This window comes from Macrotis lagotis, chromosome 1 (genome assembly GCF_037893015.1).
Source record: "Macrotis lagotis isolate mMagLag1 chromosome 1, bilby.v1.9.chrom.fasta, whole genome shotgun sequence".
Taxonomy (NCBI): Eukaryota; Metazoa; Chordata; class Mammalia; order Peramelemorphia; family Peramelidae; genus Macrotis; species Macrotis lagotis.
Window position 1 is genome coordinate 127,296,513 of NC_133658.1, and position 72,089 is coordinate 127,368,601.

Genomic DNA, 72,089 nt, shown 5'->3' on the forward strand with positions numbered 1-72,089 from the left:
TGTTCCTTGTTTCTTGAGGTCCAGACTGTGCTGGAAAGACCCATGATGAACTGTGCTCTCACTCAGATGCAATCCTGCCAACTGTCAAAGTTGTCTTTGGTTGGAAAATTAGTTCACCCCATCCTTTTGTGGGGTTCCACCACATCAGGAATTATTTTATATTATCTGGAGGTATTCAGAGGGATTTGGGTGGAAGCTCAGACAAGTTGCTGCCTTTTCTCTACCATATTGGCTCCACCTCCACAGTTGAGATTTCTCAACATATTTTTGACCCCCAAGATTTCTCTTTGGCCATTGCCCACAGAAGTAATAGCCTGATTCAATGTATGGATTTCTAATGAATGGACTGTATTCTCAAGAGTCTCTTTGGTGACCAACAAAACCCCATGGGAACCACTGTGCCTTCACTCTCTACAATGGGAAACAATACCAAGTATAACAACCTCACTAGTTCCAGGAGGATGTGGCTAGCATTGCTCTTGACTAGAATGGATGTAAACCCAAAATCCAACACAAAGTACTCTCCAGGAATGCATTTCCTAATCTCTCTGTCTTTTTATTCTTTTCCACTCTTCTCCCTTTCTTCCCTTCTTCATCTCCAATCCTCTTTGACACAGCTGGGATCTGAAACCAGGTACAAATCCAGAGAGTTCTACTACACCAAACTGATCAGCATAGTTTTTATATTCATTTCAACAAAAGATTTCTAAGTGATTCCCATAGGTTCCATTGGGCCAAGGACTGAATGGACAAAGATAAGAACAAAGCAGTTATTTTCCAAAGAATTTACCTTCTATTGGGATCATACAGCCCATGCAGAGATAAATATATTTTAAGACATTTGGGAGAAAAAGAGAGTACCAACTGTGGGGATTAGGAAAGACTTGAGTAAAGAGATGGTATCTGAGATGTTCCTTAAAAGAAGTGAATGAGGGTAGCTAGGTGGTACAGTGGACAGAGCACAGATCTTGGAGTCAGGAGAATTGGAGTTCGAATACAGCCTCAGACACTTGACACCTACTAGCTGTATGACCCTGGGCAAGTCACTTAACCCTGATAGCCTCACACATTCAGGACCATCTCCAGTCATCCTGATCCATATCTGACCACTGGACCCAGATAGCTCTGGAGGAGAAAGTGAGACTGGTGACTTAGCACTGCACTCCCTCACTTAAATACAATTCTTGTGCTTGTCATGATATCATGGTCCTCTCTGAGTACACAGTCCAAAACATCATCATCATAAAAGAAGTGAATAATACTAAGAGGCAGAGATGGTATGAGAGTGCCCATAGACCATAAGGCCATACCTGGTATAAATACACAGTGGTGAGAAATATTGCATTAGTTCAGCTAGTAGTCTATCTTAGCTGGAATTCAGAGGGTAAGAAGGGAAATTATATGAAATAAAGCTGGAAAAGTTGGTTGGAAAATCAGAAAGTCTTTAATGATAAGAGGTTATATCAGGAACTATAGTAGCGACAGTGTAAGTGGATAGTAGTGGAAGATGGGTAGGAGGAATGATATAGAAGTATAATCAAAAGTCCTTAATATACATAGGCAGAGAGAGTGAAGGAGAAGGAAGAGTCAAGAATGATGCCATCTTACATCCTTCAAGTAGGCATTTTGCCACAATGGGAAGTCACCAGTTTAACTGGGAACTAATTTTTTTTATAATGTCAAAGGAATGTGGCTCTTTTCAAACAAGTTTATCTAGTAGTTAACAATGAAAGCCTCTTTCCCTATTTTGTTTAATAAGGACCAAATTTTGAGCTAATCTCACTGTTCACCCTAATATTTATAGCACTTTGCTCTGTTGACCTGAACACCCAGAAAATCATTCAAGCCCTCTGTGGTTCTCAGAGAATAATCGGATTTTCTCTCCTTCAGTTCTGGCTCTTTTTTTTGACCAAGGTGCCAATTACAATCTAAGGAGTGCAGATCACTGTGAATTTACTCAAAAATCAACTCTCAAGACTTCCACTCCTGTAAATTCTACTTATTTCCTGAAGTTTCATATACTTCAACTGAGTCCTAATTAGATGATCTTGGCATAATGAGCAGACATGGACATACATGGATATAGCTTGCAATGTTTTGTTCATGGTATAGGATCAATAAAAATTAATAATTATAACCCCTTTAAAGTCTCCCCATCATCCATACTTCACATACAGGGCATAGAAAATGAACTAGAAGAGAATGCCACAGCAGTGACTTTATGTATTTGAGCTCACTGAGTGTGCTTTGATCCCTCTGCTGGGATTCCTGGAGAGCTGGCCAGGTGGGCTCTCACCATACAATAAGGGAATTAGTACCTCAACTGGTAAAATGCAACTGTTTCTATGAATCTAAGAAATATACAGAAAATGGCACTACTAGGCACTTTTGTGGGGATTGGTCAGACAAGGAGTAACCAGTTGTCCTTTGTAATGTGGTATCACAAGAAGACAAAATATATCATAAATATGTATTTATATATATATGGATATATGTTGATGGATATAGCTATATACATGCATATATATTTATACTATGTATATTATACATAAGTATATTATTAATTTATAAATATATATCAAATAAATATCAATATATTAATCACCTATTAAAAATGGTTTTGTATATAGGTCATCAACCACTAAACCACAAAAGTGCATGAAATGGTCTGATGATTTAATGCTTATTATACAATTGAATTATAAGCAAATTGGAAATAGATATTGGGATCTGAAGCACTTATAGGCAAGGGCTTTATTCTACTTTCTGTCAATGATAGTCTCTGCTCTTATAATACTAATAGCTAACATATATAGAGTACTTTATGGTTTGCAAAACACTTTGCATATATTATCTTATTTGCTATTATTTTCCCCACTCTACAAATAGGAAATTGAGGTTGTGAGAGATTAAGTGACCCATAAGGACCATGTGAACAAAATTCAAGTTTAGGATTTATTGACAGCAAAATCCAACACTCAACCCACTGCACCATCTAGTGGCCTGTATCTCTACATTGTATTGCCAAGTTACAAAGCAATATAGGGTAGTAATAAGAAATAACTTCTTCATTCCTAAACCAAGATTAGATTAAGTAAAAAACAGAAATTGAGGAGATATTTAAATCTTAAGAAAGAAAAACTGAAGAATCAGAACATATTAAAAAATCTATATTCTGGTAGATATTGCTTGAACCACCTGGAGTTTATATTAAATACAGACTTCCAATGCCTTCAAAGTCTTCCTGTCTTCCCTGTTCAAAAGAAATTTCTCAATTAAAAATCTAATAATAATGTTTGTCCTTCATTCTCAAAGACCACAACATCATGGAGGTGATGACATGACAAGCACACAAATTGGATTTGAGTGAGGTGCTTTATATCACTGGCCTCACTTTCTCTTCCAAAGCTATATGGGTCCAGTAGCCACATATGGATCAAGATGACTGGATATGGCCCTGGATGCATGACTTGCCCAAGGTTGCACAGCTAGGAAGAGTAAAGTATCTGAGGCAAGATTTGAACTCTTGTCCTCCTGACTCCAAGGCTAGTGTTCCATCCACTGTGCCACTAAGTTGCTCTAATTAAAACAATCTACCCAGAGGAGTCCAGAGGTTGGGCCTAGCCAAAGTCTCAATTTGCATTCTAGGGGAACTTCATTTTGGAAACTCACAGAAGTCTTACCTTTACCAACCTAGTTGAGTCAGTTAAAGGCCCAAAATGGGAATGGTCCTTTTGTATTCTTTGAGAAGGCTCATATGGGGCTTTTGTTCCTATCATTCTAATGGGTGTCTTCAGTGGAGGTGTCCTAAAAAGAAATATTTTGTAAGCTGAGTATGTCATTTTCTTCTCCCTACCCAAGTAGTATAACTAGTTGTAAAGGACACTTACATCCTGGTTTTTGGGAATCTGGCTTTAGCTATGGGCCTCTTTCACAGTTTACCACTATACAGGTATGGGAAATCTGGGCAATAGTCAACAATTATGCAAATAGATCTTTTGATGTCTATAAGTGCTCTGGGGAAATCAGAAGGAGGTACCACTTCTATAGACCTATTAGAAAGATAGAGGGTAGAGACTACTTCCTGGAGGGATCTTTGAGTAAATCTCCTGAAACATAGAATAGAGAAATGATAGGGAAACAATTGATTGTCTGTTGAGGGCCAAGAGGATAATAAAAATGGACCATAACATCCAGGATCATGTCCTTGAGTCTTATCCAAATCTAAGGCATCTCCCAAAAGCTTCTAAGTAGTCCTGAGCCAGCCAGGTCTCTACATTCAGACTTAAAGAACTTCAGAAACCAATATCCATTAGGCCAAAGCCAAGTTTGCCCCATGTCTCTAGTTTTCCTAAATGAAAGCTTATGAGAGGACTAGAGGCCATATGTCTGAGCTACATTGGTCTATAAAATAGGGGACTGCCAAATATATAAGGAATTGCTAAATACCAGCAGCCAGGCTACTATCATATGAAGGAATTCTCAAAAGGCTAATAAAGGAACCCCAGTGATGTTCAGAGGCCAACCAGTGAGGGTAAACCCATTGTTGCTCAGCTGGAAGTGAATACTACCTGTCTAGGTCATGGTGGTTAATCAGAATGAATATAATTGTGAGAACAGACAGCATCAACGCTTGGAAATAGGCTCCGTTCTGATTGTATGTAGGTAAGGACAAATACAAACCCTAGCATTTGCTCAAGCTAGATCTTGTAATTAATACCAAAAAATATTGAGTGCTCAGGTTGAAGAGTAAGAGATAGTTCCTCCCTAGAATAAAGTGACTTTCATCTGTCTTTTCCCTTCACTGGCTTTTCCCAGGGCTATCTTTATTTTCCATACTGACAGAGGTTGATGGGTTTCTATGAATTATGAATTTATGAATTTTTATGAATTATGAATAATAAAATAGCACAAGAGTGGTAAAACCAAATCATCATTACTAAGGGAAAACTCTTTCCTACCACTGAGTAGTTTTCTGACATTTCTATGAGAGATGCAGACAGACAGGAATTTTGTAATAGAAACACATGATTTGACTCCAATCACACTTATCTATGAGAGGAGAAATTAGACTTCTCATAAGAAAATGAAATTCAGTGAACCCTTTAGAATTTGGAGAAGCTACATTTCCCATCAGGGTATTGTGATGGTCACCATTTATCAAATCACCCAAACTTAATTTGTTTTTTTTAAAATGAGGTTCAGAATAAGTTATGACCTTAAAAGATCTTCAAAATGAGCCCTTAAGAAATCTCCCCCTACCTATCTTAACTAAGAGCATGGCATATTTATTGCCAAATGATGATTCTTGGGGCAGCTAGGTGCACAGTGGATAGAGAACAGGTCTAGGAGTCAGGAGGACCTGCATTCAAATCTGACCTCAAATACTTAATAAAGTACCATCCCTGAGGGAAGATGTGAGTTCAAAACTAGCTTCAAGCTTGTGTTAACTGTGTGCCCCTGGCCAAGGCACTTAACTTCCAATTACTTCAGTTCCTTCTTTTTTTCTAAGGGTTTTTTTGGCAAGGCAATGAGGTTCAATGGTTTGCCCAAGACCACATAGCTAAGTAATTAAGTGTCTGAGGATGGATTTGAACTCAGGTCCTCCTGACTCTGGGGCTGGTGCTCTATCCACTGTGCCACCTAGCCACCCCATTCAGTTCCTTTTTGATAAAATGAGGTCACACTGGAGAAAGGAACAGCAAACTACTTCAGTATCTATGCAAGGGGAAAAAAATAACAAAAATCTCATTAACTTTTGTCCATGGAGTCATATAACATCTAACACAACTTAAAAACAATAAAATACTGGAAACTATGCTAAGAAAGCATTTTACAAATATAATTTTATTTTATCCTCTCAAGAACCCTCAAAGGTAAATGCTATTATAATTCCCATTTTACAATTGAGGAAACTGAGGCAGAAAGTTAGGTGACTGGCCCAGAGTCACAGTTAGAAAGTTAGGTCTTCCAGAGCTTTATTCATCATGCCACCAAGCTACTAATGCTTCATTTACCATATGTTACTTAACCCTGGTTGCCTCATACCCAGGGCCATTTCCAGTCATCCTGACTCATATCTGGCCACTGGACCTATATAGTTCTGGAGGAGAAAGTGAGGTTCGTGACAGCCCCACACACACACTGAAATCCAATTCACGAGCTTGTCATGGCATCACCTCCCCTGATGCCATGGTCTCTTTGAAAATGTAGGACAAACATCATCATCAATAACAATGTCCTCTCCTAATATTACTATTATGTTATCTCATTTATAGTTTGTATTTCTTTAAAACTCTACTTACAAGAAAACAATATGATTATGGAACAAAGAGGGGTGCCCCCAAAGTCTTAGGATTTTAAAGAGAAATTCATTTGATTCAATGATCACTAAACACCTGAAAGCACCTTTATTAATTATTACAAAATCTTTGACTCAGTCCCTCATTCATGACTTAAACATCTATTAAAAATATATATGACATACATGAGTTATTTGGTGTGTGTCTTCCATTTAAAATATGCCACCAATACAATAATATCAAGAACGATAGATTTAAAATATGCATTCCAATAAAACCCTCAAACCTTTTTCATATGAACTGCTATCTTGCCACATCGTTCCTGTCTTGTTCTTGTCAAATTAATCATTTAAACCCAATTGAAAGTGTTTATCCATGTTAAGTTATAACATATTTGATCTAGATTGTGATCCCACCCCTCAGGACCTTTGGGTCCTAGATTTAGATAGCACACACTTGACTTCAAATCGCCTCAGACACTTACTAGCTGTTAGCAAGATACTAACTCTGGGCAAGTCACTTAATTGCTGCCTCCCTCAGTTTTTTCATCGGTAAAATTGGTGTCATAATAGATCTACTTACCAAGAATATTATGAGGATCAAATGAGATACTATTTGTAAAGCGCATTACAAACCTTAAAGCACCTTACAAATATTTTTTCTATTATTATAGAGGACACCCTCACCCCCAGGTTCTATCTGACCTTGAAGTAGAATAACTTGTGGTGAGAAAGTGGAAAGGAAAAGCCCCTATCCCCCCATCCAATGTCTCCAGTTAGAAGGAACAGGCCAAAGCATTTCTGCTGTCACAGTGCCAAGTGACATAGAAAAATTTGTGTCAGGAGACAGAGCATGGGGAGAGCCTAGGGGTTCAGTCTGGATGCAGAGGAAAGGGATGAGTCCCAACCCGAAGTCTCAGAAAACTGCAGCAACAGGTCTGGGACCATCGGAGCACATGCTCTTCCAGACAGTCACCACTGGGTGGTGGCAGCTCCTTACTCTGCTGGGCCAGGAGTTGAACCTGGCAGAACTGAAGCATCCGAGGAGCAGGTGCCTCCCCTGGGAGGCAAGCAGAGGTGTGAGGGCGGGAGCGAGCACAGCCTGGGCGTCTAAAGACTGGGCCTTCTGCAGGACCCAGGAGAGAGAGAGAAACGGGCAAAGTCTTGACCTTGTTCTTTAGATTGTGGCTCAGGAGTTTAGCCCCAGTCCTGCCTCTCCTTTCCTTGTCTTGTAAATCTGAAAAAATAAAGTCTGAGCTACCCTCCTCCAGCCCCAGGGACCCCAAGAACCCCAAGGACAGAAGGGCAGACTCCTGGGGATCAGTGCCTTCTCTGAGAATCTGCAGCAGCCCTGCCTCTGCACGTTCTCCTAGCTCTCTGCGTTCTGAGTCATTCCTTCAGGGACCAAGGAGAAGTAATAAGGGCTTGGGGAGAGGATAGGGTCTGGGGTCTGGATCCGGTTGAGAATAAGCACCCCTAATACTGCGATGCAGAGAAGACAAAGCTATTGGGGGGGAACAGGAAGGTTTAAGAATTCAAACTAGTTGAATTATTTGCATTTATCTCTCAAAATTCTGGAGCTCAGTGTTGATTTAACTACCTTATATTTATATATTATAAGTATATATTTTGAGTGTATAAGTGCATATATATGCATATATGTGTTTATTTATAAAAAATACACATGCAGGGTGGCACTTGTAGATATGCATGTTATCTTTTATACATGTATACATTTGTACATAGTAAGCATATCTACATACAGGTTAGCTCATATATGATATATATGCATGTTAGCTTGTATATATACATATATACATGCAGGTTCTTATGCATATTCACATATTTTATGTAGAGAGAAAGTATATCTATCTATATATATATACATACATAGGCTAGCTAATATACATTTATATTCAGGTCAGCTTGTATACATATGCACATATAAAGTAAGTTAGTCTATATACCTATACATGCAGTTATGTTATCTATACAATATAGCTTTATATATACGCAGGTTAGTTTATGCACACACATATAAACTAAGTATATATAAATGCAGGTTAGCTTATACACATAGATATACAAAAAGTGTGTGTGTGTGTGTGTGTGTGTGTATGCAGGTTAGCTTACATACATATATATGAAAATTATCTTATATGCACACATATTTTTATAAAATATATACATATGCAGGTTAATTTATATACATATATGCAGGTTAACTTACACACATACACACATATATAATAGATAAATATAGCAAGTTAGCTTATAGACCTAGATATGCAGGTTAATTCATATACACATATGCACATATGGAGTAAGTACATGTATGTATATATATATATATATATATATAGCAAGTCAGCTTTTATACTTAAATATATGTATATATTTGGTATGTATATAGATGCAGGTTTTAATAGTTAGCTTTTATACTTCAACATATTTATGTATTTGGTATGTATATAGATGCAGGTTTAACTTATACATATATATATATAGCAAGTTACCTTATATAGCTACTTATACACACACACACACACACAAAGATAAGCTTATATACACACATTTATATATATTGAAAGTATATATAAATATGTTAGTTTACATACATATATATGTGGGTGAACTTATATGTAGCCACACATATATATTATATGTTTGTATGCAGGTTATCTTTCTCCTCCCCTACCATGTAAACTATTTGAAAAGCAGAAACTATTTCAGGATTGCTTGTGTCTATGTATCCCCAATGTTTAGCACATTATGTATGGCAAATACTGAGAGTTTGATAAATGCCCCTTGATTGATTGACTTCCCATTGTCAGAGATGAGGTCTTAGTTTTATTCCTCCTTTTATCTTAGCTAAAATCTCACCTTCTATAGAAGAAAAAAACTTTCCTAATCCCTCTTAATTCCAGTGTCATCCTTGTGACATAATTTCAATTTACATAGTTTGCCTATTGTTTTTCCCATCAGATTGTGAGTTACTTGAGGGCAGGGGCAAAATAGACAGACATTTCTCCCGTATCTCCAAGCTTCCATTCTGGGCTGCCTGAAACATCTGACCTGATTACTGTGGCTATACCCAGCCTGGATTCCGAGACTTCTGGATACCCATGGATTCCCAGGTCCAATTTTCCATCCTCTGCACCTAGAACAAAAGAGAATAAATGAAAAGGGAATGCCAGGCTGAGATGGCCTAAGTTTGTGGGAGAGGAGGTATCCCTCAGACCAAAGGTTTGTCACCTTTATGAGTTGAGCTCTTTTCCCTCAGGTTCATAGACTAATTCCAGGACCTCAGAGAGAAAAGGAACTAAAGGGAGGTACATTAATAGATGCCTAATACAACTAATACAACAAATTTTACAGATGAGTAACCTGAGATCCAGAGAGTTGAAATGACTTGTCCAGAGACACACAAGCAGTAATAATCAGAGGCTGGGGTTGAACCAAGTTCTTCTGACTCCAGCACTTGTGTTCTTTCCTTTGTGCCACAATAACTTTAATTACTTCTGAGTTCTGGAGATGTAGTTGAAGCACAAAACTCCTGAGTGATTGAACTAAGTTCTCCTGTGCCTTTTCCATTTGAATTTTTGTGATTTTTTAAAGTGGAAAATTAGCCCCACTTTTAGGTTGATATTCATACTACTACAACTAATCCTTCAGAATCAAAGAGGACCACAACCAACCAAATGATTGGAGGCATGAGTTGCAGGATTATGTTTATTATAGTAGTAGGTTTGCTGTGCAAAGCATCCTTCTCACTTGCCTTTACTAGAATTGTTCCATGCAGTGGTCTGAATTATAGGAAAAAGGACAATTGGAGATTGTCTGACTGCTGTGGGAGTCTTTTGGTCTTTTCAAGGGATAATAAAAGGTAAATTGGCATGTGCTCATAATTACTGAATCCAAAAAACAGAAGAGAGGATTGTTCTTGGAACACAGAACTTCCTTTTTAGAGAAAAATATAACAAGCCAGATCCAGGGACTGAGGTTTTACCATCAGGTCTGGAAAAAAGCAGGACTGGAGGAATCAATGGAATCAACTCTGGTCTTTCCTCTCCCCCACCTAACTTAAGGAATTGATTGTAGTATCATCTAAATTGCCTCGTTTTAGTTCCTCTTTTCTGGGGTCCTGGGATTAATGTTCATTGAACAGCCAGAACAAATGATTCCTTATGTAGGTGAGGGGAAAAAAAGATGAATTTAGCTGACTGGTGGGAAATCCTGGCTCAAGAACTGGAGTCTGCCAGGGATTGGGACTTTGCAGACATTTTAAGAGGGGTTTTCTGGCCTCAGGATCACTAAGGGGTGTGTGTGGACTGTGGACTGAGGCATCAACACTAACTAGGATTCCCCTCTACCCCATATTGAGTCACACAACTGTGGAAACGCCCCAGAATGTCGAAAAGCCTCTGAGAGTTAAGTCAAGCATTTGGATGGGGACTTTTACTTGAAGAAGGGAGACCTTGAAGCATTTAAATGAAAAATAGGTTCTCTGAGTCTGTGGTCTCATTTACAGGAATACTAAGCAGTCATGAAAGAGACTATGTTCTCAGTTCAACAACCAATTGTGAAATGCCTAAGATGTATATATTTTTATTCTTCAAAATTCAGTTTAAGTGACACCTACTACATGAAGTCTTTAAGTCTTGGCCCCCAAATTCTATTTTCTTTTGTAGAGAAGTACATATTGATAGAAAGTGAGGTCCTTGAATATAAAGTCTGGTATATAGTAAGGGATAAGTTGATAGAATGTTGATTTGTTCCAGGCCTTGTTGGAGATAGAAAGACAAAAATGGAATAATTCTTCAAGAAATATGCTCATAGAGCAATTTGGAATTATGCCCAAAGGGCAATAAAAATGTGTATACTCTTTGATCCAGCAATACCACTACTGGGTCTCTACCCTGAAGAGATCATTAAAAAAAGGGTAAAAATATCACTTGTACAAAATTATTCATAGCAGCCCTGTTTGTGGTGGCAAAGAATTAGAAATCGAGTGAATGTCCATCGATTGGGGAAGGCTGAACAAATTGTGGTATATGTCCATTATGGAACACTATTGTTCTAATAGAAACCAGGAGGGAGGGGAATTCAGAGGAGCCTGGAAGGATTTGCATGAGCTGATGTTGAGTGAGATGAGCAGAACCAGAACATTGTACACTATAAGGGCAACATGAGGCAATGATCAACCTTGATGGACTCACTCATTTCATCAGTGCAGCAATCGGGAACAATTTTAGGGTATCAGTAATGGAGAATACCATCTATATCCAAAGAAAGAATTGTGGAATTTAAACCAAGACCAAAGTCTATTACCTTTAATTTTAAAAAAATTAATTTTAAAACATCATCTTATTATGTAATTTTGATATCTCTTATATTTTATTTTTTCCTTAAGGTTATGATCTCTCAACACATTCAATTTCGATCAATGTATAGCGTGGAAACAATATAAAGACCATCAGACTGCCTTCTGTGGAGGGATGGGGAGGGATTAAATTGTAAAATTTAAAAAAAAGAAATTTCCTCATAGTAGCAATTTCCCTTAAAAGCTAGGTGTTAAATTAAGTATTATACTATTAAAAGAAAAATGGATTAGAAAACTGTTGTGATTTTATCAGCCCTGCTGACCACTTGCTTAATATTCTTAGGCACTATAATTTGAGAACTTAAACTTTCAGTTTTGCTTATATTTAAGAGGAAGTTTCACTTAAAATTATTTGGCTATTATAAGTGAAAATTATGAAATTGTTAACCAAGTTAACTGGAGTTTTCTTTTAATCAAGTACTTCCATGGGCAATTTTAAAAGGAATATTGGTAATTGTACAAAGAAAAGACCTTGTAAATAAAATCTCCTTTGTAAATCTACAAGAGTGCTTGGGGTAGAAATTTTTCCTTTTAACTTTCTCTCCTTTCTCTTCTACCTTTCCCCCCCTCCTTTTTCCTTTCTCCTTTTTTTGTTCTTCTCCTTCTCCTTTCTCAGCCACATTTACCACCACCACCAAAAAAAGGAATTAGGTCCCAATTTATATATCCTGAAAAATATAAAAAGTTCTTAGAGTAGGGCCATCACTTCAGCACATGAGTAGCATTTTAACCATAGTCATCAAACAATTGAGGAAGGGGTAGCTAGGTGGTGCAGTGGATAGAGCACCAGCCCTGGAGTCAAGGGGACTTGAGGTCAAATCTAAACTCAGATATTTAATAATTGCCTAGCAGTGTGACCTTGGGCAAGTCACTTAACCCCATTGCCTTAAATAAATTAAAGAAAAACCATTGAAAATACACTTTTTTATAAAAATTTTATAAAAAATTATATATTTTACCAGTAGTATGATAAAATCTATCCCTCAAGAGCTACACATTAGAAATTAATTTTTACTATTTTAATTATATTTACCAATTTAGTAGGTGTGAGGTCTTTCTGACCCATTTCAATTTGCATTCAATGCACATATTGCATTTCAGTATATTTATTTTAGTATTGAAGCACAAAATACACGACAGAAGTCATGAATCTGTTTAAAAAATTAAATTGACCTTTGATCATCTGGTTATATAGAGAGTGGCATGATTTGGATGTGGGGGAGTAAAGGTTACCAGCTACACTAAGACTGAGAAAGAACCTGGAACCTCAAAAGGTAGATAAATATTTAATGACTTCTCTAGTTAAGTAAGGCTGGCTCAAATTTGGAATCCCAATAACAGCTACTGTTATTTACTGATGTTACCAGAAGGTGGCAAAAGAATACAATTTTTTAGAGTTGAGTCCTACAGACCAATTCTGAATAGAGATGACAGTTTTGCAGTTTAATGACATCCCCACAAGACACCAGCATTGATGAATGGATGGAACACAGAAGCGTGCTAAACTTTGGGTCTACAAATAAAAGAGCAAGACAATTCTTTCTCTCAAGGAGTTCACATTTTAATGAAGTATTTCAGCTACAAGTTAGATGGAAAGGTCCTATGTTGCTAGGCTATAGCAGCAAGGCAGACTGGTAATGCTTCTTTAATGTCATTTCTACTGAAGAAAGCATATCAAACCTTTTGACAGTGTCAAGGACTTTGTTGACAAGAACTTTTTCTAGTCTTCAGAGTCTATGGTCATAGCATTTTTAAGAGCAGCTGACAGGCTGCATCTCCATAGGGATGATTTACTAACCCAGTTAGACTGATAAGCCAAGTCAAAACATATTCTAAACAAATGATATTTGTTCATTCGGTTGATTTTTATATGAATTATTAAGTCTCTTTTAGAAGGCCGTGTCATGCTCAGGGGCCTAAACACAATAAGCACAAGGTCTTATAAAAATAGAAAATTATCTATTAAAGTGGAGAATTCCATTATCAATAGGGAATCCCTCTTTGAAAACCAAAGTAAACACCTTAGTGAATACACCTGTTCCTTTTTTTCACATCTTGAGGCTAATCATCAACATTTTCAAACAGAATTTTTCTCTCTGGTTGTATTTATCAAGAGTTTTGCATTAATTACTTAATATATAGAGAGAAAAGTTTGCTAAAAGGCTGTTTTGCTCTGCAAAGTCAAATGTTCTCTGGTAATCAACAATTAACATAACAGCATCATATATTCCTTTTAGTCAATTGGGTGGTATAAAGATGGATTTTGTTGTAGAAAACTATTTGCAAAAGCCAGCATGTTCCTTGGTCACTTTTTCATCAAGAATATTCCATATGGAAATAATTCTTACAAAATTTTTAAAAAGATGAGAAAGAAGGTATGTGAGTCAATAATCATTAATATTTTACTGATTGCATTTTGGGGTACTAATGCTGTTTAGAGCTTTTCCAATACTTATTTGATCTTACTCTTGCTGAAATGTCTTATAAAGTAATCTCTCAATATTTTCAAGATTTGTCACTACTAGCACAGATTCCATCCATGTGTTCTTGGTCTGGACCCAATCTTTCTTCAAGACTTTGTCTTCTAAAATGTCAGTTCTGCTTCCTCATAAAGACATCAGGGAGTGAATCCTCAGAGTCCAAATGTTGTGATGTCTCTGTACTTGATGATTCAGATAGATGTGATAGAAAAACCTATATTTTTATACAGAAGCATGATAAAGACCTGCAGTCAGATGGGAAATTATGTGGTGTCTGCCTTAGTTCCTCTCCTTAAATAGAGGATCCAAGAGGTACTCTCCATTGTCCACCCTCCATTCTCTCCAATCAGAAGGAAGGACGATCCCAAGGGACAGAAATTACTGATCATGTGTGAGTTGCAGAGGTGATTTCATCCTCAAAGAAGATGAATTTCTAGAGACACTGGTAAGGTCCAAAAGAGCAGCCAGATGAGAAACACTTTTCTCCCAACTCTGTGAGTTAGTCATTACTAATATTTTTATTCTTATCAGTGAGTTAGGAGTATCTACCCAAAGCATGTGAAGACTTTCCCCAGCAGAAGGAACAGATGAGAACAATTTGTTTTAATAGCCATGAAAGCAACTGAAGTAGGCATTGTGGAGCACTTAGAACTTGGTCAGGTATCTAGGATGTCAAGGTCATCCACTGTATCCTGGGCCACCACCAGTCAGTCACCTTGACTTTTGTGCTGCCAAAGATTTCAATGACTCGGAAGGGAGAATGAAACTGACAGCTTTGTACAACTCTGCTCACATAAATACAATTCAAACACATGTCAAGACATCACCCTTGCTGTCATTCGTTGTTTTTGAAAATGAAGGATGAACAAGAACAACAAATAAAAAATAACAAAGAGAAATAAATTAAAGCTCAGTTGAATCTAGTTTTTTTTTGGGGGGGTGGGTTCAGGGCTAAGTCAAAGGACCTATGTCTGAATTCTGGTTCTTCTCCACATATCTTAGTGCAAGACTTTTTCTTCTCTGTGTTTTCCTTGTTTTTAAACTTAAGGAGGAGGTTGGAAACTCTATAGATACTCTAGGGAGTATGCTCTCCTCTATTAAATGAGTAGTGCTTAATAAAGTCATTAGTCTTGGATTGAGTTAATATGATTAAAACCCCTTTCCAGATCTAAATCTTATGACCTATGAACTATGAGATATATCAGACTGACACATCTCAAAGAATTACAGAGTCGTAGAGATGGAAGACATCCCAAGAAAATCTCCAACCTAACACTAGCAATCCCTTTATAATATCTCCATCAAATAGTAATAAAGTCTCTATTGACCCACCTTTGAAGAAGTGCTTGTAGGAGCCCAGACTCCAGTCTGAATTCTTGAGTTCAATTCCTACTTGGGTTATTTACTGTTTGGGCTATGGCAGGTAGGTCACTTAACCTCCCTGGGCCATAATTTCCACAGGGGGTTGGAATCTTTTGGCTCAAGTTTATCAAGACATCCAACAAGAGGAAAATCCCTACTTCCTGAAGTATCCCATTCCATTATCAAAAACCTCACATTATAAGAAAGTTCTTCCTTAAACCAAGTGGAAATGAGCTTCTCTTTGACCTCAACCCATTAATCTTAATTATATCCTCCCTTCTCATCACAAAAGTTCTCCAGATATTTTGAATATTCATAGCCTAGACTTTAAGGTGCCTGAAGGCAGGTACTCTTTCTTATCTGAACTTTATATCTCACTTAATGCATAACAGAGTGTTCTGCCCATTGAAGGCTCTTAATCATGTTATTTTGATTTGTTTTAAGTTGAATGAATGAAATTCTTCTCTAGGCTAAATTCAAAATTCCTGGGGCAGTTAGGTGGTACAGTGGATAGAGTGCCAGCCCTGGAGTCAGGAGGACCTGAGTTCAAATCCAATCTCAGACACATATTAATTGCCTAGCTGTATGATCTCCGGTAAGTAGTTTAACCCCCCACTGCCTTGTTAAGTTGTTTAACCCCCCACTGCCTTGTTAAAAACTAAAAAAAAAACTAAAACAAATAAACAAAATTCCCATATGATATGATCTCCAGTCCTCTCATAATCCTATCACCTATCACCTAATTATAGCTAAATTCCAGTTTGTCAATGTCCTTCCTAAAAAATCACCACCCCAGATGGGATTGGAGAAGAATAAAAGGTTTGGGGAACTCTCACTTCCCTTGTTTTATCCAGTATAATCCTCCATGCAGTCCAAGAGAAGAAAGGAAGTTTTTTTTTCTCCTATGTCCCTTCAGATTATCTTCATTCTAAATCTAACATTTGTGTCTTTTAATGATATACACATAACCAAGTGCATGTCAGGCATTGACATCAATGGGCTCTCCTAAAAGTAGGCTTAATAGGATGGATTAAATCTAGGTTTTGGTATTAGAGGACCTGACTTCAAATTGCCACTCTATTAATTGATTTTCTGTATAACCTTGAGTGAACTATTTAACTTTTTCTGAACCTCAATTTCTCCATCTGAGAATGAAGGGATTAGACCTGGTAATCTCCAAAACTCCTTCCTGCTCTAACTCCTGTTAGTCAACTTTGCTTTTTTTTTTTTTTGTTTAGTCATTTCAGTCCAGTCTAATTCATGATCCCATTTGAGGTTTTCTTGGCAAAGATAATGGAATAGTTTGCCATTTCCTTCTCCAGCTCATTTTTCAGATGAAGAAACTGAGGCAAACTGGGTTAAGGGTCACATAGCTATTGTTTGTGAAAGTGTCTAAGGCCAGATGTGAATTTAGGAAGATGAGTCTTCCTGACTATAGGCCCTAGATTCTATCCATTATACCACCTAGTTGCCCCCCCCGTTTTAAATAATCACACACACACACACACACACACACACACACACACACACATAGACATCTAATTTATAAAAAGGAAGATTGGTTTTTTCCTCCTTTCCTGGAAATATTATTTTAGGAAGCATTATCGCCCAAGACCAGCATGCTAAATCTTTAAAAGAGAGAACTCAGAACTAGATTTCCAACCAAGTCCAAGGCATTTTTCTTACCAATGGGTTTGTGGACCCACATAGTTATCTCTTTCCCAAGAAATACCAACACTGCCTTTCCATAGGTCTAGTTATGCATAGTATCACAGATTAAGAGCTAAACTAACCTCAGAAACCAACTAGTCCAACCCTTCATTGTATTGAGAAGGAAACAGAGCCCCGGAGAAGTTAAAAAATGCCCAAGTCATTTAACCATCATTCTCTCTCAAGGGCATATATACAGCAGAAGTTTCTTTTCCTCTAAATATATAAGGAACTGAATCATTCAGGAAGCATTTATCAAATGCCTACTATGTAAGAGTTATATATATAAAGACATAAAACAAATAGTCCCAGTTCTCAAGGGGCTCATGGTCTAATGAGAGAGACAAGTAAACAACTGTATATAAACCAGATATAAAGTATAAATTGAAGGTAATCTCAGAGGGAAGGTGCTAAAATTTAAGAAAACCAGAAAAGGCTTTTTGCAGGTGAGATTTTAGCTGAGACTTGAAGGAAGACTTGGAAGATAATGAAGAGATGAGAAGGGAGAAAGTTCCAGGAATGGAAGAGGAAATTAAATTGAAGTTAAGTCAGTGGCTGAGGTGGTAAAAGATATTGTCACTGCTCACTGGAGAGTCCTAGGCAGATACATAGGTGATAACTATGTTCTCTCATAAGAGAAGTTACTGAGGAATGATGGTAGAGAAAGAACTGGAGCTGGCAACTGAAAACAACCCCTGTGGAAATACAACTCCCTCACTACAGTCTGTGAATCTGGGGAATGAGGGGAAATGGAGCTAGTGATGGAAAAAGGTCACCAAGGAAGCTGTGCCATCAATGATGGAGCTGTGTTTCTGTTGGTGCAAGAAGATAGAAGGAGAAAGAAAGTAAAAGATTAAAGATGAAATAAAATTCACAACCTACAGAGAAAAGACAGCACCTTCAGAGGGAGAAGTTACAAGGATTGGTTGAGAAGAATGAGAATAAGGTTATGGTCAATGAAGGATGAAGAACAGGCAATCAAGATGAAGAACAATGGCAATCAAGCATTCAGAATGATTGTGGTGGGGTGGGTTTGATGGGTGGAAGCAGGTTAATCAGTGAGAAATGAGTTTAGATAGATTATCTCTGGTAGAGTTAACTGAGAACTGGAAAGTTGGGGTAGAGTTCTGAATGGATAGTGTATAAGAAGGGAAAAGGTAGGCTCAAAACTCAATGGAAGCACTCCAGCAAGGCAGATCCTAAGGAAGTTTTCCTTGGCCACAGATGGTATCTGCCTGGGGCTTAGAAGAAATTTTGCATTAATTAGGGCTCTCGAAAGAGTTATGAGTTGGGGAAGCTGGGTGGTGCAGTGGATAGAGCACCACCCCTGGAGTCAGGAGGATCTGAGTTCAAATCCAGTCTCAGACACTTAATACTTACTTAGCTATGAGAACTTGGGCAAGTCACTTAACCCCATTGCCTTGCAAAAACCAAAAAAAAAGTCATGAGCTTCATAAAAAAACAAATGAGCAAGGCACCTACATTGATTCTGAAATTAATGACATTTGTAAGATGGTCATTATTGGTAAAGCATTCTTTTAGCCATCCCCTCCCCCACTATAACTCTCATTCTAAGATTGCATTCCCTAGCTGATAACCACCCAAGGTTCAAAATACTCTGTGGAAATGACTTACATGGCAATATGTTTTTCAAGACTCCACATGAATAATCTATGTCAAATTGCTTAGACTCAAAATTTGAAAAAATTGTTAAAATTTTTTTACATGTATTGGGGAAAAGATTTTAATATTAAATAATGAAGAATATGCAAAAAAAAAAGTATTCTGTGGCTCAATGTCCTTAAAACTATAAGTTTATATATAGGTTTACTCATCTTTCCCAGTTGGTACAATTAGCTCAAAGGAAAGGGATTCACTGAAATGGAATAGCATTAAGAGTAATATTGAGGGGGCGGCTAGGTGGCACAGTGGATAGAGCACTGGCCTTGGAGTCAGGAGTACATGGGTTCAAATACGACCTCAGACACTTAATAATTACCTAGCCATGTGGCCTTGGGCAAGCCACTTAACCCCATTGCCTTGAAAAATCTAAAAAAAAGAGTAATAATGAGACTTGCAAAAATCTAAAGCAACAACAACAAAACTGATTATTTATTGGTTATTTATTATTAATCATTAGTGGACCACTATTGTCATATCAAACAGATAATGATAATAGAGGATGCAATATGGACCCTGTTCCTACCTTTTCCCTCAGTCAAGTCAATACAATCCCAGAGAACAACCCAAACACAGGTAATATAACAGTGGAAAACATTGAACTAGGAAATAAAGTTCCTATTCCTACCATTTACTTCTATTGTGATCTAGGAAAAAGTGCTTTGTGTTTCTAGACCTTAGCTTTCCTACTTTTAAAAATGAGGAGTTTTAACTAGATGATTTCCAAGGCTCCTTCAAGAGCAGTCCTTTGATCATAAGTGTTTGCTTTTGATCTGAAATTTTGCCCTTTTTCAAAAGATTCCAACACTGCCATTCAGGGCCTCTTTTAACTCCACACTAGCAACTTGGGGGGAGGGAAGTTTTTAGTCTTATGATTGCCCATCACTGAGAAGTCAAGAATCTTGCCCAAGTTCCCACAGCTAGTCATTTAACCAACTACATCCATTTCAAATTCTCCAATTATAGATGTTTTATTTGATCACATCCTAGAATTTTGCAATGTTATTGAGCTACTCAAAAAATAGAATGAACTTCAAATGCCATGTTGGAGTGAGGTGAACATTCAATGACAGGGCAAAACAAGAAATGAGGTTCCCAATTGCCATTTGCCCAATTCCCAATTGCAATAGGACCTGTCTTCAAACTCTTCTGTAATTTCCACCCCCATATTTCTTTATCATGAGGATTTTTCACTTTCATTAAATGCCAGCACTTATTTTCTCCTACAGAAAGAACATAAAAGGCAAGTAGATACAGACAGTCCCTATCTAATGGCCTCTAATTTTAGACAGATATTTTCAGTGGGCATATGATACTAAGTCCCTACTGTCAGTTGTACTAAGTACCTGCAGCCAAAAGACTCAGAGGAACTGGATTTAGATTCCAGTTTTACCATTACTAGTTGTGTAACTTTGGATAAAACACAGTCCTCTGGGTCTTGGCTTCTTCATTTGCAAGATGGAAAACCTATATTTCTAAGTTGTTTTCTATTTCAAAGATCCCGTGATATGAAACATCATAAGTCACCATCGAACATGTGGACAAAGAGAGTAGACAATGAGGCCACGGGGAAGATAGGATTTCAAAGGTCATAATCAATTTAGTTTCAATATAACTGGGATTTTGGGGGACTACTCTGACCCAATCTGGCAAGAACAGGTTCACTCCTCACAGACATAGCTACTACAACTTTCAGTGTGTTAGAAGTTTCCTTTTAGGAGGTTATTTTCATAGCACTAACTCATAAGCCCCCAAAAGAGAGCTTCCTTAACAATCAGCCAACAGACTAAACTCTTTAATAAGGGTATTTTCTCAAATGACACAACCAAAAAAGCAGTTTACAAAGCATTCAAAAAGAAAAGGAACACAATCTTTCACAAATGCACAAAGCCTAAAGAAGAGAGGAGAAAGAACTTAAAGTAGAACAGTAGTGAAGCACATGGAAATACATGTGACTAAGAAAATCAGACCTCCATAATTTCAGGGCCTTCATATCCTTTTTTTTTTTAACAGGCACCTCCTACCAAGCTTTTCTCAGTTAAATTCCTTGGGCTCCCCTGTCAGTGAGCAGCTACAATAGATTTTATCACCTTCAACAACTACTGAGTTGGGTAGTATTGCACTAACTCTCTTTGATTGCAGTGTTGAATGTTCTTTTCTTTTTCAGAATCAAATATTGATTTGAATAAAACAAATATACTTTTCTCCTTGATGAAACTATTGATGAAGAGTGGTAAACCATGTGGTCAGGAATCAAATTCCCAAAATCCTTTGATACTCTAAAAGACAGAAAGAATACTTGGGTTTTACGCCTTTTATTCTACAAAGGAAAATGGCTGAATAAGAAAATGATTTTGATAACACATGTTTCCTATAACTTTTTTTTTACCAAATCAGCCTAGAATTAATTGAGAATGTACTCCAACTGGAATGTCACAACTACACCATGAATGCAATTGAGTAATAAGGGAACTGGGGGCATCATGGAGACAGTCTGAGAAGAAAATCTACCCAAACTGGGTTTATTGGAAGTTTAAAAATTGTTTTCACATGTAACTTTTTTAGTTTTGAATAAGACCTATAGATCTAGTTTAACATGTTCATGTTTTAACTGTTCATGTATAACCTATATGAGATAACTCACTATCATAAGGATGGCAGAGGGAAGGGAGAAGAGAAAAATGTGGGACTCAAAATCTTACCAAAAATGAAGGATCCATGTAATTAGAAAAAAATAAAATTAAAAATAAAATCTCATGCCAAAGAGAGTTGACTTCTATGGGATTTGGGTTCAAGTATTTGATGAAATCAGGATGTGAGGTGATCTTCAAAATCTGTAAAGTAATATTAGGATGGATATCAAGCATCATGGAAACTAGAGCCCTGATGATACCTTGACAGTAACGGGAGTAGCTTCTGGCCACCTCTGTTCATGAAAAGGGTAGCCATGGCAGGAAAGATCATGTGTAGGATCTCCACAAGGACTGAGGCAACACTGTTGGTTTGGGGCGGCTAGGTGGTGCAGTGGATAAAGCACCAGTCCTGGAGTCAGGAGTACCTGGGTTCAAATCTGGTCTCAGATACTTAATAATTACCTAGCTGTGTGGCCTTGGGCAAGCCACTTAACCCCATTTGCCTTGCAAAAACCTAAAAAAAAAAGACTGAGGCAAGACTGTCATCCATAAGGCTGGCTTCTGAAAATCTAAGAAATGACATATGAATTGCTAGGTTCTACACCTTTGCAAGATGAAATACCTAGTCCACATCATAACATTCATTCAATTCCCACTGCTGTTCTTGATCTAACCAGCACAGAAATCTCACTATTGTCATCACTTACTTTTTCCTATACTTAGAAGATTTCTTGGGTGGTAGACAGCCTTAGGTACCCAATGTAGCCATGTCATATACAATCCTAGGATGCTAGTAATGACCATCAGCTGCATACCTTGGACTTCAAGAAGGATATTTCTGATCTATGTATCAGAATGACAAGAGAAGTGACTGTAGGCCAGGTCAGTCAGAAGTGGACCCTCCCCACCCCCCTCCCACCCCCATAAGCTTCCATATGTGCTGGATCCAACTACCATGACGAAGTCATTAAAACAAAAGAATGCTATTTAGAGTAGGAGGCTAACATTCTTTGGAACCTTATCTACTGTACAGCTGCTTGATACACTTCCCATAACAGCCTCCAGAGTCAGTACAAACAAGTGCTCAAGGGAAACAAGGAATCATCCAGGTAGAAGAGACCAGCTCCAGCCTGTTGAAGTCATAGGATGGCTAGATAGCTGTAGCTCAGGATGAACAGAAGCTGAGGGGATGGAGGGGAAGGGAAGTTAAACAGCAACAAACCTTGCCTGTCCTGTCCCTAAGGTCATATTCTTCACTCAGTTCCAGAATGTCCTAGACCTCTGTCCAAAACAATTCAGCAATGGTTGCATCACCTCAGCTTCTAAGGCACCAACTAGTTCCTGATTTTTGCAGCCACTAACCAAGAGCTAAAAGATATGTTCAACTGGAGCACTATCATGCTCTTTCACCTAGGATTGGTGTCTCTTTGACTCTTTCAAAGTCACAGCTCTGAGGTTCATTACCTTCTGAATGTGGGAAAAGTCTAGCCTTCTCCTGTTCAATAATCCTTCCTTTTTCATGGCTCTCAGGCAGGGACTCTTCCTTGGCTTATGATGATGATACCAATTCAAAGGTCAGTTATGCTTCCCAAATTCCTTTTGTGTTATTATGCAGATAATAGACTAGGGACAAAGGTAAGAAGTTATTTGTATCCGAGTCAAGATTTTTGTCTTGACTAACCTCTTCAAAAGCAGTTGAACTATACAAGCCTCAGACCTCTTTTTAATGTGTGAAATATTTATTTTCCATCTAAATGTTTTTCCATTTACATTTTAACTTAGATTTAACTTTTTAACTTTGCTTTAACTTTTTGCTACCTTTTAATTTTGCTGTCTCACAGCTACCCCTAATCTTTCCTCCAATTAGAAAACAGATTATCTAAATTTATATTCTGGTTAATTTTTTCTTTTAATTAATTGGTCTTATTGGATTATTTTAACACATAAAAATAAGTCTTACTCAGTCTTTGAACTGACTGAGGAGTCTACTGACCTATTTATTATATGTGTTTTGCTAATAAATTGCATAGCTCAATTATAATCCTTAGTTACTATCTACCACAAAGCTCAGACTTAACTATGGTAAAACTATGGAACTTTTAAATTTCTTATCCCACATATTCAATCTGTCATCATGTCTTATTGATTTTAACTCCATAGCATCTCTCATATGCACCCCCTTCTTTCCTATGACACAGCTACCATGTTTTTGCATGCCCTCATCACAATGGACCATTACAATAGCCTAATGTGGTTTCCCTCCCTCAGAATCTTGACCCCCTCTCTACCTTTCCAGTCTTTTCCTTCTTTCCCTTACTTTCCCTTCTATGATCCAATAACACTAGCCTCCTTCTTACTTCTTACACAAAACTGAGATTATAACCCAGACATTCTGACTCCTGTACTAGGAGTTCTCCCAGACATATATGATGTCTCTTTAAATTGATTTTTGTTATTGCACATACCATCTATTACAGAAAATATTAAGAAATGAAGATTTTCTCAACCTAGTTTTGATCTCCAAATTTCTATTTTACCATTTTCTGACTTCTGATTGGGTATTCCTTCATATATAAAGACAAACTAGTTGCAGAAAATTATTGTTCTTGCTTTCAGGCCTTATCAAATCATACTTTATCCCTCTGTGTCCAGATTTCCCCCTCTTTTAACTCCTCTTTCACATACCTTCAATCTTTCCCCATCCACTAATTATATTTCTTTTGCCTACAAATATGCATGTCTCTTTCATTCTCAGAAAACCCTCCATCTCCACCATGTTCCCTCTGTTTCTCCTTCTATCTCTCCTTAACTCCTTGAAAAAGTCAACAAAAACTGATGCCTGTACTTTCTTTTCCCTCTCACTCTTCTTAACTCTGTGGTTTTCAGTGTCATCATCAAACTAAAACAACTCTCTTTGAAGTTACCATGATCTCTTAGTTAGCAAATCTAATTGCATTTTCTCAACATTCAATCTGCTTGACCTCTCTTGAGCTTTTACACTATCTATTAACCTCTTCTCCTTGATATCCTCCTTTTCCCTAGGTTTTCATATCAACTGGTACTCCTTCTATCTATCTGATCACTTCTTCATCCCTTTATTGGATTTTCCTCCATTTCATATCTATTAACTGTGGGAGTCCCCCAAGATTCTGTCCTGAGTCCTCTTTTATTCTCCCTCTAGTCTATATTATTTCACTTATTGATATCATCATCTCCCATGGATTCAGTTATCATCTCCATGCTGACAATTCTCAAAATCACCTCTCTATGAATTTTAAGTCTATCATCTCCAATTGAATCTCTCATACTAGATGGTCTATAGACAACTTAAATTCAACATGTCCAAAACTGAACTCCAGTATCTTTCCCCCCAAACCCACACCTATTCCTAATTATCCCATTATTGTCAAGAGCATCACCCCAGACACCCTGGCTTACAAGCTAAGTACTCAACTCTTATCTCTTTCTTATCCCACATATTCAATCTGTCATCATGTCTTACTGATTTTAACTCCATAGCATCTCTCATATGCACCCCCTTCTTTCCTATGACACAGCCACCATGTTTTTGCATGCCCTCATCATCTCATTCTTGGACCATTACAGTAGCCTAATGTGTGGTTTCCCTCCCTCAAAATCTTGACCCCCTCTACCTTTCCCTTACTTTCCCTTCTATGATCCAATAACACTAGCCTCCTTATTTCTTACACAAAACATTCCATTTCTTGACTGTATTTTCACTGCCTTTCCCTAGGTTGCCTTTATCTCTCTCTCCTGACTTCTGTCTTCCTTCAGGTTTCAGCTAAAGTCCTACTTTCTTCAAGAAGTCTTCCCTCTAAGATTATCTCCATTTGTCCTGAATAGATCCTGTTTGTTCACAGTTTGTTTATTGTCTACTTCTTATTTGGAGGGGGTTGTTTCCCCCTCCCCCACACTTTGCTTTGTATCCCCAGAACTTCCCACTGTACCTGGCAAACAGAAAACACTTAATAAATAAATGCTGGATTTTTTTTTTATCAAATCTCTCATATACATTTGATAGCCAGATTTTTAAATAATGATAAATATGCTTAAGGCTAACAACCATTTCCCAAGAGATAAGTGATCAAAGTGTAAGAAGATTTTTCAAAAGAACTGCAAAGTATTTACAGCCACATGGAAAAATACTTTAAAACCCTAATAATAAGAGAAATTCAAATCAAAACAAATTTAAAGTTTTATTTTGCACACTAAAAACTGGCAAAGATGACTAAAAAATGGCAATAGTCAATGTTGCAGGAATTGTAGAATGAAAGGGTGTGTTAATACATTGTTGCTAGAGTTGTGAGATGTAACCATTTTGTAAATAGTTTTTTTTAGAAATATGTACTCAAATGAAGTGACTAAAATATCCATTCCCTTTGAAACAAAGACTCCATTATTAGGCTTATGACCCAAAGAAGCCATTGATAAGGAAAAAGTTCCCAAAATATTCCAAAATATTTAAGAACTGGAAACAAAGTAGATGCCCATCAGTCGGAGAATAACTAAAAAATAAATAAGGTACATGAATGTAATAGAATACTATTGAGCTGTAAAAAAAATGATTTGTATGATGAATACAGAATTATGGGGTATTGACTAGAATTGGAATATAAATCTCCCTTGATCACAATGGCCCAGTTGGAGCAGAAAGATCCATATTTAGAGGTTATGATTATATAATCAAAGCTGGATGTGCAATCCTTCCTTATTTGGGCATGGAAGCAGTTACATACCTTGTTTATTGTTTGTGATACTTATACAAGCTTCAGATTTGGCATGATGCTGGTATTGTTCTAGGCCCCTATAACTGTCAAGGCTAGGAGGCAGACCATGCAGTCAGAACTTACATTGCCCTGCTTGCCATGAGCAAAGACAGCAAAGAGGAGCTAGCTTGCAGAGTGAAGCAACAGGAACTGATAAGCAAACCTGGGTTCTGCAGATTGAAATAAATGTGAACTTGATTCTGCAGCCTCCCAATGCCAAGACTGTACAATAAAAAGATATAAATCTTTCCAAGCCTTCTCAGCATTGCTTTTGTCTCTCTAAATAATGAACCCAGGAAGCAATGAGGATGGGATTTGTTTGAACCATCTTTCTCCCTCCTTTAGATAAAAGCTTAACAGGATTTGTATTGGACTTACATTTAAAATGGCTCAAATTGGCAGGATTTGTTATCCAATCATTTTGAAAAGATATATATGAACTGATGTTGAGTGAAATAAGCAGAGCCAAAATAATAATATTTACAATAACCATAGCAATAATATAGCAATGTAAATGGAAAAAAACCATCATATACCAAAAAAATCAAAAATGAAATGTAACAAAATTATAAATATCAAGCAGGATTCAAATGAAGAGATATTGAGAGGACATACTTCACCCATACCTTTGGAGGTAGGAGGTCCACAGGTATTATACATTATACAAGTTTTCAGACTTATTCAATGTATTGATCAGTTCTGCTGCATTTTTCTTTTCTTTTTCTTTTTCTATTTTTTTTACTTTAAAAAATACTATTTGTTAAAAGGATTAGCATTCAAGAATCGGGAGGAGGAGAGATACTGAGGATAACTATCATAATGTAGGAATCAGAAGGCATAAATCAAAACTTATTTTAAAAAGTAAAATAAATATCCAGTGTTCCTGATCATTTCCTTTAATCAAGTGGTCATTTGGGGAAGGAATGGTTCTTATATAAAGGTGAATTAATTGCTTTTATATCTTGAAAATGAGATCTTTATCACAGACACTTCTTACAAAGAAGAAAGGATCTGTGATTTAGTAAGTTTAGCAAATGTAAAATGTAGATAATTGCCTGAGTTTCACAGAGGATATTAGACCTGAAAGTAGGTCTTTCATATTCTTAATCTAGAACTTTCTGCTAAAACTTTCTTTCTCTCCCATACTGTGATAATACACTGCAATGTTTGACCTGTGATAAAACACTGGCCACCCAAGTTGAAGAGCTACAGTGGGCCATTGTCACTACAATCTGGATTTCCCTACTTCCAATGCAATGTTACTTTGAAGATTCTTAACAGAAGCTCTTTACACATATGGGAAGAAAATGCTGCACTGTTTGTAGAAAGAAAGCTCTGTTATGTTCTAGTAAAGGACCCATGAGACAGAAGGAGCCAGTTCCTTAGGGCTAGCATGGGTTTCTGGTCCATTGCTAGTGAATATTCATGAGCTTGTCTGGTTTCTAGGGGCAACAGTAAACATACAGGGGCAACCCTTGCATTGATGAGCACTCACTATCCCAAGCTCCTGGACAAAGAGGCAGGACCAAGATACCTCTCCTGGCTCAGCCAGTAAGACCTGAAAAAGAAGGTAGAGGCCATCAAGAAAAGCTCATAATTTACAGAGGGGAGTTCTGTCCTGGCTCAGATTAGAGTAGATGGTCTGGGTAGGGGACACTTCCAGTTCTCAGATCCTGTGATGGGGATCTCATCAGGGGCTCAGCTAACTGGTGCAGAGTTAGAAAATGATCAGCAAAGAAGCTAACTTTAACCTTCCTCAATGCAGGTGATTCCATCACCAGAAGAGGGTACCAGATACTAGAAGCATTCTCTCACAGACACTATAGACTAAACATATTCAGAATGAGGAACCCTCCACCAGCATTCCAGAGGACCACATTGGCCGACCACAGGCAACAATCTCCCAGTCCTTTTGACCCAACCTTGGCCTCAACTTCTCTCGGAAGGATTCCAGTAAGTATCAGTACACTCAGGACCCAGGGGGCCCAAGACCGGGAGGCTGAGCAGGCTGCACTGCAGGCAAATCAGGTCCATCAAGACAACCTGTGGAGGGAACTGCTGGAAGCTGAGCTCAGGAGCAACAAGCGCTGGTAAGTTCCCCTTCTCATCCTCTTTAGGCAGCCTAGCTGCCTTCTGTATCTTCATCTTTTTCTGGGTCTTAATAAGCTGCTTAGGAAATTGCAAAGCAAGAAGATAACATTCAAAGCCCCCATCCTTGCCTGCTGCAGGTCCTCCTGCTTCATTTCTGCCTTTCAAAGTTTCTGTCTTCCTTTGAGGCTCTGCTTAGTACCAGTTCCTTCAGAAAGTCTTCCCTGATCTCCACCCCACCCACCCCTAAAGCTGTTAGTGTTAGCTCCCACTTCAAAGTTCTATTGGCCTTTGGAAGTGTTGTATCCCCCAATAGAATGTGTGATGATGATGATGATGATGATGATGATGATGTTTGTCCTTCATTCTTGAAGAAGACCATAGCATCAGGGATGTGATGCCATAACAAAGCAAGTGAATTGGATTTGAATGAAGGGGTGCTATGCAAAGTCACCAGCTTTACTTTCTCCTCCAGTGCAATCTGCATCCAGTAGCCATATATAGATCAGGTCCTGGATTCGAGGCAATCAGGGTTAAATGACTTGCCCAAGGTCTCACAGCTAGTGTCAAGTGTCTGAGACTGGATTCAAAATCCCATCCCCTAACTCCAGTGCTCTATCCACTGCACCACCAAGCTGCCAAATACAGTAGAATGTAAGTTTGGGAGGGAGGAGGAGTGTCTCATTTTTGTCCTCATGCCCCCAAGACTTTGTATGTAAAAGCTCTTTGATACAGCTTTATAGAACTGAACTGTTTAAGCATTTAAATTACAGGATGTTAGGAGAAGAGTTGAGAAACTGACTATGGGACTGAATGTTAGAATTGGAGGAAACTAGAATAGAGAATTTTAGAACTCTAGAATTATGAGAGGGACTTAGAACATAGAATGCTAGAACTGTGTAGACCTTAGAATATAGAACTTGTATAGACCTTAGAATAAAAAATATAAAACCTGGGAAGAACATGAGATATCATGTAGTCAAACCTCAGGTTGTTGTTGTTTGGCCTTCATTCACAAAGAGATCCAATAACATCAGGAAGGTGATGCTAAAACAAACAAGAAAATTGGGTCAAACTTCATGTTTACAAGTTGAAACTAAGGAGAAAATGAGGTCCAGAGATGAACAATGAGACCTAGGATCATACAATTATGGTAGAACAGGATGAGGACTCAAGTTTTCTGATATCCAGGCCAGCACAATACTAATTTTAATTTTTTTCTCATAAGTTTGGTTTTTCATCTTAAAGTTCAAAATAGGGAAGTCTAGAGTGTTTAATAGTTCTTGTAAGTAAGATTGATGCCTCAAAAATAACTTTGCTTATTTTTTTTGCTTCATTTTTTTATCCTACCAACTCTAGGAGGTGCTTATGATATGGTTATAAGAACCTTTGATTTTCAGTCAGGAAACCCCCCCCCCAAAAAAAGGGAAAAATTCTCCTATTGTGAGAATGTGTCATTCCCACTTCTCTAGATTATATAGTTTACAAAGCCTTTTCCTCAGTACAAGGATATGGGGAAGGGGCGTGGGAGGTGTGTGTTGGGTGTGTGGACACAGGTGTGGGTGAGTGTAGGTAGGTGTGGATGGAGGGGTGTGAGTGTATGTGCATGTGGATGTGAGCATTATCATCCAGATTTTACATATGGGAGAATTGAAGCTCCAGGAGTTAGATGACTTGTCCAGGGTCAAGAAATTAGCAAAATAAAACTGAAACTTGAAACTCACGTCTTCAAAATGCACTAACTGGTCATTCACTCAACAGATAAACATTTATTAACCTAGCCAGTGCATTTTCTTACAGGGTCTTAGACCATTTGGCAAGAATTCAGTTAGAATCCAAGGTCTGACACTTTTCTACTTGTGTTACGTTGGGTTTTTTTTTTGTTTTGTTTTTTGCTTTTTGCAAGGCAAATGGGGTTAAGTGGCTTGCCCAAGGCCACACAGCTAGGTAATTATTAAGTGTCTGAGACCAGATTTGAACTCAGGTACTCCTGACTCCAGGGCTGGTGCTTTATGCACTACGCCACCTAGCCACCCATTACCTGTCTTACTTTGGACAAGTCAATCTCCCCCTCAAACTTCAGTCTTCCTAGCTATAAAATATGAGGTATGTCTTTCCCTTCCAGATTGATTTTTTTTTGTACTAGATTAAAGAGGTCATTCTTTGTCTCATTTTCTTACCATGCCTTAATCACTAAATGGGTATGACCTCAGTCAGATTGGGACCTGTTAAAGATCCTAGTTTAAAAAGGTCAAGCTCTCCTACTGTATCCAGGACCATCTCCAGTCTTCCTGATTATATTTTGCCACTGGACTCAGATGGTTCTGGAGGAGAAAATGAGACTGGTGACTTTGCACCGGTCTCCCTCACTTAAATCCAATTCACTTATATGTCATGGTATCACATCTCTGATACCATGGTCCTCTTGGAGAATGAAGGACAAACAACATGCCCTTCTACAATTCTATGGTCTGATGTGCAATTCCATGCCTCTCCTGAAAGGAGATACTGAAAGTCAGTGAAGGAAGGTTAAGGTGGACGAAGGAGAAAAGCTAAGAATATGTATCCAAGAACTAGCATGAAATACAGAAATCAGTTACCTTTTTTTTTTACTGTCAAAATTCCCTGCTAATTCAAAGTCCATTAAATTTTGTGGAGAAAGCATTAAATTTGTCACCAAAGGACCAGAGTTCAAACCTTGATTTTTATAACCAGTGTGATCACTTAGGCAAGTTACTTCTCCTATCTAGGCTTTAACTTCCTTAGTTCTAAAAAAAAGGGGTGGGAGGTGGGGTGGACAAGATGCTCTCTGGGATCCCTTCCAGTTCCAAAGTTCAATATATTAAACCTGCAATCCTTTTTCATCCATGAAAACCAGAAATTTCAACCTCCTTGAATTTTTCTTCAATTATCTAGTATGTATTTGTTAGACTTCATTTGGGAAAACAGATTTTTTTTTAAGTATGTAAGAAGAGTTAGTTCCATACAAATGTAATTAATTAGTGGCCTAATCTTTTAATAAGATGACAGGCAGGGGAAGTCTTCACTGTAATTTAATTTAGTATATAAATACAAAATATCTTAATAAAATGCCATTTTAATTCAATGCAATAACCATTCATTAAGGACCTATTCCTTGCAAGGCATTGTTCTGTGGAGAGAGACAAAGAAACAAACACATTGCCTTCAGTGAAGAAATTTATGTTCTCCTAGGGACATCCTTACTTACACACACAAAATATATGGTAATTTGGGAGCTAATAACTGGAGAGTTTGTAGAGCTCACAGACAACCTGACACCTCACTTGAGCTTTAAAAAAAATCTAAAGATGCTTGAGGGTACAGCTGAAAAAAGAAATGCTTCCCAGTATGGGACAGAGTTCCTCCTGGTGCTGAGAAGTCTTTTGAAACAAGGAGTAGCTATTAGTTCTTTAGCTAGAATACAAAATGTTCATGAAGGTATATTGGAGTCAGATCACAAAGAACATAATTACCAGGTCAGGGGTATTGAGGTATTACAGTAGATAGAGCACCAGCCTTGAAATCCAGAGGACCTGAGTTCAAATCTAGTCTCAGGCAATGACTAGCTGTATGACCCTGGACAAGTCACTTAACCCTGATCACCTCAAATCAACCAACCAAAAATAAATAAATAGATAAATAAATAAATGAATGAATGAATGAATGCCAGACTGGAGGTCATAACAGGGAACTACAGAAGCTTTTTTGGTTGGTCCTTGTCCTTTATTACTGAAGAAGACCAAAATGAAGATGATTTTTAATGTCTGTATAGAGTATATACTGAGAGTGGAAAATTGATTAGGAAATCATTATAAGGGTTGATGTGAGAGCTAATGGAGACCTGAACTAGGGAATAACCATGTGAGTTGAGATAAAGGGAGAGATAAAAGAGATGTTGCAGAGGCACACATGGTAAGACAGATAAGGGGAATGACAAGTATAAGGTGATGTTCATGTTACAAGGCCTAGTGGATGAGAGAATGATGGTGTCTATATCAGGAATTGGGGATCTTGAAGGAAGGGGAAGTTTAGGGAGAAAGATGAATGCATGCAGCTTTGACTTGAGTCTACCCACAACTAAATCAGAATCATCAATGAAACTTAAGACATTTTAAAATGTAGGTAGGGGTAGGTTTACTTTTTCTTTTTTTGGTTTTTTTGCAAGGCAATAGGGTTAAGCTCACATAGCTAGGTAATTATTAAGGGTCTGAGGCCCAATTTGAGGTTAAATCCTCCTGACTCAATGGCCAGTGCTCCATCCACTGCACCACCTAGCTGCCCCAAGGATTTACTTTGAAAGACCAAAGAACTGTGATCAAAACAGCAGCAGATCAAAATTTCAATTCAATGATGAAGAAATGTACCTCCTGTCTCTTGTCAGAGTAGTTATGGACTAGAGGTACAGACTGACATAACCAATTTTCAGACATGGCTAATGTGTTCATTTGTTTTTCTTCATTGATTCTACATATTTATTACAATGAAGGGCTTCTTCCGAAGAGTGGAGGTGGAGAGCAATGAGGGTTAGTGGGAAATGGAAAATGATAGACACTAAAATGAGTACCAAAAAATTTGTAATTGTACAGAAGGAAAAAAGAAGTAGAGAAGGGGGTACACTGAAGGCAATTTTATTACTGCCTGATTAAATTAAATATTTCTCTATCTGATCTATCATCTTTGTCTGTCTACACATAGCTATACAAATATATGATATGTATCTGTGAGTATGTGTATCTATATACACATCTACATACTCACATGTATACAGAGTGAGTCTGTGAGTAAATGTGTATAGACACACACACACACACACACACACAAATACATATACATGCACAAAAGTCCCAAAAGTCTTAGTGAATTTTTGAGCTGTTTGGGCTTAAATATCCTATATATTTGTGTTCATGCATACCTCTGTGTGTGTATATATGTGTGTGTGTGTGTGTGTGTGTGTGTGTGTGATCATATACATATGATGTAACAGTGACACAAGCAGACGACACTTCTGACAGTAGTTTCCCATGGAGGGAGAAGTTTGGGAAACCTGCTTTGAAAATCATGATATGGGCCCCTCTATCCCATGAAGAGAGAGGTTTGCCATTTTGTTAAAATATCTTAATAAAAATCATTTTAATCACTTTGGACTAAGTATTCTCCAGTCATTTATAACAATTTGGGGGCTCATCTGTGATCTTAATGTAAATCTCTTTACCTGGTATTTTCCAGGAAGAACAGAAGAAAATAATGCATGCAAATGGCTTGATTTCAAGCCCACTTTCTTGGTATTCTTTGCTGGGGAAATATTTCAGAGATTCCTGGGAAGATTGGCTGGGATTTGGAGCCAAGAGTGATTAAGATGTCTGGGAGTAGAACCACCACAGTAAGAGGCAGATCTCAAGGGTGGCATTACTGGCCAGAACCACCCTGGACTGACTGAGAAGTCTTCCAGGTGGGAGATCTATCCTGAAGGAGAGACCAGGGGATAATAGGGTGTCCCAAAGGAGGGAGGGGGACTTAGGTTCCCTCTCCAGGAACTTCCCCAAAATCTTAAAGGGGAAAAGTTGCCTCCAGACTTGAGGGGCAAAGGAATCACATGGTCGCTAGCTGGAAGCCAAGGAAGCCAAAAGAAAGCCAATTGGATCTAGTCTGATGTATGAGTGAGTTTGAATGTTCCCGAGAAGGAGTGTGTGTGTTTGTTCTATGCCCTGTCTTGTGTAAGTGCTCTGTGTTAGTTATTTCTGGGTCTGGGGACTCAACTTAAGTTTTAAATTGTGGGGGAGCTGGGAGTTGAGTTTCAGAAGGTGGGGGAGGAGGAAGCAAGTCTGCAAGCAAGTCTGCAAGCAAGTCTGCAGCATCCCCCTCTAGAGCTCAGCCCCTCCTTCACTGAGGCAGTAGCAGCTGTGCTGGTGTGTAGAGTTAGAGAGAAAAGGGGAGGGGGACTCTTAAAGAGAAAAAGCTGTGCTTTGGGGAGAGTTTGGAAGAGAGAAAGAGCTTCTAAGGGAAAGATTGAGAAGTTATAGTAGGGAAGATTTCTCATTCGTATCACTGGGAAAGATCCCATGTTTTCTCCCTGGGTTGGGGGAAGGGCATGGTAGGACATGAAGTGGTCTTGGACATGTGGCAGTCTTGATCCCATCTGCCATCTTGTTAAGACTTGAACTCTTTACTGAGTTCAGCTGAGGAGTGCCTCACCCACCTGTGGAGGTGGGGTGGGCAAGAGACTTCAAAGTACTTAAAACCACACAGGTGTGATATGTGATTGGGAAAGGAAGAAAATATAAAATCCTGGGGTTAGGAGTCACATTTATTTGAAAGGAAATCATGTTTAATAAATGTCCCTGCTCTGACCACGTGGCCTGAGTGATGACTCTCATTGCTTTTAAGGTTTCTGAACTGTAGTTTTGGGATACAATAGAGTTTGAAATCTCAAACTAATTTGGTTTTAAAAGAGGAATATTAGTGTTGCTATATTCTGACAAATTTTGTACAGAATGGAAAGAATTAAACAACCTAGATTGTTAAATTAGTTTGAGATTTCAAACTCTATTATATCACCTTTGGGGTTAAAGGAAAGTGAATTGGGTTAACTAAGAACATTATGATATGATTAAATATATCTATGTTTAGCATAATTATACAGGTAGAGCCTATATTAGATTGCTTTCTGTCAGGGGAGGGGGAAGGGAAGGGAGGAAGGAATAAAACTGTAAAACTCAAAATCTTATAAAGAAATAATTGGTGAAAAGTACCATTGCATGGTTGTTGGAAAACCATATAAATAAAAATATTTTTTAAAAAAGAAATCAATCATGACTACATGTAATGGGACTAGCTTAGACAGACAGCGAGATATGAATAGAGATAAATAATAATTTAATAATAAAATTATTTTATCAATCATTTAATAATTATTTTATTGTTTATAATTTATCATCATTGTTTATTTTTTTGTTTTTATTTGTTTTAATTTAATTATTATTTTTATTGGTTAATTCATTATTTTATTAAATTAATGATAAAAGTTATTTAATAATAAAAATATGATAATAGATAAATAATATAGAGATGAATAATAACAGAGATAAAAGATATCACTGGATTATTTCAATGAAGGGAATTATAAAAATTAGAAATAAAAATATCTTGCAAATTTATTCATATAACTTGTTTTTTCTTCCCAGGATTGAAAATTGGAGTTTTTTGAAAGACTACAATCCAATGGTGAGATACATTTGTGTATGGTAGTATTTTCTATTTAAATATCTTCCTCTAGATTGGCATAATGGAATGACGGTCATGGTTCTTGATGACCATGCCATCAGAGCTAAACTCAAGCTAGTCCCACCAAACTGTAAGGATCTAGAGTACTGGCCTCATGACAGACAGACTGCTTCTGCTGTCCTAGGACCTTCCTGGTCAATTGAATCAAAAATAGGACATTCAAGTAGACACTTCATAAGCACTTAGTAAGCACCATGTACGAGGCATTATGAGAGGCTTTCAAGATCCAAAGGCAAAATTCCATTGGGTTTTAGAGCTCAGGAAGATTGTTTACATCTGTGGAATACAGAGTGGATACAACTACATAGCTTCCAAGCATGTTAAGACTTTCTCCAGTGGAATGGGTGAATGAGAACAATTTCTTCCACTGGTCATGAAGGGGGCTGGAGCTGGTGCTGTGGCGCAATCAAGGCTTGGTTAGACATAGACACAAATAAGGTCATCCACTGCACCCCAAGCCATCACCAGTCATTTTGACTTTTTGTCTTGATGATGGACTTCAATGACTGGAAGAAAGAGCAAGGCATTAATGACTTTGCACATTTAACTCTGCCTCATTTAAATCCAATTCAGTCATAAGTCAAAACATAAGTTCATCACTTCATGATGCCATTGATCCTCTTTGAAAACAAAGGACAACTCTGAAGAAAGAAAAGTTGTTCTTGGCCCTTGGGTATCACCTCTAGGCAGGAGGTTCACCATCTGGAAACATTTCATGATGTCTCAAGTTTGGGATGCTCTCTTCCTTTTCAAATCAGTCTTTACATTTACCTGTGTGCTCATCATACATTTAGAATAGAGGAAACTGTTGTGCAGTAGACAGAAACCTAAGCTTAGAGTTAAGAGCACCTAGGTTGTCATGGGTTCAAATCTGGATTCTGATATGGTGACTTGCCACATTTAGAACTGGTGGAGGAATGACCATTATCAGTAGTTCCCTGTGCTGGTAAAATCTTAAAACTTTGAAGTAACCTTCACATATTTGTGTGCACACTCAGAATCCCCTGAATTCAATATGAAATGTTTGAAGGTAGGGATTGCTTCATTTTCATGTTTTGTTTCCTCAGCAATTACCTGTGCTTTTCACATAATAGATACCTAATAAAATTTTACTGAATTAAATTTAATCACTATTGTGGGTTATTTATAATTTTAAAAGGGGCAAACAATACTTTATTGCTATAAAATTACCCTGGTCTATCACTACTCTGTCAAAAACCTGTGAATACTTACCTCACTGGGTCTTAGGAAGAAAGTGATATGAAAAGCACTTTAAAATCAGTTTCCTTGGTGGGGCGGCTAGGTGGCATAGTGGATAAAGCATGGGCCTTGGAGTCAGGAGTACCTGGGTTCAAATATGACCTCAGACACTTAATAATTACCTAGCTGTGTGGCCTTGGGCAAGCCACTTAACCCCGTTTGCCTTGCAAAAAAAAAAAGCCTTAAAAAAAAACCAAAAACAAATAAAATCAGTTTCCTCTATGTACACATTCTTTTAAAAAAAAACATTATTTCATCAAAACAGAGAGTGTCTGGTGAGGACCTTCCTTGACCAAAACAGATCTACCTTTTCTTCTGCAATTTAGAGCCTGAGAGATTTACTCCATCACAGAGAGGTTCAGAAGCAAGACTTGAACCCAGGTCTTCTGGATACAATGCAGCTCTTTATATACTAATCCACAGGAAGCATGGTAGCATAGTGGACAAAGAAATGAGCCTGAAGTCCTACAGACCTGAGCTCAAATATGGCCTCAGATACTAACTAGTTATGGCAAGCTGAACTAATCACTTAATTGCTACCTGCCTCAGCTTCCTCAACTATTCAGTCCTTATTTATTACTTCATTAATTTATATAAAATTGTAATTTCGATGATTGATTTATCTTCCTTGTGTAGCTTTTTTCAAGTTCCACTAAAATCTTATCTTCAACAAGAAGCCTGTCTATTTAAATATCTTATTTTTGATGCAATTGGCCAGGAAGGTCCTTGGACAGCAGAATTACAGCCTGACTGTGAGGATCAAGTGAGATAATAATTTTAAGTATTTATTTAGCACAGTTCCTGCTGATAGCAAGTGCTTGATAAATTCTTGTTCTCTTTATGACTCCTTTAAGCACTTATAAATATTAGCTGCTATTTTTCCTTAATATTGCTGTCATCTTCATAATGCCAAAATGCCACCTGATTATATGTGTACATATGCCATGCCAACATCTAGTTTCAAATATTTTGTGTAATTTATATAAAATGTCATTTTCTTTTTCAGGGTAATAAAAAAGAGCACCCAAAGCTACCAGAATACATCTCTTTATTTTCAGACATAGTTCCCAATACAGCTAATCAAGTCATTGGCAGCAGAGTAAATACAGAATTAGGTAAGAAGATAGCAGGCATGGATTTCTTTTTTGCTAAAAATAATCGGAAGAAGAAATTTAAGGATGATTTTCAACCCATCTAGAATTCCAAAGAAATATTGAATATTCTTCTTTAAGTGTGCCTCAAGCTTAAGAGGAAACTAATGATGAAAAACATATTAATGGAGAACAACATTTTCACAACCAGTTTTATCAAAGGAGCTATCAGTCCTTCTGAGCTGTTTCAAAGATGAACTCCAAGGAAACAACATGGAATCATGGTAAAGCATTAAAGCTGGCAGGAATTTCACTGACCATTGAATCCAAACATCTTGTTTTATAGAGGACAAAACAAGACACAGAAAAGGGAAATGATTTGTCCAAAGTCACTCAGTAATTTAGTGGTTTGGCAGGAACTTGAATTCCCTGACTCCCAGTCTAGCTGACTTTACATCACAACTGACTGCCTCTGAATTAATTCTTGCCCATGAAAGCCTTTTGCAAGAGATGCATATTTCTTTTGTATAAGTTTTCAAGGGGATTATTAACTTGATCTTATTACTGGCAAAGGTGGAGTGTAGGAGGATTGTTTTCTGGTTCCTGGGGAAAAGTGCTATTTTTGCCATTGGAAGATTTGGTTGTTCCATTCAAGATTGCTTGGCAACCTTTGGTTGCCCCCCCCCCGCCCAGGCATTGCTTAGGAATCAAGCTAATTCTCCAGTGTCATAATGAATTGTCCCTGTGTGTTTCATACAAAAGACATGAAATAAGATCTGGAGTCATCAAGAAAACGAATCATGGGACTCCTTTCAGAAGTTTTAAACAGTCTTCAATTGCTTTTAAATGGTAGTTACAATGGATGCCTTATCTATGAAGCTCTCAGTCTTGTGCTGCCTTCCTGGTAACATTCTGCCAGGTTACCTAACCAGCTTGGAGAGTGGGCTTGCATAAGTATGCCAAGGGCAAGCTGATGCATGTGGGAGCAGGTGGGGGAGAGAGGAGGAGAAAGCAAGGAAGAGTACCAAAATGGAAAAGGAAATAAGGCTAGGGACACCTGTGAAAGAGCCATGACAAAAATGCTAATCACAGCTTCTTTGCTTCTTTGTAATTCCAACACCATTTATTTATTTAACAACATTTATTAAGTTCTGACTGTGCTAAGTATAGAAGAGATGGTTTGGGGTGGGCTGGGGGGGGATACAATGTTTAGATAAAATTGCCCCCACCCTCATACAATACCCAAGAACTCTTTATCTTTTTAAAACACTATAATGAGTGCTCTACCACTAGCCCAGAGTTCAGGCTTTTACCTAGCCACTCCTTCAGTGCCCAGTCCCCTTAACTCTGTAGAGTCTATAATCCTGTCTTCCATCCCTAGAGCCCAATGACATTTATTAATTTATATAAAGACTAATTTTGACAGTTGCTCTATCTTTCTTGTGTGGTTTTTTTCAAGTCACACTAAAATCCCACCTTCAACAAGAAGCCTTTCTTGATCACTTTTTTAAATTTATATTTTATTTTATTTTTCCAATTACAAGTTATAAAAGTTTTTCAACATTCAACTATTTGCCTATTTATAACACAATTTTCTTCCATCCTCCCTCCTACCACCTTCCCCTTATGGTGAACATCGTACATTTATCTTTGCATTTAACACATTTATATATTAGTTCTTTTGTATATGAAGAATTAGGACTAAGGGAAAAGAAAGAAAACCATGGGATAGGAAGGAAAAACATAAGAGAAATTTTTAAAAAGTGAACATAGAGTTCATTCAGATTCTGGTTTTTTTTTCCCCACTTTATTTTGTTCCTTATTTGGCCTGATATAAATGACTTTGATCACTCTTAAAGCTAGTGCTTCCCACTGTTATTTTCTGTTTATACTGTATTTAGCATTTTTTGTCTACAGTTGTTTGCACAATGCCCTCCTAAAATTAGACTTGAACTTCTAAAGAACAGGTATTGTCTTTTTGTCTTTCTTTGTTTCCTCAGGCTTATCACAGGGCCTGGCATACAATAGACAATAAATGCGTATTGACATTTATTGACAGATACATGTTATGTATCTGTATATGCAACAAGAATATCAAGAGTATTGGTTGGACTTGACAGTCCAATACTGGAGGTATGACACAAGTGGGCCAGTGGCTTCAGGCCTGGTTTGAACAGAGTATTTGGAAATAATTCTGGATCATTTCTTGACAATGAACTCTATCAAGACCATAGAACTGCATAGAATGCAATGTGGTTAAAAAAAAAACACAACAGAAAAGTTTTGAAACTTAGGATATCTGTTAAATAGAAGACTTCTGAAGGCCCTGAAAAAATTGCCTGAGGATTTGATGTTCTTGCTACAAGAATGCATGAAATTATTTTCACCATCTGGAGCAACTGACCAAGATACTATTCACAAAATTTTGTGTTCCCAATTATCATAATTCTATGGTCTTAACCAACACACCTCCAATGTAGAGAAGCTCAGCCCTATCTGCCCTCCCTCCTGATTTGTAAATCCCTCTTTCAGAATTACCATTTCAAGAAAAACTCCAGTAATCTCCTTCATAACCTTAACTGCCTTGCTCATTCTCTTTTCCCCACCCCCACCCCTGAAGTAGGTACCCTTCTCTTCATTATCCCACCTCCAAATTTGGGAATAAATGGACTATGATCATACCAATTCTGACATTATTTCTGGATAGGGTGTGTCAACTGGTGTTGAGTCATGTGTTTTATTTTTTCATGATTCTAGCATTTTCTTGGCAAAGATACAGAAATGATTTGCCATTTTCTTTTCCAGAATCATTTTATAGGTGAGGAAACTAGACAAGAAAACTGAGGCAAACAGGGTTAAGTGACTTGCCCAGGATCACACAGTTAGTAAAATGTCTGAGACTAGAAAAGATGATTCTTCTTGATTCCAAGTCCAGTGCTCTATCCACTGCACTATCCCTCTATATCTCTATTACTTTCCTGTATCTTTCTGAACCTAAGTATCTCTCCTGGGAGGTCATTCTTCTTTGGGTATCATTTTCCTGTTTCCCTTCTTCAGGGCAGGGGCTGTCATTACAGTGCTTGAAATATAGTAAGAATGTAATAATTTTTTCATTTATTCTTCAGAAATCAAAAGACATATAAATAAGTATATGATTAGGGGAGGTAGGAGATGAGTCAGGAGACTTGGGAGACCCCACCCATAGACATGATGACAGATCAGTACCCAGTGAGGGCTTGGAACACAAGCAGTCACAATAAAATGACTGGAACATTAGGAAATGAGATTGAGTCATGCAAGCAGTCAACTCCCTAGCACTTCCTGAATTCTGACTTTGGGTACCAACTAGTCTCTGAATTTTGCCTAACAGTTGGTTTTCTCAGCTACCCTCTGACTTTTTTTATTTCTTCACCCTCATATCAACCTAGTCTGGCTTTGTAATTTATTTGACTTTTCTTCCAATTCAGATGTCCCTTTCTCTCCCCCAGGAGATTGTCTTCCTTCCCCACCCAGTGATTTGCCTTATTCCCTAGTGCTTATGAGCTCCAGCAAAGGGACAAGAAACATATCTCTTTACTTCATTTCTTGACCCAGAAAGAAGTTCTTTAGATCATTTATTTGTAATTGAAAATATCTCTTCAGCTCAATTCTCCTCATCTGACTTCACAGGATACAATCCTTTGTAAGGCCTTGAAGCTCCAGCTGAGCCATATACACCACCCCATAGTGAAATATATGCCTTTCTTTTTTGAAGTTGGTAATCCCCCTAAACTAACACAATGCAAAAGTGCTGAAAAGCCAGGGTTCACATTTCCAGTTTTACAACTTATTACCAGTTTTACCTCATTATTTTCCTCTTCTACACTATAGAATGTTGGAAATAGCTTATTTCCAAAGTCCCTTCTAACTTTGGCATTCTCTCATTCTTTCTTATGACCAACAGCTAAGACCATCTCCTGTGTTTCTTTGGTCATGGCAGGAAAGATGTGGACAAAGGCATGAAATAGGAGTTAGTACTTGACCAAGACTCAGAGAAAACTCTTGAATATTCAAATAAACCACTATAGCTCCTGGGATATGAAAGGAGATTTGATTCTAGATTGGTGAAGAGAATTCTGAGTCTATAGTTTGGGGGCAGCTAGGTTGCTCAGGAAATAGAGTACTATGCCTTGAGTGGAAAAAAACCCGAGTTCAAATCCAGCTTTAGACATTTACTAACTGTGTGACCCTGGGCAAGTGACTTAATCTCTGTTTTAATCCATTTGAGAGGAAATAGCAAACCACTCCAGTATCGTCCCCCCAAAAATATCCCATGACCATGATGTGGGATTCTGAAGATCAGATTCAGATATGGCTAAATAAATGAACATACATATAGTTTGTGGACCAAAGACTTCATGGAAAAGACAGGTATGGGGTGGCTAGGTGGCACAGTGGATAGAACACTGGCCTTGGCATCAGGAGTACCTGGGTTCAAATCCGACCTCAGACACTTAATAATTACCTAGCTGTGTGGCCTTGGGCAAGCCACTTAACCCCATTGCCTCCAAAAATCTAAAGAAAAAAAAAAGACAGGTATGGTTCTAAGTTCTCTTGAAAGACATAAAGAAGCAGTGGACATGTAGATGATGTTATCTCCTCATTGCTTGAGTGAGATAAGATTCTCTTGTCCGGTTTGAGTTAAGATCTCATCTCACTTCTAGATAATTCATTTTGTGTATTTGTATTCATATATATATAGATATATATATATATATATTCTAAGTTATATGATTTCTCTAAGCTACATAAATGCATCCTGCTATTTGCTTAGATAAATGAATAAATTATCTTTTGTTATTTGTGATTGCTTTGAATGTTCAGCAGGAAGGAGATAAGTTGATAAATGTAAGCTTGATGTTCAGTCATTTCAGCTGTCTCTGACTTTTCATGACCCACTGGGGTTTTCTAGGCAAACATACTGAAGTGACTTACTAATTCCTTCTCCTGCCCATTTTTACAGATGAGGAAAATGGAGCAAATAGGGTTAAGTGATTTGCCCAGGGTCACACAGCTAGCAAGCATATGATTTGAATTCAGGTCTTCCTGACTCCATCCACTGCACTCTATCCATTGCACCACCTAGCTACCTGAGTATAAACTAAGGGTGATCTTAATCCCACCCCTTAAGAGTAGTTAGGGAATGGGTCAGCTGGGTAGCATAATGGATAGAGTACCAGCCCTAGAGTCAGGAGGACCTGGGTTCAAATGTGGCCTCAGAGACTTAATAATTACTTGGCTGCGTGACCTTAGGCAAGTCACTTAACCCCATTTCCTTGCCAAAAAAAAAAAAACAAAGCAAGAGTAGTCAGGGAAAGTGGCATCAGACGCCCAAAGCATCATGACACTAGATCAGAGCTATGAGGTCTCATAGAGAAGAGAGAAAAGTGTGACCAGCCTTGTGGTGCTCCTAGGATCTACTTGTCCCTTCCAACTTGCTTTCCTAGTTAGCATGCTCTGCTTCGAGCTCTCCTCTCCACAAAATGGGCCCAAATCTCAGATCATAGATAGATAGATAGATAGATAGATAGATAGATAGATAGATAGATAGATAGATAGAGATAGATATATAATGAAGCCTAGAAAGAGGATATAGCTTGTACAAGGTCACACAGCTAGATAGGGGCACAATCAACACTAGAACCCAGGTTTATTGACTTCCAGGCCAGTGCTTTCCCCATTAAGACAGAACACTGTCTCTCTACAATCAGGGTAAGCATCAGGCAAAAAAATATGAAGTCAGAAGAATCTGGAGAAAGTTCTGGCAAGATGATATCATGAATAATTGTGATTTGAACCCCTCCTCCTTTATACCAACTCTGAGCAGTGACAAATAAGATAGAATAACAGAAAAAGAAAGGGGGATGGAGAAGAAAGATACTCTCACATGAAATCTATTGGAAAGACTGAAGAAAGGAATTGGAAAGATGATTGAAGAAAGGAATCAGTAAAGGCGCATCAATACAATAAACCAATACTGTGGCAAAAAAGAGAGCCAAGAGAGATGCCCATAAAGAAAGAACAAGTCAGAAATAACTGGGTCTCTAGAAGAGAAAAATGGATTTTACTATACCCTAATCTCCTGATTGGTTGAGAATCACAGTAAGAGCTCAATCAATTAGTCTTAACTTGATTAGTCTTGGTTAACTTCTTCCTTGAGAAAGATACCATTCAAGGTACTAGTCATACTAAGACAAAAATGAAAATGTCTGGCCTCAGGAAGCTTCCCTAGGGTGACTGAGATTCTTCCTATTCCCAAAATATGATTCTAAAGTCAGCAGGCTTTGTTGCAGACAGAATTTTATAATAAAGATAGAATGCACACATTGGTTGAAGAATAGTAATCATTTTTTTAACTTTTTTATTTATTTTATTTTAAAAGTTTATTTAATGGTTTATTTTTCCCCAATGCATGTAAAAACAATTTTTATCATTCATGTTTAAAACTTTCAGTTCCAAATACTCTTTCTTTTCTCCTCACCCCACCCCCTACTCCCATTGAGAAGGCAAGTAATTTGATATAAGGTATATATGTGTAATCATGCAAAACATTTCCATAATAGACATGGTGTGAAACAAAATATAAAGACCTAAAATCTAATAGGTATGTGGAATTACTTCAGTATTGTTTTAATTTGCATTTCTCCAATTCATACTGAGTTTTTCAAATGGCCATAGAAAACTTTGATTACTTCATCTGAAAACTGTTCATACCTTTTGATTATCAACTTGGGAATGGCTCTTATTTTTACAACTTTTACTCAATTCTCTATGTTTAAGAAAAGAGGCCTTTATTAGAGGAATTTGCTTCAAATTTTTTCAAAGTTAGTATTGTTAATTGTATTTCCCTCCATCCTATTCCTCCCCATTTATTCTATCATCTCTCTCCTTTCCTTCTCCCTCTTATCTTAGCTTACCTTTTGTCCTGGCTCTAATTCACTTTCACACTAAACCAAAAATGATCTAAGGAATGTCTAATACTAAATTAGATGTTATCAGTTAATAGAAGACTTTGGGGACAGCTAAGTGGTGCAGTGGAGAGAGAGCAATAGCCCTGGAGTCAGGGGGACCTGAGTTCAAATTTGGCCTCAGACACTTAATAATTACCTAGCTGTGTGACCCTGGGTGAGTCATTTAACCCTATTGCCTTGCAAAACCAAAAAAATAAAAAGGAAGAAGACTTTGATCTCCCCTTGGGAGATAGTGGGACTTCTTAGTTGAAAAGGACAGAGTTTATCTCCTGGAGGCCTTGTTCTATATTTTAGTAGCTGGTTGTAATTACTATGCCTAAAGAATTAGAATCCTTGAGGGGCACTTAGGTAGTATAGTGGATAAGGCCCTGGAGTCATGAGTACCTGGGTTCAAATCCGGTCTCAGACACTTAATAATTACCTAGCTGTGTGGCCTTGGGCAAGCCACTTAACCCCATTTGCCTTACAAAAAAAAAGAATTAGAATCCTTTTCTTATCAGGGAGAAGTTCTTGCCCCTATTCCCTAGGCATTGAGATAGTTTAGGTAACCCAGAATAAATGAACTAATAAGTTACCAGCCCAAAGTAACACTCAAGAAGCCATCAGAGCAAGTTGAGACCATATGCCAAGCTTTCACAACAAGATCACTACAAACTACCAGAAGAATATACCCAATGAAAATATCATGGGACCAGCAAAGCAGCATACCAGTCATGATGATGTACAAAAACATTATTTATCATGAGATTACCTTCCCCATAGAGATACTACATCCATGGATAAATTTCCCACAAAAGCAAAATGAGTACACTAAGAGTCCTGCAGCATCAGGGCTGGTTTGCCCCTCCATTCATGTGCCCCTCTGATCATGAGTTGTCCATCCACATATATGACTTGACCATTTATATTTCCTGTCGATCCTTCATATATAATTCTATGTGTGCTTATTCTCCCCATTTGATGATGTGTATATTTCTAGGAGAATGTGCCTTGGGTTTATTAGAGGAATGTTCTAGTTTGAATTTTCTTGCTCTATTTTATTAAATGCCTTTGCTTTGAACTAATTGTATCCTTAGGGTGACTAGATAAAAATTAAACACATTACTGAGGGCTCACAAGTAGTGATTTTGAATGGATAGTGATCCACAGTGTACCACAGTGAGTTAGTTTTTCCTGAGGTTTCATATTTGAGAAAGGAGCACTCCAGTTTCCATGCTTGATGTTTTATCCTTCATTTTTTCAAAGAAGACCATGACATCTTAGAAAAGATGTCATGAAAAGCATGTGAACTGGATAAGTGAGGGTGTTCTGTGCCAAGTCACCAGTCTCACTTTCTCCTCTGGAGACATCTGGATCTAGTGACCCAAGGTCATATAGCTTAATAAGGATCTGAAGCTGAATTTGAACTCAGGTCTTCTTGACTTCAGGGCCAACGCTCTACTAGTGAGCCATCTAGCTGTCCCCAACTTTCATGCTTACAATTTATTGGGAGAGGGATTCTCTCTACTCACATAGCTCCCAGTTTAGTACAGGTTCTTACCACCTCTCAAATGGTCAGCTTATAGAACATCCTAATTAGTCTCTCTGTCCCAAGCCTCCCCATTCACTAATCCATCCTCTATCCTGCTGCCAAAGTGAAATTCCTAAAGCAAAAATCAAACTTTGTCAGTCTCCTAGTCAAGAAGTTCAAATGGTTACCTATCCTTCTGGGATCCAATACAAGCTCATCTATGTGGCATTAAAGGCTTTCACAAGCTGAATCCAACATACTTTTGTAGCTTTCTGACACATAACACCTTTCACACATGCTACTGTTTAGCCAGGGTGGCCTTCTTGTGATTCCTCAGATAAAACTTTGCACCTCCATCCTTTGAATAGATTATCCCCCAAGCCTGGAATGTACTTCCCCCTATCTCCACCTCTTATAACCTCTAACTTCCTTCAAAGTTCACTTCAAATATTATCTTATATGAGGCTTTTCCCAATCCCCATACTATACATTGTTGTTTGTTGTTGTTCAGTCATTTTGGTCATGTCCAACTCTTCATGATCCAATTTGGGTTTTTCTTGACAAAGATACAGAAGAGGTTTGTCATTTCCTTCTCCAGCTCATTTTACAGATGAGTAAACTGAGGCAAACAGGATTAAGTGACTTGCCTAGGGTCCCAGTAAATAGCAGAGGCACGTTTTGAATTCAAGATGAGTCTTCCTGACTCCAAGTCTGGCATCCTATCTATAGCACCACCTAGCGGCCCTTCTAAACATTTACTTTTTACATACACATACCTATATATACATACAAACATATATATGACCATCTATAATTATATACATATATATTTATATTTACATGTTTTCCCTCAAAATCCTTGAGAATTGGGACTTTATCTTTTAAATCTCCACTGTGCCCAGAGGCAAAGGATGAAGAAGGGGGAAAAGTCAATTTGGCAATTAGCCTTAATCCTAGAGTACCTGCTATTTCCTTGTCTCAAGAGACGAGCATAAAACTACATAATAAACCACAGAAGATTTTTCAGTTCCAGACCATTTTTGCGCCATCCTCCACTCCCACCCCACTCAGATGGCTTTACAGCAACACAGGAAAGATCTCTTTGGCCAGTGTTGTGGTAAGAATGAATTATGTAAGCAGCCACCTGTTCTGCCTGTGTGTAAACCTAGCCCTTCCCAACTGTGGGGGAGAAGCAATCTTATCATGTCTGCATTTACAGTCACAGAAGCCTAGATTTTTTTTTATAGTGTTAGTTCAAATCACTAGCCCCAACTCAGTAAACTCCAAGTCTTTGGTGTTTCTCAAAACTGGTAGGTCATGACTAGAGTTAAGGTATGGAGGAGAAGGGAGGGGAAGCAGAGAAGTAGGGATTCTAAAACTATAACTTGCAGAGAGGCTGATAGGTCATACTTTAGAAAATTCTTCAAAGGGGGACCCTGTGCTCATGAAATCATAGGTCTAAAGGTCAGGGTTGGTGGAAAGAAACATACCAATCACTAGGAAAGCATAGAGAAAAATGAAATTCTAAATAAGTCTTAAGAAAAAATTTCAGGAAAGGATCTCCACCATCCCTATAACCATTCTAAGATCACAGGTGTTGCTGGGGAAGTTAATTTGGAGGCAGGGTGACCTGAGTTTGAATCATTTCTCAGATATTCACTAGCTATGTGACTTAGGGCAAGTCACTTAAGCAATCTCAACCCTTTACCTTATCTGTAAAATGGGGACAATAACAACTGACTCAGAGGATTTTTGTATCAAATGAGATAAGATATCTAAATCTCTTTATATCCTAAGACAAAACTTAAAACATATATAATATTATTCTTATTTATAGAGCACTTAAAGCTTGGATGGCATAGTGGATAGAGCTGCAGGTCTGGAGTTAGGAGGACCTGAATTCAAATCTAGTCTCACATACTTACTAGCCATATGACTCTGGGCAAGTCACTTAACCCTGTTTGCCTCTGTTTTCTTATCTGGAAAAGGAAATGGCGAATCACTCCAGTATCTTTTGCCAAAAAACCCCAAATGGAGTCAAGAAGAGTTGGACATGATTAAACAATAGCAAAGCAAAAAAATAATTATTATCTCCATTCTGCAGAAAAGGAAACCAAGGTTCTAAGCTAGGGAATTAAACTTGTCTCACAAATAGTCATTCAAATTCAAGTTTCCTGATTGTGTTTGATCCTTTGGTCACTACATCCCTCTGTCTCTTGCAAATAAAAGAAATATCTCTAGTCCCACTTAAAGATAAGCACAAATGCCTATGGAAAAAGGAAAGTAAAGCAGTGGGCAGTAATTGTGCTCTTTGGCACATATTTGTTTGTTCTGTTTCATTTTTTAATTGAGTCACAAATCTTCGATGAGTTCAAAGATTTGGCTGTTTAAAGAGAAACTCTGAGTTGCTAAAATAAAGGAAAATAGTTATTGGTTGATCATTGCTTTTTTAAAAAACCATGTCTATTATTGCAATAATAAAGGAGTGCTCCTGGTGAAAGAGTGCTCTTCTACAAATGAGGAAGGTATTTTTTTCTTGAATTTATAAACAGATAATTGCCTGGGGCGCAGAGAATGACTTGCCCAAGGTCTTTTAACTAGGATGAAGCAGTGGCAGGATTTGAACCCAGTTTTCATGATGAGTAGATTTCACTCTCCATGGCACCAGGACTATCTTTCAGTAGCTGATTATTTGAAGTTCTGGCGCTCTATTCACTGGACTACCTAGCTGCTTTTAAGTGCTTTTGTGGGTTTGGTTTTTCTGGGGGGAGTCAGGAGTACCTGAGTTCATATTTGGCCTCAGACACTTGACTCTTACTAGCTGTGTGACCTTGGGCAAGTCACTTAACCATCATTTCCCTGCATTCAGGGTAATCTCTAGTCGACCTGATCTATATCTGGTCACTGGACCCAGATGAATCCTGAGGAGAAAGTGAGACTGATGATTTAGCACAGTCCCCTCTCACTTAAATCCATTTCACTTGGATGTCATGGCATTATTTCCCTTATATCATGACCTTCTTCGAGAATGAAGGACATTCATCCTCATTTGTTTTTCAGTTATTTTTAGTCATGCCTGACTCTTCATTATCCTATTTGAGGTTTTCTTGTCAAAGATACTTTCTTCTTGAGCTCATTTTACAAATGAGAAAACTGAAGCAAATAGGGTTAAGTGACTTGCCCAGGATCACTCAATTGGTAAGTGTCTGAGACCATATTTGAACTCAGGAAGATGAATTTTCCTGGTTCTACTGAACCACTTAGTTGTCTCTAGCTGAATGTAATCACTTTCTAATGCTTTAAAACAAACATATCCATTTATTGAGCATTAGCAGATATCTCTCAGACTATATAACATCCATGTTAGTTAAACTTCCACTTGGTTCACTCAGACTACTTTTTGGCTCTAGTCTGGAGAAGAGTAAAGGTCAATAACGATGGGCTTAGATTCTGACCAAAGATAGAGAATGCTTGGGAATACAAAGGGGCAGCATTTTTCATTAGGCTTGGCCTGTAAAGTCCATTGGAAATCTTTCCACATAAAAGGCAGGCTTCCTTTTCTATGGCTTATAGTGCTTGGATAGACTCCCCTTGTAGGAAATAGAAATGATCCCTAGAGTTAGCTCTTTTATCTTCAATAGAGTGTACACTTAGGGAAGCCTAGGGATAGGTTGAAGAAACTAGAGTCTTCTAGGAGCTCTTGGGAGTCATTTGGGAGAAGTTCCAAAGCAGCAGAGGTCGAACAAGGTTACAGATGATCAGGTTCACTCAACTTGGAGAGAGGGTCACTGGGAATTTTTCCAGCCCAGAAGGTTACTATAAATCTGACACCATTCCTGATGTGGTAGCTGAAGTGGCCTTAAAAATATAAAGTGAAGGGTTGGCTAGGTGGCGCAGTGAATAGAGCACTGGCCCTGGAGTCAGGAGTACCTGAGTTCAAATCCAGACTCAGACACTTAATAATTACCTAGCTATGTGGCCTTGGGCAAGCCACTTAACCCCATTGCCTTGCAAAACATCTAAATACATATATATATATATATATATATATATATATATATATATATATATGATCAAAAATGATCCTCACAAAATCCTTAGCCAGTGTTATCTTGATGAAATCTGCAAAAAAAAATCTAAGTTTCAGTCCTAGGTCCAAGGTTTAATAAGACTGTGAAATTATCCAGACTTTCTGAGCCTTAGTATCTTCACTTGTAAAATAAGTGTGATATACTTGCATTCATAGGACTGCTGTAAGGAAAATTATTTTAAATACATTATATACATGTGACTTCATATTATTATCCCTTTTATCTTTCAGAACTCTGGAAAAAAGGAAAAAGGAATCCCCAAGGAAGCCTTGGGTATAAGGAAGAAAGGAAAGAAGAGATGGAAGTTGATCAAGAGCAATTATTAAGCACTAAAAAGAAAGAGAAAAAGAAAAGAGAAATTTTCTGATCTATTTTGGTTTAATGATAGAGAATCCTAACAAGTTATTATCTTGTTATTACAAATGGTTGATGCAATTAGTTGATGTTGCTGAATTATTTTTTCTTTTTAAAATCTGTTTCACTAGGGAAGATTTCCTGAGTAGAAGAGGGATGTCTGTGTGTGTTGTGGCTGCTGTTGCTTGTTATTTTGGTGCAAATAGGTGGTATTGTGTGTGTGTGTGTGTGTGTGTGTGTGTGTGTGTGCGTGTGCAGCCAATGGACTGCAATGGGATTGAAATCAGACTCATCTCCCTGAGTTCAAATCTGGCTTCAGACACTTATTAATTGTGTGACCCTGGACAACTCAATGTTTGCCTTTGCTGCTTCATCTGTAAAATGAGTGGGAGAAGGAAATGGCAAATCTCTCCCTTATCTTTGCCAAGAAAACCCCAAATATGGTCATGGAAAGTCAAATAGGATAAAAATAATTTAACAACAAAATCTGGATAAGTGTCACATGATTTTATATTTAAGTTTAGCACCTTCTCACATTCAGGATCCCCAGAATATCTGCTCCAGGTTTTGTTGGTCCTCATCGACTCAAAACTATAAGCTCATGAATCTCTACTAATAAGTATCCTCTTTCTCTTGTCATTTAGAGAACACAATTCAAAATAAAATTATTTAAAGAAATAATACAGAACTGGAGTTCCCAACAAAGCATTCTCCCCATAAACAAAAGACACCACTCTCCCACAAACATACATCATCATGGGACATGGATAGATATCATACATGAAATATAAGAATATGGGACCATATATGGAAGAATAACTGAGTTCTCCTCTCTTCTGAGGATATCATCATGCTAAGATCTCTACTGTCTCATGTCATCCTAAGCACATTGTTTTTCTGCTTTTCTACTGGTACATCAGTTGGGTACATCATTTTGCTTGTCTAAGAGTCACAACTGAATGAAGCTCTGTGACTGCTGGGCTTGGCGTTTGTTGCATGATGATTATGAGGACATTAATAAATATGTGTGATTAGGGAAGGCTTCTTGTAGAACTTATAGTTTTGGTTGATACTTAAAGGAAGTCAGAGAAATCAAAAGGTAAAGATGAGAAAAAGAGCTTCAGGTATGGAGGACAGCCAATGAAAATGGTCAGAATCGGTATTATTATCTTGCAGAGAATCTAGAAGGGAGTGAGGTATACGAAGATTGATAAGGTCAAGCCCTGTCTCCATATTTCTCCATAGCAATATCCATTTAAACTTACTGTTTCATATACATACATATATATACATACATATATATATGTGTATATATATATATATATATATATACATATACCCTCCAGTGATTAATGCCCTAATACCAGTTAGCCAGTTAATGTCAGTTCTTTAAAAAAGGAGCACCTACTGATAAGATATTGCAAAAACTAAAGTTACAAAGCCTTTTCCTCCAATTCCTGGGTGGGGTGGGGGGAGCAGGGAGGACATATTCCCTATGTATTATCAATATCCCTGGAGAGAACAGAATCAAATTTGAAGTGACTTTTATGAACATTCTCCTACTTCCAAATGTGGTATAGCCATGAGTTACTATCATTCCTTGGCTGCTGTCAATCAATCCACTGCTTTTACTTGGTCAAAGATATAATTCAGAAAGTTGTTGTTTGTCCTTTGTTTTGGAAGAAGACCATGACATCGCAGAGATGAATCCATGACATGAATTGGATTTGAATGAAGGGGATACTGTGCTAAGTCACCAGCCTCACTTTCTATCCAGAGCCATCTGGATTGAAATGAATACAGGTGACCCAAGATGCCATGGGAGATTTTGGCCTTTTAAAGCTAGGGTCTTTTCCAGGTCACAATTTGACTGAGACAATGCCCATCCAGTGATTAAGGTTAGATAAGAGAGAGATGAGGAAAAGAGACCAAGAATAGGTACTCCCAAAATTATGAAACTGGGAGCATAAGACCCTTGCTATTTAAATGATATTGACACTGAGCCAATCAGGACCCAAAGAATGAGCAAAGGGTCTTAACTTGTGACCCATTGTTGGTCAATTAAGGAGAGCCAGAATGCTTTGAGCTTATAAACCCCCTAAAATATTTTAGGCAGAGTTCCTTCAAGTATGGGAAGAAAGAAAAGAAGAGAGAGAGAGAGAGAGAGAGAGAGAGAGAGAGAGAGAGAGAGAGAGAGAGAGAACAAAGAGAACATGAAAGAAACAATGAAACAAAGAGAAGAACTATGTAGCCAAATTTGCCAACAGCAGGGTGCTCCTATTAGTCATAGAGGTTATTGTTCGTCCCTTGCTCATTAGGTCCATAACATTCCCTCTAACACCTAAAGTTCTTCTAAATTTCCCTATTACTTTCTTCTTTTTTTTTTTAGGTTTTTTTCAAGGCAATGGGGTTAAGTGGCTTGCCCAAGGCTGCACAGCTAGGTCATTATTAAATGTCTGAGGTCACATTTGAACTCAGGTACTCCTGACTCCAGGGCCGGTGTTCTATCCACTGTGCCACCTAGCCACCCCTGTTTTCCTATTACTTTCCAAGGTGCCACTTTTACTCTTCATTTAGCTTGGCTGTCCATGTATCTGGTGGCTCACAGAATGCTATGGAATGACCCTTGACATCCCAAAACTCACAAAATCTCCTATGGGGAGTCTTTCCTAATCCTCCTCAGCTGTGAGTAACTTCCCTTTGACAACAACTAGGTGATGAATTGAATAGAGTACTGAAGTCAGGAAGAAAGAAAGCCCTAAGAAATTTAGAAGCTGTATAAGTCATTTAACCTCTGTTGGTCTTTTCCCCCAACCATAAAATATGGATTGCAGCAGAGTTTTTGGAAGAGTCAAATGAGATAATATTTGTAAAGTGCAGTGCACACAAATGACATATAGTAGTTTCCAGGTAAATGCTTATTCCCTTCCTCCCTTCTTCCTTCCCTGCCCCTTTTTCAGGAGTTGGATGACCAGACTTTTCTGTATGGACTGGCAGGAAGCAAAGTACATTGTGCATGTTCTTGGCTTTCGTTGGCCAGGCCCCTCTATTAAAGATATAATTTAGGATTATACACTCTTTAGATCCTTTCTATTGAGCAAACCAAATAGATTTGAATCAAACAAAAGACAATCTAAGTAAATTTGTAATCTTAGCCCTTGTTATACTGGTTTTGGTCAATTTTCTTAGGCTTCAGGGTGGTATCTGAGAATATCTCCAGAGCCCTGGTGACCCTGAGCTTAACATTTTCCCTACCTGATTCCCCTAGAGCAGCCCTTGCTTCAAATCTCCTTGTCCATCCTTTTTTAAAATGTTATTTTATTTTATTTTACTTTTTCAATTACATGCAAACATAGTTTTCAAAATTTATTTTGCAAGCTTTTGAGTTCCACATTTTTCTACTTCCTTCCCTTCCCTTCCCCCCTTCCTATGACAACAAGTAGTCTGATACAGGTTGTACATGAACAATCATGTTTAACATATTTCCATATTAGTCATGTTATGACAGAAGAATCAGAACTAAAGGGGGAAATCATAATGAGAAAAAAGCAAAAATAATATAAAACAAGTTTTAAAATGTGAAAGCAGTGTGCATTGGTCTCAGATTTCAAAGATTTTTTTTTCCTGGATGTGAATGGCATTTTCCATCACAAGCCTTATAGAAATGTCCTTGATCATGGAACTATTGAGAGGAGCTGTATCCATGAGAGGAGCTGTATCCATCATAGTTGATCATCTCACAGTGTTGCTGTTAATGTGTACAATGTTCTCCTGGTTCATCTCACTTCACTCAGCATCAAATCATGCAAGTCTTTCTAGAGTTTTCTGAAGTCTGCCCACTCATGATATTTTATAGAAAGAGCACTCCATCACATACTATAATTTGTTCATCCAGTCCTCAATGGACATTCTCTCACTTTCCAATTCTTTGTACTGCAAAAAGAACTGCTATAAATAGTTTTGTACATGTGAATCTTTTTCCCTTTTATATGATCTCTTTGGAATATAGACTTAGTAGTGGTATTGCTGGATCAAAGGGTATGCACTATTTTATTGCCCTTTGGGTGTAGTTCCAAATTACTCTCCAGAAAGGTTGGGTCAGTTCACAATTCTACCAACACTGCATTAGTGTCTCAGTTTTCCCACATCCCCTCCAACACTGATCATTTCCCTTTTTGGTTATTTTAACCAATCCGATAGGCATGAAATAGAACCTCAGAGTTGTTTTAATTTACATTTCTCTAATCAATAATGATTTAAAGCATTTTTAAATATGACTATAGATAGCTTTAATTTTTTTTGTCTGAAAACTGTCTGTTCATATTCTTTGACCATTTGTCTATTGGCGCATGACTTATATTCATATAAATTTGATTCAATTCTCTATATATTTTAGAAATAAATCCTTTATTATAAATACTAGTTGTGAAAATTGTTTCCTAAATTTCTGCTTTCCTAATAATCTAGGCTGCATTGGTTTCATTTGTGTAAAACCTTCTTTAATATAATGTAATGTAATTATCCATTTTGCATTTTACATAATGTTCTCTATTTCTTGTTTGACCATAAACTCCTTCCCTCTTCATAAATTTGACAGATAAACTATTCCTTGTTCATCTATTTGACTTATAGTATCTCTTTTATGTCTAAATCATGAAATCATTTTGACCATATCTTGGTGTGAGTGTGTGAGATGTTGGTCTTTGCCTAGTTTCTGCCATATAATTTTCCAGATTTCCCAGGACTTTTTATCAAATAGTGAATTTTTATTCCAGAAACCCAAATCTTTGGGTTTATCAAAGAGTGGTAATTTACTACTGCTTCTTTTGTACTTAATCTATTTCACTGATCAACCACTATAGTTCTTTGCTAGTAACAGTTTTGATGCCACTTTATAATATGGTTTCAGATCTGGTATGGGTAGACCACCTTCCTTTGCATTTTTCCTCATTAATCCCCTTGATATTCTTGACCTTTTGCTCTTCCAGATGAATTTTGTAACTATTTTTCTAGTTCTAGAAAATATTTTTGGTAGTTTCATATGGCATCAAATAAGTAATTTAATTTAGATAGAATTATTATTTTTATTATAATAACTTGATCTACCCATGAGCAATTGACATTTTTCCAATTGTTTAGATCTGACTTTATTTGCATGAAAAGTGTCTTACAATTATGTTCGTATATTTTCCTTATTTGTCTTGGCAGATAGACTCCCAATTTTTTTTTTAGGTTTTTGCAAGGCAATGGGGTTACATGGCTTGCCCAAGGCCACACAGCTAAGTAATTATTATTAAGTATCTGAGGCCGAATTTGAACTCAGGCACTCCTGACTCCAGGGCCAGTGCTCTATCCACTGCGCCACCTAGCGGCCCCTGACTCCCAAATATTTAATGCTGTCTACAATTGTTTTAAATGGAATTTCTCTTTCTATCTTTTGTTGTTGGGCTTTGTTGGTAATGTAAGACCCTGAGTTTCGAAACCTATGAACTTTAGCCTGAATGCCTGTAAGAACCTGAGTGTTGAAACCTGTGAACTTTTGCCTGAATGCCTGTAAGATCCTGAATGTTGAAACCTATGAACTTTTGCCTAAATTCTGCCCCTAAGTCTCTGCTTGGTCAGCTTGCTGAGTTTCTGCCTGATCAACTTCTGAAGGTTCTGCCTGGTCAGCCCTCGGACCATGCAGCAGGGGGGCTTGTCCGAGGACCTGCATCCAATAAGAAAACGCTGCACCATCGCAGGACAATCTGCAGGCAGATGCTTGAAACTCCCCTACCAAACCATATTTAAGGTCTCTCCTCACTTTACTCGGGGTTCCAGGATCCTAGCCCTGTCCTAGGATGAAACCCTAGCTCGAGCTAGTTTAATAAACCCTTGCTATTGCATCTCCATCCTGTCGAGTGCCTCTGTTCTGTAATTGGGGACTTTTCTCGGACCTTAACATTAATATATAGAAAAGTTGATGATTTGTGTGACTTTATTTTATTTACTACAACTTTGCTAGAGTTGTTATTGTTAATATGACCAGAAAAGACAATGACCAATGTTGGAAGGGATGTGGGAAATCTGGGATACTAATACATTTTTGGTGGAGCTGTGAACTCATTCAACCTTTCTGGAGAGCAATTTGGGATTATGTCCAAAGGGCAACAAAAATGCACATACCCTTTGACCCAGCAAAACCACTACTAGGTCTATACCCTGAAGAAATGATCAAAAAAAAGGGTAAAAACATCATTTGTACAAAAATATTTATAGCAGCCTGGTTTGTGGTGGCAAAAAATTGGAAATTAAGTGAATGTCCATCAATTGGGGAATGGCTTAACATACTGTGGTATATGTATGTCATGGAACACTATTGTTCTATTAGAAACCAGGAGGGATGGTAATGCAGGGAAGCCTGGAAAGATTTACATGAACTGATGCTGAGTGAGATGAACAGAACCAGAAAAACATTGTACAACCTAACAGCAACATGGGAGTGATGATCAACCCTGATGGACTTGCTCATCCCTTCAGTGCAACAACCAGGAACAATTCTGAGCTATCTGCAATGGAAAATACCATCTGTATCCAGAGAAAGAATTATGGACTTTGAACAAAGACTAAACACTATTACCGTCAAATTAGAAAAAAAAAGCATTCTTTTATTATGTAATTTTACTGTCTCATACTTTATTTTTCTTACTGAAGGATATGATTTCTCTGTCATCACATTCAACTGAGATCATTGTATAACATGTAACTAATGTAAACACTAATAGAATGACTTCTGTGGGGGAGAGGGATGCAAAAATGGGGGAAAATTGTAAAACTCAAATAAACTTTCTTAAAAAAAAAGAAAGACTAGAGGTCTCTACTGGGGGAAAAAACTAAATACATATATTTGATCCTCCCCCAAAAATAAAGTTGTTATTGTTTCTAATAGCTTTTTAGCTGATTTTCTAGGATACATCAGATAATCTACAAAGAGTGAAAATGTTTCCTCATTCTTATTCTAATTGCTTCAATTTCTTTTTTCTTCTCTTATTGTTAAAGCTACTATTTCTAGTATAATATTGAATAATAGTGGTGATAACAGGCATCTCTGTTTTATGTTAATGAGAAGAATTCTAATTTATCCCCTATTACAAATAATGCTTTATGGGGGGCAGCTAGGTGGCACGGTGGATAAAACACCGGCCCTGGAGTCAGGAGTACCTGGATTCAAATCCTGTCTCAGACATTTAATAATTACCTAGCTGTGTGGCCTTGGGAAAGCCACTTAACCCCATTGCCTAGCAAAAACCTAAAAAAAAAAAAAAAAAGCAAAACAAATAATGTTTTATGATACTTTTAATTAGATATTGCTTATCATTTTAATGATATATTTATTCCTATGCTTCCAGTGTTTTTAATAGAAATGGGTGTTATATTTTGTCAAAAAATTTTCAGCATCTATTGATATAATCATGATTCCTGTAGATTTGTTATTGATATGGTCAATCATGCTGATTATTTTTATTATTGAACCACCTGCATTCTTGGTATAAATCCTGTCTGATGACAGTGTATTATCCTAGTCATAACTTGCTATAATCTCTTTGCTAATATTTTATTTATATTTTTGCATTAATGTCATTAGGGAAAATGGTTTATAATTGTCTTTCTCTTTGGCTCTTCCTGGTTTAGGTATCAGTTCCATATCATTGTCGTAGAAGGAATTTGGTAGAACTCTTTCTTTGCCTATTTTTTCAAATAGTTTATATATTATATAGTTTATATACAATTATCAAATAGTTTAGATATTATTGGAATGAATTGCTCTTTAAATGTTTGGTAGAATTCACTGGTGAATTCATCTAATTATGGAAATTTTTTCCTAAGGAGTTCACTGATGGCTTGTTCAATTTCTTTTTCTAAAGTAAGGTTAAGTATTTTATTTCCTCTTCTGTTAATCTGGGCAATCTATATTTTTATAGATATTCATCCATATCACTTGGGTTGTCAGATTTATTGTCATACAGTTGGACAAAATAGCTCCAAATTATTACTTTAATTTCCTCTTCATTGGTGGTAAATTCACCTTTTTTTTAGGTTTTTGCAAGGCAAATGAGGTTAAGTGGCTTGCCCAAGGCCACACAGCTAGGTAATTATTAAGTGTCTGAGACAGGATTTGAACTCAGGTACTCCTGACTCCAGGGCTGGTGCTTTATCCACTACGCCACCTAGCCACCCCGTAATTCACACTTTTCAATTTTGTAACTTGAAATTTGATTGTTTTCCTTTCTTTTTTTTATTTTAGTTTTTGCAAGGCAATGGGGTTTAGTGACTTGTCAAAGGTCACACAGGTAATTATTAAGTGTCTGAATCCAGATTTGAACTCAGGTCCTCCTGACTCCAGGGCTGGTGCTCTATTTACTGTACCACCTAGCTTCCCCTTTTCTTTCTTTTTTTTAATCAAATTAACCAAAGACTCATCTATTTTATTGTTTTTTTCATAAAACCAACTTTAAGTTTTATTTATTAGTTAATAGTTTTCTAATTTTCAATTTTATAATCTCTCCTTTGATTTTCAGAATTTCTAATTTGGTATTTAATTGAGGGAATTTTAATTTGTTCTTTTTTCTAATTTTTTTAGTTGAATGCCCAATTCGTTGATCTCTTCTTTCTCTGTTCAATTCATCTAAGCATTTGAAGATATAAAATTTCCACTAATGACCTCTTTGACTGCATCCCATTAAGTTTTAGTGTTATGTCTCATTGTCATTGTCTTGGGCAAAATGATTTCTATAGTTTGCTGTTAGATCCATTCAATTTTTTTAAATTATGTTATTTTGTTTCCAATTAGTTATAATCTATCTTTCCAATATTCTTTATTACATAATAATTTTTATTGCATCAGGATCTGAAAAGAATGCTTTTAATATTTCAGCTTTTCTGCATTTGATTATGAGGTTTTTAATGCTGTAATACATGTGGTCAAAGGTATATTCCTTTCAATCAACTATGGCACCTTTTAGGAAGACGTAGTTTCCTTTCTTATCTCTTTTAATTAGATCCATTTTATTTTTTCCTTTGTCTGAGATCAACTGCTACCCCTGCTTTTTTTACTTCAACTGAAGCATAATAAATTCTGCTCGTCTTTCATCTTTACTCTGGGTATATCTCTCTACTTCAAATATGTTTCTTATAAACAACATATTATTAGATTCTGGTTTTTAATCCACTCTGTTATCCACTTTGGTTTTATGGGAGAGTGCATCCCATTTTCATTCATGGTTATGAGTACTAACTCTGCATTACCCTCCATCTATTCCCCCCATTTGTACTTTTCTCTTCTTTCACCCTATCCCTCCTCTCCAGTGTTTTACCTCTGACCACCACCTCCTTCAATCTGTCCTCCCTTCAAACAGCACTCTCCTGTTCTTTCCAATTTCCCCTCCTTCTTCTGCCTTCCCTTTGGCCATTCATTCTATCAGTGCCTCCTTCCTTTATACCCCCTCCTCCTCCTAATTCCATGTAGGGTAAGATACATTTCTAAACTCTAAACTTAACTGTAGGCTATTCCCACTTTGAGTCAAATCCAATCAGAGTAATATTCAAGCAATTTTTACCCCCTCCCATCTTTTCCTCTCTCTATATAGGTCCTTTATGACTCTTCATGTGATATAATTCATTATATTCTGCTTTTCCCTTCCCTCTTTTCCCAGTATACTCCTTTTTTTAATACCTTAATTAATTTGTATAGCATCACAAAAAAATCAGCACTCTCTGTCAAGAATATTCCTAATAGAGATATAGTTCTCAAAAATTATAAGTATCATCTTCCTCTGTAGGGATATAAATGGTTTAAATTTATTGAATAATATTTTTAAGTTTCCACTCTATCTTTTTATGCATTGCTTGAGTTTTGTATTTGAAGATCATATCTTCTCTTCAGTTCTGCTCTTTTCATTAGGAAAGTTTGAAAGGCTCTCATTTTGTTGAATGTCCACTTTCCTCCTGAAAGACTAGGCTCAATTTTTCAGGATAGTTGGTTTTTAGTTATAATCCTTTGACTTGTAGATTATCATATTCTAGGCCCAAGATCCTTTCATTTTGAAGCTGACAAGTCCTGTGCAATCCTAACTGTGACTTCTTGGTGTTTGAATTGTTTCTTTCTGTCTGCCTGAAGTATTTTCTCCTTGTACTGATTGTTCTGGAACTTGGCTACAATATTTCTTGGCATTTTTATTCTGATGTCCTTTCAGGAGGTGAGCAGTGGATACTTTCAATTACTATTTTCCCTCTTGCTCTAGGATATCAAAGCAGTTTTCCTTGATTTCTGAAAGATGTCATCCAGGCTCTATTTTTGATCATTGCATTCAGGTAGTCCAATAATTCTTTTTATTTTTTTATTTTTATATTTTTTGCAAGGTAATAGGGTTAAGTGACTTGCCTGAGGTCATATAGCTAGGTAATTATTAAGTGTCTAAGGCTGGATTTGAATTCAGGTCCTCCTGACTCCAGGGCCGGTGCTTTATCCACTGTACCACCTAGCTGCCCCTCCTTTTCCATTTATTTTCAAGGCCACTTCTTTTTCATTTTTTGTTTTGTTTTGTTTTGTTTTCTTTAGGTTTTTGCAAGGCAAATAGGGTTAAGTGGCTTGCCCAAGGCCACACAGCTAGGTAATTATTGTCTGAGACCAGATTTGAACCCAGGTACTCCTGACTCCAGGGCTGGTGCTTTATCCACTGCACCACCTAGCTGCCCCTCCTTTTCCATTTTTAAAGGAACTAATTTCTTTTTCCATTTGCCTAATTGTAATTTGAAAGTTGTTTCCTTTTTCTATTTGCTCAATTCAATTTTTAAAACATTGGTTTCTTTATTCATTTGTCTAATTGTATTTTAAAAGGAGTTATTTTCTTCAGTCAATTTTTCTAAGCAATTTTCCTTTGCTTAGTTGTTGAATCTCTTTCATACTTCTTATTTCTTTTCTCAATTCTTCTACTTGATTTTTAAAATCATTTTTAATTTCTTCCAAGAGGATTTTTTGGGCTTGAAATCAATTCATTTTCCCCTCTGAGAATTCACATATAGGCCTTTTTCCAATGTCTTCTTCTGAGATGGTGTTTTGAACTTTCTTATCACCAGAGTAGCTTTCTATAGTTAGGGCTTTCCTCTGTTTCTTAGTCATTTTTACTCTAGTTCATGGTTTTTAAAGTTACCTGTTCCTGGGTCACAGAGGGGGCACTGTCCAAAGCTTCCTAGAATTAGAGTTGAAGGCCTGTTCACTGATCTTCCATGGGTCTCCAATCTGGTGTGAATGGTTTCTCCAATATCCTGGGATTGCCTATTCTGGTTGAACCCACTGTACTAGAACTCAACACTTCAACTAGGGCTTTTAATTTGTCTTCTAAGCTGGATTTGGAGGTGTCTCAATTGGCCTCCTGTGTCTCTGACCTGCTGAACCAGGACTTAGGGGCCCTGGTTGATCAACTGGGCTGCAACAGAGAGCTTCCCACTGCCTTCCCATTCCTGCCTGCCTGGTCATACCCTCTTTTCATCCAAATGAAATAGATCTTTCCTGAAGGTCTTCCAAGATATCTTAAGGTGAATATTTCTCCACTCTGTCTTGCTATGGGTTCTATTGTTTCAGAATCCATTTAGAGGTTTCATTAGCATTGTTTCTGAGGGAGACTCAGAAAACCTCAGGGAAATTCCTGTTTTCTCTCTCTGCCATCTTGGCTCCACCCACAAACTTGTTCATCCTTTATAACAGTTGTCTCCAAGTAGGAGTCATGGAAATAGGGCTGAGGATAGATCTCAAAGGATGGGTGATCAACAAATCAAAGGGTGGGAAGATGAATCTCATCTCACCTATATCAATCCTCAGCTTGTTTCCAACATATTCATGCCACCTCTTTCCATTCTTCCTTACTCTATCCATGCTTATAGCTGCTCTTCTGTGGCTATAAGTGACCAGTACCCTCACAGCAAGAATAATATAATTTAAACAGCCTAAGATATCTACAGTAGCAAATTTTCTTTTTTTTCTTTCTTTTTTTTTTTGTTTTGTTTTTGCAAGGGATTAGGATTAAGTGACTTGTTCAAAGTCGAACAACTAGGTCATTATTAAGTAACTGAGGTCAGATTTGAACTCAGGCCCTCTTGACTCCAGGGCCGGTGTTCTATCCATTGTACAACCTAGCTGCTCCCCCCAGACAAATATTCATACACACACACACACACACACACACACGCGCGCACACACACACACATACACACACAATTCTATCTTCCATATCATTAGAGAGAAAGTACTGAGCTCTGAGGATGAGCAAGTGAGTAATGCTGTGTCTCCTCCCAAAACTTACACATGCAAATTTTTTTTTAGATTTCAGCAGGAAAAAGTGAGCAACACAAAAAAGAGCAGTCTTGGATGAGTTTAAATTACATTTTCTTAATTTCAATTCCAACCTTTTTCTCAATTTCCTTATTCTGTGCAGGATACCAGCATCCCTTTGGTTTCTTAGCTTCCTTAATCTTGATTCAATTGAAATTGCCTGTTTTCAAGTTACCTGTGACCTCTTAATTGATATATTTAATGACCTTTCCTCATCCTTCTCTGCAGCACTTGACACAATTGATTACCCTTCTTCTGGATCCCTGTTTTCTCTCCTGTCTGGGTTGTTGTGGATTTGGGGGGTGTTTTGGTGGTTGTTCTTCAGTTCTCTTCCTACTCATCTGACGACTCCTCAGTATCCTTTGTTACATCATCATCCATATCAAATCCCCTAACTGTGGTGTCCCCAAAGACAATGTGTTTCAAATTCTTTTGGGGGAATTTATCAGCCATAATGTCTCATCTGAATCCCAATGCCACAGCATGAATGATTAATTGAACATTTTGAACTAAAAGTCTTGCAAGTACCTCAAATTCAATATGGGGACCTAAACTGAAAAAAAAAAAACTTCAGAAGCAATTTTACCAGAGTACATTACAATGGGATGATCACCTCCCATTCTTTTTTGTTCTATTCTGAGAAATAAAAAAATCAAAATGGAAAAAGGACCACAGTTCAGTTTAGATGAGAAAATGATTCTGAACCTTGAAGAACTGCTCAACTCCTCAGCTTTTGTTATAATTGGTCAAAAAGTAAAAGGAGAAGGAAATAATGGGATGACTAAAACCAGTGAGAAGGAAGTGAATTTAAAATTCACACCAAGTCTGAGAGATAACTAATGCAATTAAGCAAATTTCCTAGAACACAAGGACCATTCCTTTTTTTTTTAAGCAATCTGAGTTAAGATACTTGACCAGGAAGATGGCTGGGTGAAGGCAGGAATCCCAGAAACTCATTTCCAAAACAACTCCAAAAGCTGTCAAATTATGATTCTAGCCAAAATCTAGAGGGGCAGAACCCACAGAAAGAATGAGTGATACAATTTCCCAGTCCAATACAACTTTGAAGACCTCTGGGACAGATCTGTTCCACTGGACCAGGGGTTAGAAAAAAACTGCAGCACAGGTGCAGCCGCTGCACAGCACAGATGGCTGGGTACCTGGGTCTGTGGCAGAGGGGGCAGTTTAATCATCAAGAACAGCTGGAAGGGGTGGTGAGAAAACTCTGCTGCACCAGAGTGAATGCAAAGCAGAGCTCCAGCCTCAGAGCAGCCCTACAGTGAGAATCTGCAGCAGGAGTCAGCAGAGCCACCCGGCACTTCCAGAGATCTCAACCTACAGATGGTAAGGGGATTGGGGGAGACTACAGAGATCTCTCTGCTCTCCCTGGGGCAGAACTCAGCTGTTCACCCACACTCAGATCCAGGTTGGATTTTGGGCTCCTAATCACCATAGCTGAGCAGGGACCATCCTCACAGCTCCAGGGGAGAGAGGAGAGCCTGAACACAGACAAGACAGCCTCTCATAAGATGTTGGAGGAATTAAGAGACTATGGGTTGTCCCCCCAAAAAAAACCCAAAGCCTTGAAAGTGTGATAAATCAGTCAAAGGCTGAGGAAATAATCAAACAACAGAAAAAGGAGAATCAGAACAAAGAAAATTACTTTGGTCCCATGGAGGATTAAAATACATACTCAGGTGATGACAAAATCAAAGCTTCTGTATCCAAACCCCCCAAGAGAAATTTCAGAAAATGGGCTCAAGCTACGGATGAGCTCAAAAAAGGCTTTGAAAAGTAATTAAAGGAGGTAGAGGAAAAATTAGGAGGAGAAATGAGAGCGATGCAGACAAATTATGAAAACCAAGTCAGCAACTTGGTGAAAGAAATACAAAAAAATACTGAAGAAAATAATATGTTAAAAACTAGTTTAGGCCAAGTGGAAAAAGTGACACAAAAGACAAATGAGGAGAATGCCTTAAAAAGCAGAATTGGTCAGCTGAAAAAGGTGATAAAAAAGCTCTCTGAAGAAAATAACTCCTTCAAATTCAGAAAGAAACTAAAGAAAGCTGATGACTTTGTGAGAACTCAGGAAGAAATAAAACTGTACCCCTCCCCAAATTAGTAGAAAATGTGAAATAAGGGATGGCTAGGTGGCATAGTGGATAAAGCACCAGCCTTGGAGTCAGGAGTACCTGGGTTCAAATCCCATCTCAGACATTTAATAATTACTTTGCTGTGTGGCCTTGGGCAAGCCATTTGCCTTGAAAAATCTTTAAAAAATGTGAAATATCTCATTTAAAAACAACTTGATCCAGAAGAGATAATTTAAAAATTATTGGGCTATTTGAAAGTCAAGTAATAATATAGCAAAATTGCCCTGAGATACTAGAAGCAGAGGGTAAAATAGAAATAGAGGGAATTCACTGATCGCCTCCTGAAAGAGATCTCAAAAGAAAAACTTCCAGGAATATTATAGTCAAACTCCAAAACTCCCACGTCAAAGAGAAAATACTAAAAGCTCCCAGAAACAAGCAATTCAACTACCGTGGCTCTATAGTCAGGATTACACAGGATCTGGTAGCATCTACATTATGGATTTGTAGGGCCTGGAATATGATATTCTGAAAGGCAAAAGATCTTGGTTTACAACTGAAAATCAACTACCCAGCAAAACTGAGCATCCTCTTTCAGGAGAAAAGATGGACTTTCAAACTTTCCTATTGAAACAACCAGAGCTGAAACAGAAAGTTTGATCTCCAAGTACAGGACTCAGGTGAACCATAGAGGGGGTGGACGAGAAGGACTAAATATGAGGAATTTAATGATGTTGAAATGTTTGCATGGGAAGAAGATACTGATAACTTATTAACTTTTTCATTCAAAAGAACAATTATAAAGAGCATATATAAACAAGGCATAGGAAGGAGCCAAATATAATGGTATAATATAGTAAAAAGATGGGGTCAATGGGTGATAAAGGAAAGTACTGGGATGAAGAGAAAGGAGAGGAAAGGGGGCTAAGATATTTCACAGAAGAGTCAAGAAAAAGTTCTGACAATGGAGTGGAATGGGGGAAAGTGAGGGGGAATGAGTGAGCCTTCCTTCTCATCATAAATGGCTCAGAGAGGAAATAACATACACACTTAATAGGGTATAGAAATCTATCTTATCCAAGAAAAATGAGAGGAAAGGGATGGGATAAGGGGGAACAGAGGGAGGGAAGGTGGGAGTAGGTGATAGAAGAGAGGGAAGATCATGGGAGAGGGTGTCAGATACAACACACTTCTGAACAGGTACAGGATGAAAGGAGAGATAGAGATTGGAATAGATGAGAGAGGGGAGGAATAGAGGGAAATACAGCTATTGATAGGAACTGTGGAAAAAAATATTCAAGTAACTTCTCTGGTGGCTATGATGGTGAAGGCAACTAACTCATCCCAGAGACAGAGCCTGGAAATCTGAACCCAGATTGAAATTCTGGGAATCTGAACACAGACTAAAGTACACTTTTTTTCCTATCTATTCTTGAGGTTTCTCATCTTTTTGGGGGGGAGGGGGTTATGATTATTCTCACAACAAGATTATTATAATAATGTAAAATTAATTTTTAATTTTTTTTAAAAGATCAGAAGTGGAAGCTCAAGAACCCTCCTTGAGCCTAAGCAGGGCTTCATTTGTGTAAACCTAAGAGTAATTCCTTCCAATAAATTATTTTTTTGAAGTGCAAAACAAAAAAAAGATACTTGGCCAGGGTCACTCAGCTAGTAAATATCAAGTGTCTTAGGTCACATTTGAATTCAGGTCCTCCTGAATTTAGGGTTAGTGTCCTATCCACTGTCCCACCTAGCTGCCCCAAGGGCCATTCTTTAATTGAGTTTTAGAGGCAAACAAAATCTGATAAATTATATCACAATAATTTGCATCTGTATAATGTCCGATGTTATATCATAAATTAAATTTAGTATTTCATATTATTTGTTAAATTAAGAACATAATATAAAAATATTAAATTTAGAAAGTTTAGAAAAGGTATTTTCTTCTCATTTCATGCCACATGTCTAAATTCAGCATGTTTAAAAAGGCTTTCTTGAAGTCTCAAGATCTTTCATCTCCTTTCAAGAAAAGCCAAAGCAGGTATATCTAGCAAAATAGATCAGCAAAAGCCTGTGAATGATTACTATTAGTAGTCCTTCATATAGAAAATGAACACATCATTCTATCAAATGATTGGAGGCATAGTGAGTGAATACAAAACTTTGACCCCAAAAGGCTTTATGAAATATAACAACCAATTCTTCTATACTACTTGCTCCATGGCAACCAGTAGGCTCTTTTCAAAAGCCACTTTATTGGAGTGGAAAGAGCACTATAAGATTGGGAATCAGAAGACATCTCTGAGTCTCAGTTTCTTCTCCCATAAAATGAAGACATGGAGCTATATTATCTCTAAATTGGGTAATCCTGAGAGCCCAATAGGCCCTTAGGACTTGAATTCCTCTTCTGGTCATTCATTGTTGCCATCTCTCATCTCTGAACTAGGCTCCCCACTGCTCAACTGAAGAAAAATAATTTTTTAAAAATAACACCTCAAATTTCCATAGGGCTTTAATATTTTAAAATTTTATTCTATGAGAGAAAAGAGCCATTGTATATTAAATTAATAAACTCCTTAATAAGCCCTTGCATTAAACACTTTTATTACTAAATAAAATTTGTAAGTTATTTCCAGGATACAGGGTGAGAAGATAATATCAGGTTGACCCTAGTTATATAAAATACTTTAAAAGATCAATCATTGTATATGGCGAATTTCAAGAGCATTCTCAATGATTGATTGATTCATTGATCATTATTGATATACAATGACTGTGTCCTCTCACACATATACATTTGTTGCTTATTTGGTATATGGAGCAAAATGTTGGATTGGGAAGCAGAACTTTGGGTTTAAATTTCAACTCTTTTAGTTCACTGATTGTATAACCTGATTTATTAAATGTCTACTGTGTAGTTAGTCTTGTGTAGATAAAGTTAAAAAAAAATTCGTGCTTTCCAGGAGCTTACAATCTAATGAAGTAACTATATAATTAACTATATAAAAACAAGAATATATATCCAGAAATTCATGTATGTATATATATATATGAAGTTGTTAGATATACACATACATATAAATCAATCAATAAACATTTATTAAGTGCCTACTATATGCCAGACATTATATTGTTGTTGTTCAGTCATTTCTGACTCTTTGTGACCCCATTTAGAGTTTTCTTGGCCAAGATACTGGAATGGTTTGTCACTTCCTTCTCCAGCTCATTTTATGAATGAGGAAACTGAGGCAAAAAGAGTTAAGTGACTTGTCCAGGGTTACACAGCTACTAAGTATCTGAGGTTGATTTGAACTCAAATATTTCTGACCCCAGACATAGTGATCTATGCATCGAGTCACCCAACTGCCTATGTACATACATACATACAAACAACATATTATATATATATATATATATATATATATATATATGATTATATACCTAAGTATATACATATGTGGATATATGAGGTGGGGGTAATCTCAGGGAGAAGACACTAAAATTAAGGACTTTTTTCTTTTTTAAATTTCTTTCTTGATTTATTTTTCCAACTACATGTAATAGTAGTTTTCAACAATCATTCTTTTAAAACATTTTTATCCCTCCCACCCTTCCTTCCCCCTCCCCTGACAGAAAGCAATATATTATTGACTCTATAACTATAACCTTTCCAAATATTTCTCCCATATTATTTCCCAAAGAAAGAGAATTGAGCATATCAATCAAGTTTTAAAAAAAAGTGAGCAAGGAGATAAGTGAACCAATCACCTCTTTTTCTTTAAAATAAAAAAAAAACTATCAGTGTAAAAATCATGGACAATTATAGGGTATCTGTGATGGATAATACCATCCGTATCCAAAGAAAGAAATGTAGAATTTAAACAAAGACCAAAGACTATTACCTTTAATTTAAAAAAAAAAGGCATCTTATCACTTATATTTTATTTGTTCCTTAAGGATATGGTTTCTCTCTCAACACATTCAATTTTTCTTTCATGTTTTTGTAAGGCAAATGGGGTTAAGTGGCTCGCCCAAAGCCACACAGCTAGATAATTATTAGAGTTTTCTTGGCAAAGATACTGGAACCCAGGTACTCCTGACTCCAGGGCCAGTGCTTTATCCACTGCACCACCTAGCTACCCCTCAACACATTCAATTTTGAACAATGTATAACATGGAAATAATGTAAAGACTATCAGACTGCCTTCTGTGAGGGTGGGGGAAAGGAAATAAGATTATGGGGAAAATTGTAAAAGTCAAAAAAAAATTAAAAAAAAAGAAATGAATGAGAGAGGTAGCTGGGTGGTGCAGTGGATAGAGCTACAACCTTGGAGTCAGGAGGACCTAAGTTCAGATCTAGCCTCAGATACTTAATAATTACCTAGCTGTCTGACCCCAAGGTCACTTAACTGCATTGTCTAAATAAAAATTTTTTTAAAAATAAAAAAAAATCATTCAACCCTATTTTACATGGAAAACATTAAGGCCTTGATTGCTCATTCATATCCATTCTTATACCTTGGTAGAATTTTTTTCTTCCAATTGATATTTTATTTTATTTTTCCAAATTCATGTTATGAAAGTTTTTCAACATTCATCCACATACATATAAAAATATATGATTTCTAGAAAATAATTCTTAAAGAAAATAGGATTTTAGCTAAGACTTTAATGAAATTAGGAGGTAGAAATGGGGGGGGAAAGCGTGTTCTGAGCACCAGAGACTATCATTGGAAAGCCTGGGAATCAGAGTTTCTTGTTGGAGGAACAATAAGGAGGTCAATGCCACTGGATCATAGAATATGTTGAGGGAAATAAAGTATAAGAAGTCTGGAAATTAGGAAAAAAACCAGATTGTGAAGAGTTTTAAAAGACAAAAAGTGGGGAGAATTTAATATATAATTCTGTAGATAATAAGGAGTTCATTAACTAAGGTTACTTCATCTTTCATTTGTTTCTGTGTACACCTTCTACAATGAACCATTTTTCTTTTTCTTTTTCTTTTTTTTTCTGTAGTGGTAAAGGAATATATAATAGAAATAAATAAAAGGGAAAGGGTCTTCACGGGTGTTCTTACCTTTAATAGTCAGTGGACACACTGAATTTACATAGATATTCTAACAAAAACAGGATCTATAAAGTTTCCCCCAACACCTCCTCCCCAGTAAATCTGGGCACACTCTTCCACAAATATACCCAGTATAGGAAAAGTTTCTTTTTTTTTTATTTCTTGTTTTATTTTTCCAACTACATATAACAGTAGTTTTCAACAATTATTTTTTAAAACATTTTTATCCCTCCTTTATAGTATTATAGTATAATACTTATAGTATTAGGGTATTGAAGCACACACTTCAAGACCAAATCTGACCAAAGCATTTTACCTTTTTGTAGAGCAGGGGCCCAATATCTTTTCTCTTCACATACAACCCTTATGCTACTTCCCCTGGCCATACAGTATCTATTGAGTGGATTACTGAATCCTTGGGTCTTCTCTTCTCCATAGCCCAGATTTCAACTACCAGGGTAAACTCTCTTAATTTCATAGTCACTTTTCTTCTCTGCTGCCAGAGGTCACACATTCTATTTCTCACTCCTATATGGTACCTCCTTCTAGGTGTTAGTGACTCTTCTACAAGATGTTGGGACAAAAGTCAAGAAGAGCCATATACTATTCTCCATGGTTAAATTCCTCAAAGCTGATCCTTCTCTCTATTTAATGGAGGTCTGATAAGTTTCGCTTTCTTAAAGACCACCAAGGATGTGATCCATCTTCAACCAGCTAATCTAATGCTCAGCTGCTTTCTAATTCTATCAAAGATAGTTCATTTAAAAAAATTATTAACATATTAATGCCACTTACCTTTGCTATCTACTCTTTAACTCTCTGAGATTATATCAGTTGATCTGAGAGGGAAGACTGACTATTTAAAATGAAGGATGTTGGTCAAAAGATATGAATAGCATATCATAAACATATTAGATGAACAAGTAACAATTATTTTTCAGATTTATAGATAGAAGAAAAGTTCATGTTGCAACAAAGGATAGAAAGAATTATAGAAGATGAAAAAGGCAACTTTAATTACACACAGTGGAAAGTTTTATATAATTAAAACTAATGCAGTTAAAATGAGAAGAAAAATCAGTACTAGGAAAATCTTTGAAGCAAGTTTCTCTGAAAATGGCCTTATTTTCAAATGTATAATCTAATTTAAATTTAAATTTATAATACATTTTAAATTTATAAGAATAAGAATTTATTCCCCAAGTGACTATATAGATAGTTGTCAAAGGATAAAATATAGGCTATCAAAAAAAGATATGGAAAAATTATCTAGATCACAAATTATTAGAGAAATTCAAATAATATATATATATAATAAATACAGAGAAATTATTTCTATCTTATATCCATCAGATTGGCAAAAAAGGTAAAATATTGGATAGGTTAAAGGAAAATAAGCATGTAAATGCATTGTTACTTTGTCAATTGCCCCAGCTATTCTAGCAAGTAATTTTGAATTATATCCAAAAAAATCTAAATTGTATAACCCTTGACACAGTAATACCATTATTAAATCTAA

At 37.2% G+C, this 72,089-nt stretch overlaps 1 protein-coding gene across 1 annotated transcript; it reads left to right on the forward strand.

Moving 5' to 3' along the window:
• Positions 1-28,178: 28,178 nt before the first annotated feature.
• CIMIP5 (ciliary microtubule inner protein 5) lies at positions 28,179-38,184 on the forward strand. The gene is made up of 3 exons (XM_074224749.1): positions 28,179-28,426; positions 35,627-35,666; positions 37,993-38,184. The coding sequence occupies exons 1-3, from the start codon at positions 28,179-28,181 to the stop codon at positions 38,182-38,184; spliced, it is 480 nt and encodes a 159-aa protein (XP_074080850.1).
• The last annotated feature ends 33,905 nt before the right edge of the window (positions 38,185-72,089 follow it).

What these genes read in the sequence shown, in the direction of transcription:
- CIMIP5 (XM_074224749.1), top strand. Translation starts at nt 28,179, where the DNA reads ATGAGGAACCCTCCACCAGCATTCCAGAGGACCACATTGGCCGACCAC. An exon ending in CTCAGGAGCAACAAGCGCTG is followed by an intron (nt 28,427 to 35,626) that starts GTAAGTTCCCCT and finishes TTTTCTTCCCAG; the next exon opens with GATTGAAAATTGGAGTTTTT. An exon ending in TGAAAGACTACAATCCAATG is followed by an intron (nt 35,667 to 37,992) that starts GTGAGATACATT and finishes TTTCTTTTTCAG; the next exon opens with GGTAATAAAAAAGAGCACCC.